Source organism: Desmodus rotundus, chromosome 2, assembly GCF_022682495.2.
Source record: "Desmodus rotundus isolate HL8 chromosome 2, HLdesRot8A.1, whole genome shotgun sequence".
Classification (NCBI taxonomy): domain Eukaryota; kingdom Metazoa; phylum Chordata; class Mammalia; order Chiroptera; family Phyllostomidae; genus Desmodus; species Desmodus rotundus.
The window spans coordinates 2,710,384-2,780,631 of NC_071388.1; the positions used below are offsets into that span (position 1 = coordinate 2,710,384).

Consider the following 70,248-nt stretch of genomic DNA (forward strand, 5'->3'; position numbering starts at 1 on the left):
GCGGGGAGCTGGGCCGACAGGCTTTTCAAACTGTCTGCTTTCCTTTCACAAAGGCACAGAAGCCTTCGAGCTCTGGGCATGGAGTCCGCTAATTTGAAGTAGAACCCTTCCTTTTGGTCTTTCCTCATCCGCTGGGGCTTCTCTCCCCTTTCCTGGTAGGACGGGCAGGCTTTTCCAGCCTCTGCCTTCAAAGTGAGTGTCCAGGGGCCGGGGTGGGGGTGTGGGTGGGAGAGTCTCGGCGCCCCTTCCCCAGGGGCTGGACACTGGAGAGAGGCGGTGTGTGGGCCCAGTTCCTCCCTGCCCTGCTGGGCCAAATGGACCACAGGTGTCTGGGGGCACCAGCTTCTGAGAGGCGGTGACATCCCAGCTGGGCTCTCCCCACAGGGTCCCATCTATGGCTTTTGAAGAGGGTAGTGTCAGGAGAGAGGCCAGAAGGCACCGTGTGGGGGGCTTCGAGTTCCAGAAAACTGCAGCTCTGCGACGGTGGAGCTGGCCCCACCGACCCACACTGGCTGCTCCCACAGCTTTGTCGTGCGGACGCTCCGAAACCTTTGCAAGCCATGCTTGCTCTTTGCAAATCGGTCTCAGTTCTACACACGCAGAGCAATAATCCTTTCTCTGTTTCTCGATTCTGTCTGGGGGTACGAAGTTCATTAAGTAAAAACAGTAGAACGTTGAACAGAACCTGCAGATTCATCTCAGGCAGAGGTGGGCCACTTTGAACAAAGTAGCGAATGAGAGCTTTGTTGCTACGTGTAATGCCTTACCAAGCTGCTGAAAGTTCCGAAAGCATTTTCTAGAGGCATTTAATGAATACTGTGTCAGCCTTCGTTTCCACGGATGAACATTTTGGTGTATATTTTACCAAGCAACACCCTTCAAATGTCACCTGCTAACTATTTGTGGTCAGAATACAGACACTCTGGCAAGATCTTTGGTGATATTTATTTTTACACCTGCATTTAAAACACACATCACCAATAGCCCAAGTGTCTCTGAACTGTGACACCAGCTGCGGATTTGTCCTCTGAAGCCCCAGCCAGCGGAAGCCTGTGCCTTCCCGGCACCCCCGTCCCTCCCCATCACAGCCGTGCGTGGACAGAGAAGCGGGCCCCCGCAGTTCACATCGTACTGCCTGAGCCACGTGGCCAGCCCTGGCGTACAGACATGTATGCAGATGAGGAATTTGCCGCAGAAGTGTCCTGTGTAGGATAATCAGCCCTCCGCTCCGGCTTCCTGCGTTTCGTGTCGTCTCCAGCCAAGGACAATGTGAAATCCCACCACGCAAAGTGAGGACGTCGTGCTCCTTAAATGGTGTTTCGTGAGCTCCGTGCTGCGTGCTCACGGGGCTGCCCGTGACTAGATGTATATACGGCGTGTAAGAGGCTCTGCCGGTACCTGTTGCAAAAGCTAACAGATTCTGTAGTCAAAATATTTAACTTGTTATTGTAACGCGTGGTTTTTCATTGAGAGTTTATTTTTCTGTATGTATATGAGAGTATTTTAGGTATCTAATTTAAGTGCATAAAACTATAGAAAGAATTTAAAACCTATTCCAGGAGTAGAGAATGCTTCATCAGTTACCCAGGTGACCTGACTTCTGGTCACTTCCCTGTGCTCTTTCTGGACAGGCCAGTGTGTCCCTTTGGTGTCTGATTGTCACCGAGAATGCCTGGGTGTCCCCACTGCTCTGCAGCCTAGTGGCTGGAGGGTGAAGCTGGGGCTCCTGGAACAGGCTGCCCTGGGGGTGCACCCGGGCCTCACGGAGCAGCCCCACCCTTCCTGCTCCCCTTCCCCAGAAAGGGTCAGAAGTCCAGGCTGCTGATGGGGCATGGACCTTCTAGGCTTGGCCATCAGAAGTGTCCCTGTAGGCCACTGAGGGGTGAGCAATGCTAAACCCTGAGAGGTGCATTCGGGTTCATCCCCGGAGGCAGCAGCCTGGGGGTCGAGCCCCTCCAGCAGGTGAAGCAGCCAGTTCCTGGTGAGAGGGGGCTGCTGTAGGCCACTGTTAGTGGGAAGCTTAGGGCCGATGGTTTCAGAGGACACGTGGGGAGTGTGAGTGCTGGGTTCCCATGTTTCTTTCCACGAGCTGCACGCTGCTTCGCGCTGCCAACCCACAGAGGAAGTCCTGAGCGGGCTGAAGCTGGCGAACGCTGGGCCCCAGTGACTTCCTGGACGTGGGAGGTGTGGGGAGCTGTGAGTTCCAGATGTTTTCTGGAACCTGTTGTCACATGAGTGATCTGCACAGCACCGCGAGGAACCGTGGGTGTAGCTGGCTTTGCTCCCAAAGACAGAGCCGTTTGGAAATATCCTTAATCAAGTGTAGCCTGGGAAGAGGGCCTCGGGCCAGCCTCTGGGACCAGAGGAGAGGTGCTCTGTGTAGTCCCACCCCCCAGCGGGTCCAGGCCCTTCTTCCTTAGCCCCATGCCTGCCCCCCCCGCCGCACCCCGCAATGAGTCAGGCAGTCAGCTGCCCCCTGGGCCCTGGCTGTCCCACCAAGTCTGGGGACAAGACAAGCCAGCAGTGTCTGCAAGCCCCTCCAGTTAGGGAAAGAATGTATCAATCCCGACGCCAGTCCCTGTGTTTGCAGGGACAGCTGGGTCACAGGCCTGGCTGCGTGGCACTACCCTCTCCCAAACCCCTGCCCAGGGGTAGGACTCACCCCCCACCATGTCCTGTTGGTTGTAATATACTTCCGTTGCCAAGTAACAGCACTGTTTCCTTTTCCGTAAGAGGGAGACTACATGCCTGATCTGTGTGGTCAGTGGGGTTCTGAACATCACTGGACGCTATTGTATGCTGTGGAATTAGGTATTTGTCTAAAATTGATGAGGCAGGGCCCAAACATTAGGCTTCTTTTTTTGTTTGTTTGTTTAAAAGAAGCTGGGGTTAGTTTTGCTGTCTGAGTGTTTCTCGGCACCTTATTCGGTACGAAATGTTCATTCTCCTGACTCGGACTGTGTCTGTTTCACCTCTTCCTTTCTTTACACCGGTAGAGGCATCAGTACAGGTCGCTGTTCCCGTGTATCGTCACCTAAAAAGAACAGTCTCTTCCAGACAGCTCTCCGGCCACCTAGACCTGTACGGTTGGAATCCGCATAGCTCACGAATAAAATGAGAAAAGCCGACCCTGTGACCGAGGATTATTTCAGGTTCTTTCTGCCTGACCTCCTTGCTGAGTCAACAGTGCAGACTGTGGCTGTGGAAGGAAAATCATGCAAAAGTCAACTTAAAAAACCAAACCAACTACCCTCTCCACTCTCCCTTGCCTCCTTCAGACAGACGTTAGCACAAAGCAGACCTCGATTCCCGGTTCCAAGCACTTCCGAGAATTTGGGAAGTTCTGTGTTGTGTGGTCCCACAAGCTGGGGCAGCAGGGGTGGGGGTGGAGGGAGGGGAGGCGGAGCCAGGGTGTTTCACAGACATTCCGGCCTCTTCTGCCAAGAAGCTGTCAACACGCACAACACTGCATGTTCAAACCCCGACTTTCCCCTCTGGGCCCCGCTAGCAAGCCCAGCCCTGAGCGTCACCTCAGTTTCCATGGATGAGTGGTGGTATCTTCTCCCTTCTGCTTTTACGGTGGTCCCTCCTTATCACCACTGATTTACTGAAAAAGGATCAAGTCCTCTAAATTCTCTGGTTGGCTTGGACCCTAGTTGGATTGTTATAGTGCATTTAAAGAAACTGACCCTAAAACAACAGGTCCTTGCCTTTTTTTGAACCAGTGGGCCCGATTTTTAAAAAATGATTTTATGTATTTATTTTTAGCGAGAGGGGAAGGGAGGGAGAGAATCATTGAGGTGGGGAAGAAACATCAATCGGTTGCCTCTCTCACACACACCCCGACTGGGAACGGAATCCGCGACCCAGGCGTGTCCTCACCGGGAATTGAACAGGTGACCTTTCGCTTTGCAGGATGATGCCCAACCAACTGAGCCACACTGGTCAGGGAAGTGGGCCCCATTTAAGGATTTTTTTCCTTTTATTGATTCTAGAGAGATGTGAAGGGAAGGAGAAAGGGAGAGAAACATCCATTGGTTGGTCCTCACATGCTCCCCGACCAGGACTGAACCCGCAACCCAGGCGTGTGCCCTGCACGGGAAGGGAACCGGCCACCTTTCAGTTTGCAGGACGTCGCCAAACCCACTGAGCCACACCAGTCAGGGCTCATTTTTGACAAATATACAAGTCTTTATGTTTTTCTGGGTTGTTACTTGAAGTTTAAAAAACAAACATCATTACAAACAAAGCAAACAGTAAGTTACTCCCCAGGCTACGCCCCGGTCTCCGTGAGATCGATGGGGCCCCGGCACCGCTCGGTGGGCAGAAACCTGCGAGTGACGCCTGTTTAAGCAACACGAGTAGCCGACATAGTCAAGGCACTATTTTACTCCAGAATATTTATTTTCTCCCTCTAATTACAGAAGCCATGTTTGTTAATGCAGAAAATTCAGCAAGCACAGAAAAATACAAAGAGAGTAAAGTCACTCCCTGGAGATACTCCCCCACGTGGAGATCGGCACCGACGCTCGGGTGCCGCGGCCCCGGCGGTTTTCGGGTGCGCACGCTCCAGGTGCCCCCGTGTTATTTAATAGCCGACACGCACCGAGCACGTCTCCGCGAGGACCCTGCTCGGTGACATGATTCACACAAATCAACTTACGTATAGTTTGATTGCTCTTCTAAGTCAGATCTCTCTCTCTCTCTCTCTAGCTTATATATACTTATATAAAAAATCAAGTTGTGGAAGACCAGATACACATATCTTGAGTATAGATATTTTGTCTATATTTTCACCTATATTCTATCATCTATCTATCTATCTATCTATCTATCTATCTATCCATCTATCTTTAAAGACCACACAGTACCCCGTTGTCAGAATGTATCCTAGGAAACCGTCATTTATCCAAACAATGCTTAGTGGTTACAGGATTCTGGTACTTTGAAACCTCCCCTGGGGGAAGGACGCTCTGGAGACCCCTGCTGTCCTGGGCTCACCTCCGATGACCACTTGAGGCGCTGGTGGGAACGTTTCCTCCCCTCCTCCCATTTCCACGTGCTTCGGTAGCAGGATGCTGGTGCAGTTTGATTTGAAGGAATTGGGCATAAGAGTCGCTTCTCCCCGGAAGGCCATCACGTGTCTCAGGAGCTGGTGGCTGACGGGGCTGGGCTGTGCGACCCTGCAGCGTGGCCTCGTGGCAGCCAGGAGCCCCGCTGGCAGGAAGGCAGGTGAGTCCGGGGAACCCGGGCCGTTGGGAGGTGCAGGCTCAGCTGCCGAGACCCGGGGGCCCAACACCCCATGGCTCGGCAGAGAGGGAGGCCTGCTCCTCCGTCCTGTGAGCAGCCCAGCAGTCTGTGGGCTGGGCTGGGGGTGGCTTGGCGATCACCTTGGCGCGTGGCTGCTGCAGGCCCTGGCCGGAGGAGGGTGAGGGCCCCACCAAGACCACACACAGCTCCTTGGGAGGTCAGGCTGGGCAGGCCACACATCCCCGCTCCATCTGGCTGCTGAGCTTAGCTCCGCCATCAGGCGCCGCAGGGAGGCGCAGCCTCTCACTGTGCGGCCTGTGCTCAGTGGAAGTCGGGTGACTGGCCCCGAGCCCCACCTGGCTCCTGGGGAAGTGCCCAGAGGCCCAAAGTGGTGTCTGTCTGTGCTGTCACCCCAGGTGGTTATGCAGTTGGTCTGCTAGGAGGAAGCCGGTGTTTCCGCCATCAGGGCAGCAAGGAGGGTGGTGTCATGCCAGAGGTGGGGCACGCGGGTGCCAGCACCAGGGCAGGGCGCTGGCCCGGCCACTTGGGGACCCAGCCAGGGTGGCTCTGGGGGGAATCTGCCTGCTGCCCGCACACCGGGAGGGTGTCCGGGGAACAGCCACCTGGGCCAGCTGCTGTCAGGCCCACAGGGAGGGGACCGCAGGGAACAGCTGGCCTGGGTTAATGGGTGAGCTGGGAGCATCTCAGGGACAAGCGGGAAGAGGCACAGGGCCTCCCCTCAGAGCAGCTGTGCCTGCTGCAGTGGCGGGGGCTGGTCAGCGGGTGTGGTTGGGGACACAGTGGCACAAGCACAAACCGGGGAGGGGGAGACCTGCCACCCCACCACGGCCTATGCCCGGGACCCTCTGGGGTGTCACTGTCTCTCCCTCACCTGTCAATGGCTGACTCGCGTCCCTGGTGTCACAACACAGAAAGAAAGCTTCCATGAGGTGGCGGGAGCTGCAGGGCGGCCTGCAGGAGGGCAGGCCCGAGTGGGTGTTCCCCAGGCGGGGGCCCCCAGTGGGCTGGGGAGCGAACCTGCCAGCCGTCGGGGGTGGGGGGAGCCTGAACAGGCCCCGATGCCGACTGCGGCGGGACACCAGCGGGCCCGCTGAGTGACTGCTGCACGCCAGCTGCTGCACTCACTCAGCCAGTCCTTGGGCTCAGGGGCCGGAGGGGAAGAGGCCGTCGAGCCAGTAACGGACAGTGTGGGCGACCCCTGAACAGAGCTGTGGGTCGGGCTTCCCTCCTGGGGGGGGGGGGCCTCCGCAGGCTGGCAGCAGCAGGGCTCCCACTCGTGCCCCCGCAGTCACAGTCCCAGCCACCACGCCTGGCATCCCTGTCCGACAGCAGGGCAGCCAAGCCCACATCAGGGGATGCACTTACAAGGTCTGTCCAGTCTATTTACAGAACGTTCTGGAGACAGTGACCTTGGCAGAGCCTGGCTCCTATAGTTCCTCTCCATTGCCACGTGAACTCCGTGGACAGGCCCTCCCTCACACCAGGGCCCTACAGTGGGTGGGTGGGGGGGGGTCACAGCTGCACTGCGGGGCAGGCTCTGCTTTGGGAGCTCAGGTGCAGTGGCCGCACCTGTGCCAGGTGGGCTCTGCAGCACCTTCTCAGCCAGTTTTCCACGGGTTCACTCAGGACACACAACTACTAAAATCATGCAGCATGACACAAAACAGATTGTTTGCTGATCTGACAGAAAAACAGGTATAATTTGATGAATTCACTGGACGGCTACTGTGTGGGCTGTTCTCATTTTTGAGTTGACAACCTAAGGGAAGAGAGGTCAGCGGCCTTGACTAGATGGTCAGGTGCTGCATGTTAATGTCTTATGGCGCACCTGCTGGAAATCGCTGTTCTCAGGCAATTTCGGGGTAACTGTAATTATCGCAGAGGCAAAGAGGTTTCTTCCTGTTCGGCTCCCAGGCTGCAGATTGGCTGGAGTGGCTGCTGCCCAGGGGAGGAGGTCCTGGTCTGCGGTCTGGGCTGACAGTCCTGGCCCCTCCTCGGTGCAGGCGGGTGAGAAACCCCTGCTCTTCCGCCTCCTCGTGCCGAGTGAGTGCCCTGCCTCCGAGAGCTTGTTAGCACAGTAACTGCCTGCGGGTTTCCTAGGTTCTTGGGTGGGGGACACCTTCATGGCCGGAGTCTCTCCGGAAGCCCTGAGAGGAAACATCACTGCCATTAGCCTTGGTAGGATGCCACTGAGGGCAGGTGGGGAGACAGGCTCAGACCAGGTGAAGACGCATGCCAGGAGCACTGGCTGGGGTAATTGGTAGTGGCCAACCGGTTGCTGGCAGCCCTTTCAGAGGCCCTGTGGGCTGACCCGGCCTGCAGGGCATCTCCGGGTGGCGAGAGGCTTGAGTGGAGGAGTGTGGGGCAGCTGCCGGCGTGCTCTGGGCTCAGGGAGCCACTGTGAGGCCTCCGACTCGAGGCAGGCCCGACAGCTGGCACTGCAGGACGACAGTGGCTGGCCAGGTCTGCGGGCCCCTCACCCCGCCCGGGGCTCTGGGCCTAGAGGCCAAGGACACAGGCGACACAGGCAGCACTGAGCAGGGCCTGGCACAGGAGGCGGCCGCACTGGACGCTGATGGGTTTTCCCATTGGACACAAGCTTCCTTAAACTCCTCAAATAATCGGCACAAACTAGATTCTCTAGCCAAAGGGCCGTAACCTTTGAAATGAAAGAAAGATATAAAAACAAGGACCCACGTATTTGCACTGTACAAACAGTAAACACAGCGTGTTCTACTCGGGAAGCATTTTATTGTTGCTCCAAGTTGAAGAACTTTTCACTGACCGAAAAGCCCACTCTCAGACTGCCTCCCGCATCGCCTTGCTCAGCTTCTGAATCTTGGTTTTCGCAGACATGTCGACGTATTTCTCTCCAATGCGGACGATCATCCCACCCATGATGGACGGGTCAGTCTAGGAGAGAACGGTGGGAATGGGGGACACTTGGACACCTCCCTCCCTCACCAAGTGGAAAGAAAGGAAGTGCTTGGGAAAGAGTCTGGGCTACGTAAATTCAGGACATAATCACATCTAGGAAAAAAGGGGTGTGAATGGAAGCAGTGATCATTTCAACAAAGATACAAAATTCCCACTACAGGCAAATCAGTACATAATCAGATCTAATTTTCATTACTTTAAGGGTCAAATTAACCTGAGGAAATATACCATGTAATTAAAAACATACCTTAACTTCCAATTTCAGTATCTGGTTTTTACTGAGGAAGCTGCTCAGGACTGTTTTCAGTTCAGAAAGAGTGGCTTCATCTAAAGGCTGAAGCGGGAAAACCATGTTGTAAATTTAGATAAAGCAAACGGAAGCGTCCCGTCGTGATGAAAGAACCGCCCAGGCGCGCATCACGCAGACAGGCCCTGGGAGTCCCCGTGTCACTACTGAGGGCCCCCAGAGAAGCAAAGCAAGACCCTCGTGGGTGCTGGTGTTGAGGATGCGCAGAGGTCCCACCACACAGGGACCCCTGTGGCTCGCACTGGGTCAGCAATGCCCGCGGTGCTGGCCTCGCGGCTCGAGCAGACAGGGGAGCAGTCCTGCAGTGCATGGCCTGAGCCCGCAGCCCCTCCGGTGTGGCCCCACGGGCAAGGCCGGAACCCACTGCTCCCTCGGCCGAGAGGGGCGGTTTGCCTCAGCTCCATCCTCTTTGAGACCCACGGCTACCACACGCTCTGGCACACACCTCGCCGAGACGCCCTCCCCGGGGAAGCCCGGGCAGTGGGCTGGCTCCGGCTGTCAGCACAGAGCTGTCAGCTGGACCTCCGGCCGTCAGCACAGAGCTGTCAGCTGGACCTCCGGCCCCCCTGCCCCGGCTGGCTCCTGGTGAGGTGAGCACACCCAGGGTGGCTGCAGGCAAAGCCACGCACCGCCACACACCCTACCTGCTCATCCAAGAGTCCAAGGCCGCAAAACCCCTATCTTTGTGACGTTCTGTCAGTATCTTTGGGGGGCGTGGGGTGGAGACACCTATCAGTGTCCAATCGAAACGTTACTTGTGGACACCAAGGTCAGAGGACCCTACACACCCACCCCCCTTTTGGACGTATCCTGGGGCCAGGTGCCCACCCTGCCCCTTCGACTGGACAACCCGGGGGCCAGCAGCTCCCACCTGCCCTTTCTTTACCTGTGCAAGAACTGAGGCTCAAAGTGGCTATGGAACCCACCCAGGGACCCGCCAGAGAAAGAGAACGAGCACGGGACCTGACATCTGTCTGTGCCTGAAGTCTGTGCCCTCAGTCACCAGTTAGGGTGTCACTTCTTTTTAAAGACTGGAAACTCATTACCGAGGAGTTTCAATGCCAAAAGCATTAATATTGTTTGGCTGTAAGAAACTTTGATAGAGACAAGCACCCTTTAAAAACCATGTGGGTGTAATCACTGAAGAGCGACCTGCACCGGCGCGTGGCCGTGGGGACAGATGGTGTGGCCGTCCACGCCGTGACGTGACAATGTCCCCAAACGGTGCTCTGCGGGAGGTGCAGAGTGTCACTCGGACACCAGGAACCTTGGTCCAGATGAGGCCGGACTCCGGGCGGCTCCCCCACGCTCCCCTGGTAAGTCCCACAGATGGTCTTCCTCACCTGACCGATCGACAGCTGCAGGAGGCCCAGTCAAGCAACAAGGGAAGCTGAGCCCCAGGAGGGAGTGGAGCTCAGGGCACACAGAGGGTGAGTCGTGTGCGACACCTGGCCTCACCCCGTGACCCAGGATGGGCGCCTGCACTCCCTGGGCTCACGCCCTCGCCTGCCACCCGCACATGGCCACGGCTCTTGCTGTAGCCCCTCTGCCGGGTCGGCAGGGTCACAGGGCCCGTCTGCCCAGCCTCCCACTCACCACCACCCAAGACTGTGACCTCCAGTTTCAGTCAACTCACACAACCACTCACATCGCCCCGGGACAAGGACCCCTACTTCCCAGCGCCTTTAACCCAGCCCACGTGCCGTGGGAACACACGCCGCCTGGTGAGGCACTGAGGAGGCACCGAGGAGGCACACAGCCCCTCTGGAGCTGGGGCCACAGGAGCTGGCAGAGGGGAGACACATCTCCGAGCGGCGAGTCACCACCCTCCCCTCCGACTTCGTGATCTGAGCGTGCCTTTTCTTCCTGTCCTGTCAAGCGCAATGCCGAGATGCCCAGGCATGGCGGCAGCCGCGGCCCCCACACTTACAGACGCGGTGGTCACGGCGCACGGCACCTCTCCGCGGTGGACGCTCATCATGGTGGAAAAGGCGGAGACCACGGCGGGCGTGCTGGTCAGGCGGCCGTTCTCAGCAAGCAGGTCTGGGGAAGCGGAGGCATTTCAGTGACGAGATGCACTTGGGACGAGATGCACTTGGAACGGGCCCCTCACGGGGTACTACGTTCGCCTCCGAAGCAAACTTAGATCGGTGGCCTTAAAATAGGTGGCTTTAAAATACAATACTCGATGTTCTTTAGAATGCGAATGGAGAAGATGCGATCACTGCCCCATGTTTTTTAGAAAAGACTGCATCAACCAGCACTTAAGTTAGTAAGGGGGTGTGCGTCTTACACAGATCTGAGACAGATATATACGTGTTTTTTTGCTTAATCCACTCACCTTTATCAGCTACCCACCTATCCCCTTCCACTCTGACAGCTGCCAGTATGTTCTGTCTCTGTGAGTCTGTTTCTACTTTTTGTTTATTTTGTTCATTAGATTCCATGTACAAGTAAAATCGCATGGTACCTGTCTTTCTCTGACCGGCATGTATCATTTAGCATAATGCTCTCCAGGTCCATCCACACTGTTGCAAAAGGTAAGAGTTCCTTTTTTTATGGCCACGCGGTGTCCCACTGTGTGATGATGCATCACAGGTGTTTCGCCCACTCACCTACTTACTGACAGGCACTCGGGCCGCTGCCGTATCCCGGTGACTACAGACAACGCTGCGATGGACACAGGGCTGCTTATGTTCTTTCGAATTAGTGTTCTGGGATTCCTAGAATATATTCCCAGAAGTGGAATCCCTGGGTCACAGGCAGTTCCATTTTTAATTTTTTGAGGAAACTACTCTTTCCACAGTGGCTGCACCACTCTGTAGCCCCACCAATAGGGCGAAGGGTCCCCTTTCTCCACATCCTCGCCAGCAGTAGTTTGGTGATTTGACGATGGCCATCCTGACGGGTGTGAGGTGGTATCTCACTGTGGTTTTAATTTGCGTCTCTCTGATTAGTGCCGTTGAGCATTTTCTCATGTCTACTAGCCATCTGTATGTCCCCTTTGGAGAAATGTCTATTAGGGTCCCTTGCCCAGTTTTTAATTGGACTTTTTTTGGTGTTGAGTTTTTAAGTTCTTTATAAATTTCGGCTACTAACCGCTTATTGGATGTATCGTCGGCGAACACATTCTTGCATTCAGTAGGTTCCTTTCATTTTGTTGGTGGTTTCCTTTGCTGCACAAAACCTTTCTAGTTTGACGTAGTCCCATTGATTTTTTTTTTGTTTACCGTACCCTAGAAAATGTATCAAAAAAAAATATTGCTATGAGAAATGTCCAAGATTTTACTGCCTGTTTTCTTCTTGAATTCGTTATGGCTTTCAAGTTTAAGTCTTTAACCCATTTTGAGTTTATTCCTGTGGGTGGTGTGAGGCGTCTTGTTTCGTTTTTTGCACATCTGTCCAATTCTCCCAGCGCCGTTTACTGAGTAGACTGTCTCTGCCCCACTGCGTGTTCCTGCCTCCTCTGTCTACCCTAACGGACCACACGGGCGTGGGCTTACCTCTGGGCTCCGTTCTGCTCAGCGATCCACGGGTCTGTTCTTCTGCCACTGCCGCGCCGCTTCGGTGACGGCGGCCTTGCAGCGTGGTTACGATCAAGCAGCATGACGTGCCCAGCTTTGCTCTTCTTTCTCAAGACTGCAAGGCCCTCCGGGGCCTTTTCTGGTTCCACATCGATTTCTGGGTTATTTGTTCTGGTTGTGTGAGATGCGCCGTTTCTCATCTCTTGATGAGAACTGCACCGCATCCCCTGACTGCTTTGGTGCGGACGCCGTGCTCACTATTCCGGGCCAAGAGGCAGGGTCTGTGCTGCCACTTCCTCGTATCTTCTTCAGTCGCTCCCTTCAGTGTCTGAGGACAAGTCTTCTGTGCCCTTGGTGAGTTTACTACTAGGTATTTTATTCTGTGATGTGATTGTAAATGGGGTTGTTTTCTTAGTTCCCCTCTCTGACAGCTCATTATTGATGGGTAAAAACGCTACTGATTTTGGGATATTTACTTTGTATCCTGCTGCCTTAATTAATTTATCAGTTCTAGTATTTTTTGGTGGAATAATTAGGCTTTTCTATGTACAGCATCATGTCATCTACAAATAACGACAGTTTTACTCCTTCCTTTCTAAATTGGATGCCCTTTACTTCTTCTCGTCTGACTGCTGGGGCTAGAACTTCGGCACTGTGAGAGTGAGACAGGTGAAAGCAGACGCCCCTGTCGGGCTCTTGACCTTCAGGGAAACACCTGTAACTTTTGCCCATGGCGTGTGATACCGGCTGTGGGTTCGTCATGTGTGGCCTTTATTACACTGAGGTATGTTCCCTCTAGTCCCACTTTGTTGAGTTGTTACCATACCTGGGTGCTGGATTTTATCAAATGCTTTTTCTGCATCTGTTGATATGATTGTATTTTTATCCTTCATTTTGTTTATGTGATGTATCATATTTATTGATTTGTGGATATTGTTCCAGCCTTGTACCCCTGGAATAAATCCCACTTGATAATGGTGTATGATCTTTTTAGTGTATTTCTGGATTCGGTTTGCTAATATTGTGTTGAGGATTTTAGCATCTACATTTATCAGATATTTTGGCCTATACTTTTCTTTGTCTGTAGTGACTTTATCTGGTTTTGGAATTAGGCTAATGCTGGTCTTGTAAAATGAACTTGGGAGTCTTCCCTCTTCTTGAAATTTCTGGAACAGCTTCAGAAGGAGAGGTGTTAGTTCTTCTTCGAACGTTTGGTATTTGATCACAGCCTGCAGTCTGATTTTCACATTATGTCACAGATTCCAAAGTTTGGCTACAAACCCTCAAACTAACACTGTCTATATTAAAAAATGATAACAAGGATGCAAATATCTTCAAGGACAGAGGCACAGCCACTGGCCACATGGATTGAAATACTATGAGATGAGACACTATGACATCTTAGTATCTTCAGACAGTGCTCCCCAACATTCTCTTTTTTCATCCTCACCCAAGGATATGTTTGTTGAATTTAGAGAGGAGGGAGGGAGGGAGAGAGAGAGACATCGATAGCTGCCTCCTGCATGCACCCTGACGGAACGAACCCGCCCCTTTGCTGTACAGGATGAAGCTCCAACCCACCGAGCCACCCGGCCAGGGCAGGACAGTGCTCCTCAGCCTTTAACGCACACACTCGCCCGGGGAGCTAGCGGAGATGCAGGCTGGGGGAGGCCTGTGATGCCCGCACGCCTCCCCGTGGGCCATACTCACTGATCAGGTTGGACGTGAGGGGAGAGAACTTCTCCTTTGCGGTCATGTCGTTCAGGCTCTTCACTTTAACAGACCGCTTTACGTAGGGATTCATAATCGGGGCCGCTATTTTGGGATCCTTCAAGATTTGCTAAAAGTGCCAAAAAAAAACCTCTGTAGAGCATAATCGATCCCAGCTACCATACACACACTTTCTTTCTTAGGAACCATACACTTCCTGCACTACATCAGCACCCTCGAAGCACAATAAAGAACGGCTGACAGCCAGTTAATTTTCTCTGCCTCCAAGAACACACCACCCCATGATTTTACATGGAAGAGTGCTCCTTGAAAAAATTTAGACACTACGCAATTTCTTAAAATTCATTTTTGCTTTTTGAGAAAGATTATATTAAAAAAGTAAGCAGCCCAAAGACCCCATTCACTGTATGTGGTAATGTATTTCACACGGGCAGCACCCTAGCTTTTCATGCACTGAGAGGATACCAGTGGGGCCGACACTCAAGTGCAGACCTGGAACAGCGGCTCCCCCTGGAGGGGTGCCCCTTGTGAAGCCCCGGAGAACCCACCCACCTCTGGTGTTTCAGTCTGGGAGGGAGAACAGCCAAGAAATGGGAGACGAGGTACCACGAGAGAGACCACGCTGTCTCCACTTCATTACATCACCAATGCCTGCGTCCGCCTCTCGGTTACTGAGTTAGCTAGCGCCTTCTCCCAGGCCCGGCCTGAATCCTGGCTCTGATCCACTGCTGTCCGATGAGAAAATGGCTACCTGAGTGGCCCCGGAGAAACAGCACTTCCCCAGGAAAGTGGCTGGCTCACACAAACCAAAAGCGTTCTGGAGTCTGGGTTGTCCACAGGACAGCCGGCGACTCTGTAGCATCACTTTCCTGGCCAAAAAACCGCTCATTTTCATTTACAAAGAGTCTTGAGGTACCTGCCTCCCTCCTCCGGCTCCATGTCTCCGCGGACTCCCAGTCTCAGCCTCATGCCCTCCTGACGCCCACAGCCCAGCTCATCCTCTCGCCATGGACACCACTGTTCAGCTTTAAAATGGGACTAAATGCCAAGCAGTGGGCAACGACCCTCACCTCCCGAAATGCCTGTGTGCCATCATGCCTGCTCCTGCTGCCCTCCCTGCCTGTCCCCAGCAGTCAGGCTGTTGGCTCCGTGAGGACAGTAAGGGACCAACACAGACCCTAAGCATTATTATCCACACAAGCCTGTGAGGTCTCCCCTCCCCCAGCCCACCCTGTAAATGGTAACATTAGACATCTGTGGATTACAAAGCATAAGAAAACCTAAAACAAAGTAAGAGCACGACTTTCTCCGGAGAGCGTCCCAGACTGTATGCCTCTCCTGCTCTAACGCAGACCTTCCTGCCAGAGAGGCGGGCAACCGGAGCCAAAGAGGGGGAGGCAGGAAACGTGTTCGGACGGTTACCCCCGAAAGTCAGTGGGAATCACAGCAGAGACTCCCCTGGTGGAGTTACAGCGCAGGCTTTGGTTACTCAGTTCATTCACTCTTCTCCTTATGTTAAAAGGGGGAGCCCTCCCCCTGCGGCCTCCTGGTCTGTCTGTTCCTTTTGCTGGTCGGTATTGGCGTCAGTGTGGGTCTCACACACTCTGCTAATTTTGTTGCCCAGGATGCTCACCTCAGCCCTGCCCCTCACATCTTGGGAATAAAACAATAATTAAAACCAAGAAAAGGCTTCGTAAGGAAAATAAATTCCCAGTAAAAAAAAATCATAGTATTTTCTAAAGACTATTTTGCAAATGCCTGGAATACAAGCATAGGTTTTCAAAGGTGTCTTAATTCTGTTTTGAGATGACAAATTTTCTTTTCTTTCTTTTTTTTTGAGATTTTATTTATTTGTTTTTAGAGACTGGGGAAGGGAGGGAGAGAAACATCAATGTGTGGTTGCCTCTTGCGTGCCCTCTATTGGGAACCTGGCCCGAAAGCCAGGCATGTGCCCTGACTGGGAATCGAACCAGCGACCCTCTGGTTCTCAGGCCGGTGCTCAATCCACTGAGCCACATCAGCCAGGGCTGACAAATGTTCTTATGTTACCAACTCACATTTCTATTTCTCTTAGGCTAAGTCTTGGCTCATGAATAGCCTTATATGTATCTGTTTGTACCTATTATGCAACAGATTCAGAACAGTAATACCCAGCACTATTACTATCAGCGTGGTTCCAGAAAAACAGGGGCGTTCTTTTTTGCAGTTCTTCTCTGAGGATGACCTCCTTGGGGATTGCATAATTAAACGACTAAAGGAAAAATATACAATGGAAACTTAAAAAGAAACTAACAGAAGAGCTACTCACCGCTACTCTCAGCAATTCCTTTTCTACTTGTTCCAGTTTATTCTGCTTAGATGCCGCAGAGTACAGAGCAGTGGCGTAGCGACCTTCGATGCCATACACTTGAACGGGGGGCTTTAAAAAAGGGCGGGGCAGGGGAAGAGAGGAAAAGGAACATCAGTCAAGACAATATTATACTGTCAACAGCAAAATTAAATAGTTGTAATTTAAAAAACACATCTTTACCACAAATCAGTCTAACCATGTCCCCAGACAGCTATCCTGAATGGCGGCTCTCAGACAAACGAGAAGCATCTCCTCGGCCAGGCCAGTCTTTGAGCTTCCAAGGCCTCACCTTACAGCGAGGGCCTTAGCGAACGTGGTGTCTAACGTCCCTTTCAGCCTAACTATTTAGAATTAACTGTGTTAAATTTGAGATGAGCTGTTACTTCTTTTGTACGGGATGCTAGTCAGTTCGCATTGCAAGTGTAGGTTTCCAACACTGATAGAGGCAGTTCTGAGCACGTCAGAGCCGTGGAAACGGGTGTTTGTGAAACACGCACAAGCACCTTCCGTACATTTCACAGCACTACCACAACCGTCTCTCACAGGTCGAGGGGCCCTTCTGCAGTTCACCTCGAGCCCAACGCTCGGCCTCCTTCTCACGACGAGCGCAGGCTTTCCCGCGCACTGCTATCGGTGGGGGACTGCACGCCCCGAGGGGCGCTGGGCGGTGGTGGTGGACGGGCTAAGGCTCTGAGTGACAATTAGCTCCAAGACCTTGGACAAGTCTTCCAGAGTCTCAGTTTCCTCTTCCGTAAAATGGGAAGACCAGTTACTTGCCATCGCTGTTCTGGGGTTTTAGGAATTCTCCTGGTTAAAGACCGTGTAGGGGCCTGTCACACCGCAGGCAGTCGGCATTGTCTGTCCCCAGCCCCACGCACACAACGCGTTGTGGGAACCACATCGTGTGGCACAGTTTAGGCAGGAACTAAACAGAGTCCACGCCCTAGCGGTGTTGCTGCTTGTCTGCTGTAAAATGACAAAGAATAAGCTGACCTACCCGCACGAGCTTGGCGAATGGCCTGGCCACAGATGTGCTGAAGCATCGCACCTTGAAAACAAAGAAAAGCAGGTCAAGTTGAGATTACTTGAAGAATTTCTGTATTTAAGAAAAAAATTTAAACATGAATTTTACATGGTGAGTTTCTCATGTTTCTTTGTACCATCACATAGGTTCCAGGAGGGTGGGCTGCTCTGCGCTGGGAGAAAATCTCCCTGCTGAGAACCTCCCAGGATGCCTGGGAGTCTGCCTGCGTGGCGCCACCCTCATTTGCCAGGCAGGCTGAGGCTGGCACGCCAGCGTAAAAACACTAATTTCGATGAAATATGTGTTTCAAAACATTTAAAGGGTTTTTAGCATTTATATTACCACCCTTGACCAGGATTTTAATAAAAAGCAGGAGGATTCCAGTCACGATTTGCAAGAGGTGTACGTTCTCAGAACCCAAGTGCTGTCTGAAAATGAAGCCTAGCCCCACGCGCGAAGCAGGGTGTGGTGTGAGAACAGGCTCTCGCGCAGGGAGATCGCACCTGCCTGTGGAGGGGCAGTTTGGAGTCTGCTCTTTAAGACACTCACAGGGCACAGGTCACCTTCAACCAACTCCAGCCCCGCAGTGTTCTACCACAGAACTGCCTGTAAGGTTACAAAACTGCAACTTAAGGAAAAGTTACATAAGCTGCCAGAGGCCCCTCCAAGTAAAGCATCGTGTGGCTACGTAGTATCAAGAGCACGCATTTCCTATCTTCCGTGTGACTCCGTGGAATCGGATCTCAGCTCTACCCCTTTCTGGCCGAGCAGCCAAGGCCTGAACATTTTAACGTTTCTGTCTCATTTTCCGTATAAAAACGTGAGTTGTGCTTTACAAATACTCCTTAGCATTCCTGTGACCCCTGACCGGTCCGTGCACAACGGCAATGGGAGATGACCTGGAGGCGCGTCGTGCCCTTCGCTCGCCATCCGGGGAAGCCGGGCCCCCAGCTCCTGGGCCCTCAAGCCTGCCGCTCCCCGAGCGGTGCTCGGAGGACGCCCGGGTGAGACGCGCGCAGCCCCGCGCCCCCTGCCCGCGCCCCCCGGGGTGAGGATGCGGGGCTACCCGAGCCTCCTTGCGTCGCTCCTACTCGGCGGGCCCCACGACCCTGAACGGCGGCCACGCTCCCCCAGCTGTGGCCTCGCACCGTGGCTCTAGGGGTCTCGAGCGGTCTCCCCCGGAAGGATCCTCCTATTGGCTTTGAGGACCTCCACTCTCACCTGCCGGGAGAGCCCGGACACTGCTGGGGAGGCCATCTTCTCCCGGGCGGCTGTAGGTCAAACCCTAGTCGGGGGAGAGGCGGGAGGGCGCACGCGTGCGTCAGCGTAGCCGCTCGGCCCGCTGGGAAACGTAGGCGTACGTCGTCAGGCCGCATGCGCAAGGGCCTCCGCTGGGCTGGGAGTTGTAGTTCTTAGAAGTGGTTGTGACCTACCGGGCTGGGGGTGGGGTGGGGTTGGTGGGATCAGAGAGTACTGGAAAAAGAAATACTTGCGTAGGTAAGTGCCCGTTACTGTAGAATGGATTAATTGTCCCTAGCGTTAAAATTTCCATTTAGACAAATACGGTGGCCTTTGTCCCGTGTCACATTCCACACTAGCATCTTTAGCGTCCTACTACCCCTTCGTCCAACCACGCAAAAGTGTCTATCAAGTGCAGTTCCCTGCGCTGTATTAAAAATAAATAAATAAATAAATAAATAAATAAGAACCTAACTTTACAGTCCCCAAAATAGACACTACGTGCCTCGTACCTGGGACAGGACTACCTCTTCGTCACTCCCCGCCTCCTACCCTGTCCCATCTCACCTGAGTACAGCAACTGTTTGGGTAGAGTGATTATCCGAGAATCGGACGTATAGTAGAACTGGGGTTTGAGCAAGTGTGACGTTGGAACTGAGGCCCCGACACTAGCCTTCATAAAAACAACCTGTGTTCAACCTGTTTCCTCCTAAGGAGAGCTTACTCTAATTTTTTCTTCCGTAAGAAATAGAATGGGCCCGCAGAGCTACCTGGCTGCAATAATGGGGTCCTGTGGCCAATTAACACGTTTTTGTCCGCTCACATCTATTATAGGAACACAGACTAATTCATGAATTTTTCCTTTTAGAGTGCAGTTTTTCTCATCATTACAAAAAACTCGTAAAAATGCAAAATACGTGGAAGGAACGTGATTGCTCCCTTTCCCACCACTAGAGACCGCTGTTGTCGGTACTTGGTCGTGTCGTCTCCCAGTAGTTTCTCAGGCGTAGCCTGAGCTGCCCAGGCTTGAATTCCAATCCTTTGGTGACCGTGGCCCAATTACATGAACTCCTCTGTGCTTCAGTTTCCTTATTATAAAATGGGCATTACATATAATGGCACCTGCCTTATAGGTAGGTTGTTAGGAAGAACAGGGAAATTAATATATATGTCGTAAAGTATTTAGAATAATTGCTTCACACAGTGGCACTAGATAACGTTAGTTCTTTATTTTGTGTTTATTTTTATTACATATACGGATTCACAATTTGCATATAATTTAGTATCTTGCCTTTTCCCTTCATACGTGAGAAAAAAAGGATACCCAATTATATATGGTTTGTGAATATCTGCTTACAATATAAGCGTATTTCCAAGTTGTATAATTTTCATAGATCTTGAGGAGAGAGTGATGACAGGGAACATAGGAAACCGAGTCACTTTAACCAAGCTGCTAAAATTGCTAACACGGTGAGGGTTAAGGCCTGAGGACAGACCTCGGTCTTGTTCCAACTAGAATGGGAACTTAAATAGTTTCGAACTTTCCAGTCTTGTATCAATGCCTGGGTGTGCATCTGGACGTACAGTACACCTCCAGATGACACTCTAGGTAACCTCTATGGACCCACCAGACACCGATTATCCAGGCCTCCTGGCACCCACCTTCTGGACCACCTGGCACCATCATCCTCACTGCCTGACACCTGACTGGTGACTGTCCTGGACCAAGGTCACAGTGAGAAATGTAAGACTGAGCAGCCTCAAGAGCATGCTTTTTGTTATACGAACTTTTAACTTTTCTTTCTTCTTTGAACACTCCTGGGCTTTTGCCTAGTTGCGTTTCCAGTCTGCAGACTCTAAGACCCTTGAATAAGTCTCTGTCATTTCATTTGTAGCAAACTCCCAGCCTCTTTTTGAGTTTGTTTGACATTATTTTAATGGCTGCAGAATAACGTATCCAGTGGATAGTCTGTAACTTTATTCAATGAATTTTGAACATAATTCAGATGGTTTCTGTTTTGGTGGGGGGGGGGTTGTTGCTATTTTAAACAAATTTGCATCTCCTGGGCATCTTTAGACACAATTTCCTCCCCTTTATACTTCGGATACCTTCCAAATAAATTTCCAACAGGCCCAACTTGGTGACAGAGTGTGAGCATTTGAAGTCTGTGATCCGTTCTGCAGAAAAAATTTACTTTCTGCAAATTTTAACAAGTTTACACTTTCACTAGCAGTGCATAAAGAGCATTGTTTCATCCCACTCTGGAAACTATGTTTCAGAGGCTGGTTTCACAGGAGCCTAACAGAAAGTATATTCATCATGCAACACATTTTACTGCGTACCTGTTATGAGCAGGCAGCTGTTCTGTGCCCTGAGGTTACAGCAGAGGGCAAGACAAGGTGCTTGTCTTCCTAGACCTTCCAATCTATGTGAAACCAAATCACAAAAACTGTGTTTCCAAATCTGTAGGTGTTGATAGATGCAATGCAAATCCACTTGGAAAATATACTTGGAAAACCCTCGACTCTATTGTATTGCTAATTAACTATAGGTGAACTGTTGGACTGTAATGGTGCAGAAACTTCACTTCTTTAATCTGACCTTTCTCCTTCTTTCCTCTTGATTCAAACTGGCCTTTTCCAACCTAGGAGCACCCCGAGGCCCCCACCTCCCTGTCTCTTGCAGGACCACTCCCTTAATCATGAAACCCTCAGGGCAATGAGGTTCTCATCAACATCCAATAGTCTCAGGGACAAAGCCTGGGGTCTGTTGACCACAGAGACAGAGTTTTCCTCAAAATGAAGATAACATCCAGGCCTCAGCTGTGTTTCAGCTCCAGCCCCACCACACCCTCAGGAAGCCAGACAGAGTGAGGCCAGGACCAGGTGCACTGATTAAAGATGGGGGTTGACCAGTCAGTGGCTAACGATTTTCCCTCTATAGAACCAGTCCCTAAGAAGCCATCCGAGGGTCGGGTCTTTGAGGACTAGCTCACGTGTGACTGCAGGCTTGGCGCCGTTTCCTCGACTAATAAACCTCTACCTTCTTTGCTGCAAACTTCTGCTCATGTTTGACTGGGCGTTGATTCGCACAGGGCGACAGCCCCTTCAGTTCAGTGACACGGTGGCACGGCAGCAGCAGGCGATGCTCCCTATCTCCTCTGCAGTCACCCCATCCCAACCCAGCCCCACGTGTGAGTGAAATCATATGGTTCTTTCCTTTTCCATCGGAATCTATTTCACTTAGCATAATGCTCTTAAGATCCACCCATGTTGTTGGAAATGACATTCCATCCGTTGTATACACGTGCCAATGTTCTTCATCCACTCATCGGTCCCTCGAAGCACATTTAGGTTGTTTCTATGTTCTGGCTGTTGGGGACAATGCTGCAGTGAACACAGATATGTATATTTGCAAATAAGTGTTTTTAAAATGTTCAGGTAGGTGCCCAAAAGAGGGATTCCTAGGTCACATGGTACCTCTATTCTTAATTTTTTTGAATTGACTCCCTACTGCTTTCCTCAGTGGCTGCACCAATCTACATTCCTACCAGCAGTGCACAAGGTTCCCTTTTCCCAGAGGATGTTTTTTCTTTAGCTTTGCAGAGTGTAGACTGCAGATGGTAGAGGGTAGTGATAAGGCTTTCCCTTTACATTTTATTACCCTGGAGGGGCCTGGGGACTGTTTCTGTTATTCATGCACTCACTTATCTCAGAGTGAATTCCACATCAATTTTCTGTTCCTTCCTCCCTCAATCCTCTATAAAAGACCAGAGCCACTTCCTGTCTTAGGCCACAGGCTGGCGGCCCTGATTTAAAAGTTCATATGTAGATTATTTTTCCATTCACCCTTGAGAGCAGGGAAATGCCTTGGTCAGCTTTCTGCACAGGTGTCTGTGACACCTTCCTGTTAAAGGGGGCTTTGGGACTGGCCCGCCCGTCAGCACAGGCTTCTGAGCTGGGACTGACTGGCCACGCTTTGGACAAGAAAAGGCCTTCAAGAGGATAGGGGACTCTGAACTGTGTACCTTAAGGTTTGGTGCACCTGTCACAGAGGAAAAGCATGAGGGCACAGGCAACAAATGGCCCAGTGTGTGGAGGGCGGGGCCAATAAAACGGCGCTGGTTCAGACACGACAGGATAGAGCACACGGAACGAAGTGGTGTCACTCCTGACGACCAAGACGGCTGCCAGGCAGCGGTGACACTTTGGTTCCAGAGGGAGACTCCCTAAGTCAGAGCAGACACGTCTGCAAGGAGACATATCTGCCCATGTGTCAGAGCAGCCGCGTCTGCAGAGCGGGCCCACCCACAGATGGGCTCCCGAGCAAAGTCCCCACTTGCCAGCAGGGGAGCCAAGACATTTATCAGGAGACCCAGAAGGGTGGAGTACCCCGCTTCCCAGGTGTAACTGAGGCAGGCTCCAGACCACTGATGAGACAGCCGAGCTCCACACACCAGCGGGCTGCCCCATGCCATGCTGGTCTCCCTTGGCATCAGCCGCCGGGGGCTCTGCCTGCTGGATGGAGGACTTCGCCTGCCCTGCTGTCTGCCTGGCTCCGGAGATCCTTTCTTATAGGACGCTGGCGACTCCCTTGCCCCCCCGTGCTGTCTCCCGGACCTGCAGACCGAGACTCTGGGACTCGGGTTCACTATCCCCCATGGATTGCTGTGTGTGCGTGTGTGTGTATTGTGTTCTCTCAGGTTGTCAGAGTGTGAGTAGGATCGTAAGTGTTGACGCTCTACTCTGAGTGAGCCTGCATGCAGTGACAGCTGAGTGAATAGCATAGCTACTGTGTGTGACTCTTGTCTGTTCCTTGGTGCTGGGCTGCTCCTCAGGCAGCTCGCCAGGCAGGTGCCCGGCTGACTTACAGGAAAGACTGTGTCACAAACATGTGCTTGCGACAATGATTCTTTTTTTTTCTGAGTCTTTGGAGAAAGCTGCATTAGGAGGATCTATGGCATTGAGGACAAGGACCTGGAAGGAGACAGAGGGAGGACCTGGCCCTGTGGTCATTGGTCCCCCACCTGGCGGTAGTTGGCCTCTCCTCTCCCCTTCCCCTCCAGGCGGCAGGGCAACCTTGAAGCACTCACCTTCTCAGCACTCAAGGTCATGTCCCGGCTCAGTCCCGCTGGGGCTGCTGAGGGTCATCCTGACACTAGGGGGAGCTGTCTGCTTGCGTTGTAAACAGCCTGTGGCCTTGGAATGCATTTCTTTCTAGATCTTTCTCCGTTCAAATCTCTGTTTCCTGCTCACACAAGCGAGAATCAGAGTATTGTGTGATTGACAAACAAAACAGCTTCTGAGAGACGCTCCTACCCAGGTCCTCGTGTTTCAGAGCCCAGACAGGCAGAGTTTCTTGTTCCTGTCACACAATCTCCCTGCCCCCCCCACCCCCTGTAACATTATTTCAACTCAGAGGAGCCTGCTCAGCCCTCCCGCTGCCCGCAGCGACCACGTCGGGGCATTTGCCTCCACAGGCCCCGCAGCAACAGGCTCCTGGGCGGGGGCAGACCTCGGTTTCCTTACCCAGTCTTTCCTTCTGGGTTTGGATGGTTCAGGGCAGTTGTGCCATTCGGTGGGTGCCCTGTCCTGAGAGATGGTAATGGCCGAAGACACAGGGCCGTGATAGTACAGAATGTTCCTCCGCTTGTCCATTAGACAAAAGTGTTGACTGTAAATCGAGGACAGGGAACAAGGGAGATGGTGTGTTGGGGCCACGTGCCCCTGCTTGGCGGCCCTGCCCAGGCCGAGGGGCCAGGGGCTCGTCAGCCTTTCCCACAGAGATGAGCCAGGCTCTGCAGCACCCCCTGCCCGGCTCAGGTCAGAATGCCAGCCCTGCCCCCTGCCAGCTGTGTGGTGCAGGTGAGCCCTCTAACCTCTGTGCCTTAGTTTCCTCTCTAAGAGCAGAGCTCGGGACAGTGCAGACATGTGAGTCCCTGCTATGGGGCATGTAGCTGGGTGCTGGCCCCAGTCGGTAGGGCAGACTCCAGCTGTCCCCTCCCGCTCTGGGGGGTGGTTCCTTCCATGTATAGAGGCAAGATGAGAACCTCCTGGGTCCTGCTTCATTGTGGGGTTTTAATTCTGGCTTTCCTCTCTTTCTTCTGAAGGCTGGGAAAGGGCACGGCTCCCCCAGCCTGCTCTGCAGGCGCTTGCCACAGGGGGAGAGGCAGAGGTGGGCCCTCAAACTGGGACTTGATGGGGAAGAGGGCTGGTGGTGTCAGAACAGTCAGTTCTCAGGGGAGACCCATAAACACAAGCGCTGAGCACTGTTTGCTTTTAAAAAGGGTGGGAGGGGGTGTATTTTGTGCAAATAAAAATGCAGCACAGTAGATGTTTTATAGGAGTTTGGTGTGAAAAAGGAAATTATGTGGTAAAAACGAAAAAGGAAGTGACACATTTTCCTCCTTTGCACAATTATTTTGCTGCAGTAAAAGCAAAGGCAACAGTCAGGGCAGGGAGCCTCCTGGAAGGTGGGGCAGCTGTGGAATGTGGCCTGGGGCAACGGACCCCACAGGGGGACGCACTGCCGAGAAGTGGTTGAGGAAAAGTGGGGGCAGAGCCATCGTTCTTGTTTTGATCCCTGAAGAAGCAGAGAGGAACGCGTGCTGGGAGGTCCCACTAGCTCAGGCTGGGCTTTGTTTGGGGCAAGGCAGCTTCATACGGGGAAGGTGAAGGAGCACAACAGCAAGCCCAGGGGGCGCAGCCCACCCAGCAGAGCAGAGGGGCTGGAACTTGAGAAAAAAGGAGGCTTTTTCCACCCATTGCTGAAAGGCGGCCACGGCTTCTGTAGCAGGAGGAACAGCACGACCTTTCGGATGGCCCTGGGCACCGAACGTGGTGAGGAATACCTAGGCCTGCCTTTTGGTTGGCTGAGCACCGCCCGGGGCGACTGGGCTGTGACCCATTCCCCGCACGGGATTCCAGCCTGGCTAAAAGCACGCTCTACTTCGAGTGTTTAGGCAATGAGGAAGTTATTCGTGGGGTGCTCTTTGGAGGCGAAGGCCAAACCTGCAGGGCAGCAGGATGCTCAGACCCTCTGCGTTGTATGGCTTGGAATGGGATAGACGGTCACCCCCAATTCATTCGTTCGTATGTTCGTTCACTGGGGTGTTGCTTTGTTAGCAAACACCCGCCATGTGTTGGACCCCATGGTAGAGGCTGCAGGGAGTGACCTCAATCAAGGCTTGCACTGCCTTCAGGGAGCTGTTGCCAGATTGTCTTTGAGTCAGTGTTTAACTTTAAAAAATCACCCTTCCTCTGTTCTGTTCAGGGAGAATATTGGTACAGGTGTTCATCTAAAAAGTCAAGCTAACTAAATTGCATGTAGTTCTGTAAGCTCTGGGCTTTCTTTCATTATAAATCTTTAAATCAGTAGGAATTCCTTCTGCATCTGAGCCCCAAAGAGACCAGTACGCTCGTCCTGTCCTATCTTGGCAACTAATTGCAACAACGAAAGGGAAAGAGATGATAAAAATAAACCATTCCGGTAGGCAGGGCGTCACTGTTCGCAAAGCGGCTGCTCCACAGAAATGAAGCTGGGACCCGCTCAGGGTCACCGGTTCAAACCGGTCTACTTGCAATGATGGCAAGAAGCAGGTGTCCTCTCCTCTTGTGACTTGTGACAGCGCCGTGCACTCTAGACTCAGTGGACTTCCTGTAGTCCCGGTTTGCTGACATTCTTGAGGTGTGGGCATTTTCCTTATTTGTGTTCCAGCTCCAAAGGCTTCCTGAGAACATTCTGGAAGTCGTCTTTCGTGGGTAGCAGCCATCAGTTCTGACTACTGATTGCAGTAGTTGTGGAACTCAAAAACTACAGATATCCACTGTACACACACGGACTTGGGTCTGCGTGAGCTTGAATGTTCAGTGATTGGACGGGCTTCAATAGATCATGGCGCATCTGTGATGGAATACCAGGTTGCTGTTTTAATTATGAGGAGGAGGAATTTGCTGAGCTGAGAAAAGAGTCATAAAGCATTTCTAAGTTGAAAAAAGAGCGAGCTCAAAATAGTATTCAATCTATAACATGATAATATTTCTGTTAAGTAATCTCATATTTACATGCATCACACAAAAGGCCAGAAGGAACCATGCAAGCATGTCAACTGTTCTAACTTCTGAGAGGTGGTTTCTGTCTGTCTTCTCCTTGGTGCTCTTCTGTGTTTTCTAAAGTGTTAAGCATCAATCATAGAGCTTTTATAGTGAGGAAAAACTCCCTCATAAATGCTGCCATGAAATCTCTGCCAGGACAACATGATGACGAGGATCAAAGAGGCCATCTATCCAATAACCATCCATCCATCCAATAACCATCCATCCATCCAATAACCATCCATCCATCCAATAACCATCCATTCATCCAATAACCATCCATCCACCATCCATCATCCATCCATCCATCCACCATCTACCCACCATCCATCCACCATCCATCCATAATCCATCCATCCATCCATCCACCATCCATCCACCATCCATCCATAATCCATCCATCCAACCATCCATCCATCCATCCATCCATCCATCCACCATCCATCCATCCATCCATCCATCCACCTTCCATCCACCATCCATCATCCATCATCCATTATCCATCCACCATCCATTCATCCATCCACCCACCATCAATCCATCCAATACCCATCCATCTATCCACCATCCACCATCCATCCACCATCCATCCATGGTTTTTGTTTAACATTTATGTTTTTCCCACCAATTTTATTTATTAAAAATTAATTAATTTATTTATTTACTTTTTCTATTTACTTAAAAAAAAAGTCGGAAGCCCCTGCTGCATGTCTGGCTCAGCCAGCTTTAGGCTCTCAGGCTGCAGAGGCTCCTAAGTCCAGCAGTAGGTTCTCAGCTCCCACGAGAGAAGCTGGGATGAGGGGTGAAATGCAGTTCCCTCCACGGAGATTCTGGGAGGTAGTTCTGGATGGGGCCTGGGAGGTTCCTGTTTTAAACAAGCACTGCACCCTGGTTCTGACACAGACTACGTGGTACCACCCTTTGAGAGCCTGTCTAAATAGCGTGAAGTCTACAGATGATGAAAAATGGTGGAATGTGGAAACCTGGCTTGTTGGTTCTATCATAGGATCTCTGCATTCCACCCCGGGGTCCAGGATCCTTAGCTACACTATCTTACTTCAGAATGTGACATGTCTACTTGGGATGACCATCAAAATATACCCAGCCAGGCTGCTGGCACGCTTGAAGGTCCTTACATGTGGCAAGCGCCCTCCTTCCTTCTGGGGAGTCAGCAATGGCACAAGAAGTGACAGTGATTCCAACGGCAGCGACCCCTTCATCAGTGGGTCGTGCATGCCAGGCACTCTGCTAAGCACTTTGTGTTCATTTATGTGCTCAGTCCTCTCAAGACCCCATAGGTTACCTACAGACAAAACCATCCCTGTTTTACAGGTGAGGAAACTGAGGTTGAGAGAGGTTAATTAACATGCCCACAATGACCGGGCCAGCCCGTTGGCGTCTCCCCAAAGACTCTGGGCTCATCTAGCCCCAAACTCTACCGGTGGCCCTGGTGCAACCCTGGGGCTCAAGGGTGTTGACCAGCAGCCGTGCCAGGCAGCTTGCTGCTCACAGCCCCGGTGAGCTGTGTTCTTCCGTTTCCTTTTCTTGTTTTAGAAGGTGGGAGAGTATGAGTTTTATTCACAAGCATTTACATCTACACAGTTTTTTCACAGAATGTTTTCCGATGTCAAATTATTATTTAACTTCAACCTTCTAGAAGTGTGTCCTTCACGGTCCCAGTTCATACAAAGTTAACGACACTTGATAAAATGCACAAAACACAGCCAGCAGCTATTTCCACATCACGTCGTGATCCAGGCCACATTCTCCCGAAACACCCCCCCACCCCCCAGGGGCACGGCAGGTAGGGAAAACTTCCACCCAAGCCTGTGGACTCAGTTGTCTGCTGCGCCAGGGGAGGCTGGGGTTGCAGGGGTCGGGCCATGCTGCGGGGACAGAGGGGAGGGCTTCAGCAAGTGTGGCTGGTGACAGCCACACAGGGACATTTGCTATGGGTTTTGCTCAGCAGAAAAATTCATGTTTGAAAGAAAACCTATTCTACCCTAGCTCCAGGCATGTTTTTTTCACTTTTTATTTATTTATTTATTTATTTATTTATTGTTGCTGGGATGATCTGTTATTCTTATTATTTCCATTTTTAAAATTTTATTGAGATACAATTCATATGCCGTGCAATTCATGTCCCCTTTAAAATATTCATTTCAGCGGCTTTTAGAAATGCACATTTTCACAGGACAAAGTCTGCTGTCACCATGATCTAGTCCAACAAGACTGTCATCAGGCCAAAAAGAAGCTCCATGCCCATTCGCAGCCCCCTCCCCCACCCCATCCTCTCCGCCCACAGCTCCTGGTGGGCGGCAAGGATGTGGCTTCGTCCCTTCATTTAGATTTAGATTCCAAGAGCCCAAGGACCCCATCCCTCTGCCTCTCACAGAGTAGGTGCTTAGTAACCGACTCGTCTTGGCGATAGAGCTCTCCACCTGGAGCTTCTCCACCCCTTTGCTGGTAGTCTGGTCACTCAGAAAGTGCATGAAGTGACTGGAAGAAGAACACAGATGGCTGGGCTTCCCTCTTGCACTCCCATTGGAATGACCCACACTCTGAGATGTCACGTCACCAGATCGAAGCTGTGTTGACCTTCCATCGAATTCTGTTTGATTTAGGGGAGACAAGGTCACCTGCGGTCTTATATTGTAAGGAGAACGTGGGCAGTTCAGTGACGTTTCGTGGTTCCCAGCTCATGCAGACGGGGCGAGGACATTGCCGGCGCAGACGGTGGGGACAGGGAGACGCGCTCTGCCGTGCGTGGGCCTGAACTGGCTGCTTGCGGGCGGGGAGGCAGGCCCTATATGGGCTGCAACCTGGCTACCCTTGTGCCTGGGAATCCACACGCTCAACCCCCTCTCATTGGCAGAACATGAAAGCTCAAGATAATCCCTTAATCCTGTGGCATTTAAAAAAATTCTTGTTTATTCTATTGCAGTTGTCCTAGTTTTTCCTCCTTCATGCCCCCATCCCGCCCCCCGCCCCGCTCCCACAGTCCATCCCTGCACCGCCGTCCAGGCCCACGGGTCAGTCACATACATTCTCTGCTAATCCCTTCCCCTTCTTTCCCCCATTCTCCCCCCTGCCCCACCCCCTTCCCTCTGGCAGCCGTCCGTCCGTCTGTCCCGTGGCATTTTTTAATCCATGGAATGAGCTTTGCAGCTCAGCATTTCTCGCTTGAAGCTGCACGCTCTGTGGAGGTGGGAGTGTCCTGTCTCTCCTGCCGAGTCTACGGTGACGGTCTGCAGTGGCAGCTGCGGGTGGCTGTGCTTGAGGGACCGCACTCCCTCTGCCCCCAGTTTCCGCTCCTTTTAAAATTCAAGTAGTGGACATTCATGTGACAGCTCGTCCCCCGAGAAGCAAGAATCTAAGATTCCCTGCAATGCTGAAAAGTGGGAAACACCCCAATGCCTGTCCATGGATGGACAGACAGACACAATGGGCCCGTCCACACCGAGGAGTGTTACTCAGCCGTAAAAAGGAAGGAAGTAGGGATAGTGCTACCAGGTGGGTGGACCTCAAAAACAGCGTACTGGGCGAGAGGAGACAGTCACGGAAGACCTCGGACTGTGTGTTCCATTCACAGGAAATGTCCACGAGGCAGCCCCAGGGGTCCGGGGTTCTGCGCCGAGGGCCCACGGGGGCCACAGGCCTGCTGCGCCCCCTGGAGCAGCCGAGGGGCCTGGCTCCAAGTAGGAAACCGTCAGGCCAGAGGCTCTGAGCCGAGCCTGCAGTGTCGCATGCGGTGGGCACGCTGCCCTCCCACTGACCAGAGGGGCTGACCTAGTCCTCCGGTCATAGCTGGCTCCCAGCACAAGCTTCAAGTGGCAGAAAAGCTCGGAGCCGCTGCTGAGTTCAGTTGTAAAGGAGAGGGTTTTTTGAAGCAACAAATGACTCCACCAGAGGAGCTGCAGGCAGCCTTGCCCTGGGCTGCATGGCGGGGTCCCACTTGGAGAAAAGTGTCAACTGCCCAGCTCTTGACGGTCACCGGGCGCTCTCTGGTCTGATGGGAGGAGCTGACGTCAGTGGGCCTGGTTTCAAGGCTGCTTTTTCAACGAGGTAGTCTGATCACCGGTCTGCTGAGATCTGGGGGCAGACGGCACAAGCTGGTGAGACTCTCACAGAACAGAGCCTGCGCCACCCCACCCCCCCGCCCCCGCCCCCGGAGGGCCCCTACACCTACAGCCAGCTCTCCACTGCCCAGAGGCACATAAGTGCACGGAGACTAAAGAGAACACAGGCAAATCGTCCTGGAGCTGCCCCAGCGAGGGCGGAGGGGGCAGCCCAGGAAAAGGCACCACAGGCCTTCCCAGGGCAAACTTGTTGAAGACTCACTGTGTGCAGGCATCAGACTGGCTGCCACGCCAGGCCCCCCTGGAGCCCCCCAGGCCTTCCCTGGCCTCATCAGCGATCCCTGAAAAGCTGCTCTAGGGAAATAAAGAGACCAGACTTAAAAACAAAACAAAAACAAACAAAATGCCCTCCAGAAATGCCCACGAAGACGCAGACCCACAGAGGTGAAAGCAGCTTAGCGGGGCCAAGGCCCGGAAGGGGGCAATGGGGAGTGACTGCGTGGGGCGCGGGGCTTCTTTTTCGGGGTGATGAACGTATTTTGGAGCTCGATAGTGGTGATGGTTGCACAACCCTGAGAATATACTAAACCCGCTAAACCGTGCACTTTAAATGAGCGAGTTTTACGGCACATAAGTATTATCTTGGTTAAAAAAAATAAAAAAGAAAAGATTTGCTGCTAAGCCTCCCAAGGGGCTAAAAATAAGAGTAACAGGGGAAATCTGATTTATTTGTCGGTGCTGAAGAGGAAGATGACTTTGTAGTCCCACCTGGTCTGGAGGTGTCCGCTGGAGTACAAGCCTCCGGTCCTGGCCACGGCCACATGCTGTCACCGACCTTCACTGTTCTCACCTGGGTCCCCGGGAACGAAGAGCCCGACAGCTGGAAAACGCTTAGAGATTCTAGTACAACCGTCTCATTGCCCCGGTGACGAACGCGTCCCAGTAGAAGGGCTGTGTTCCAAGTGGCCCGGGAGTGGCTGGGCCTGAAACCCCGGGTCTGCACTTGACGTTTCTGGCTATCGGTTCCCTGCCTCTCCCCCGTCTCTCCCTGATCAAATGTGACAATGGGACATTCCACAGGTCGGAGTGTTCCTGAAACACAGATCTGCTGCTATTTCCTCCAAAAGTCCTTCAGGGGCCCCCTGTTGTCCTCGGTCTCCTATCTGCCGCTTGGCTCCCACGGCCCCTCCCTGCACTGACCTTGCCGGCCCAAGACACAGAGCACTGACAGTATCGCGCGTTGTCCCCAGTGTGTTACTGAACTTCGTGTGCGTTTCTGTCTTCTCGCCGCAGTGGGCTCCCACGTTCCTGAAGACTGGGGCCCAGGTTTGACCTTGGGGCACGGGGCACAGTGAAGTTCCTGGGACTTGGCAGGGCCCAGGCAATGTTGCCGACTGGCTGATTCCACTCAGGACAAGGGCTGGTCTTTGCCCGGACGCATCCGAGGAATGTCCTGGATCTGGCAACAGAAGGCTGTCTACGCCTCGCCCTCCCGTTGGAAGACAAAGATGGAATTTAATGTTGGGGTGTAAGCTGGACAAAAAGATGGTAGAAACCTCTCGTGAGATTAGATCTAATCTCAAAACTCCTGGAGGGAGGCGGTCAGAGGGTACGAACTTCCTCTGCAAGATAAAATGAGCTGGGCCTGTGATGCGTGCGGCCTGGTGACTGTTCTCGCCGCCGCCGTGGGGCCCGAGGAAAGACGGAGAAACGTGTTCTTCCTTTTCCTTTCCTTGCGTCTCCATGAGAAGATGGGCGTTCGCCAAGCCTATTGCGGCGATGGCCTCCCAATGTATGAGCGTCACACCGTCACGCTCTGCGACGTCTGAAACTCACAGTGGCGTCTGCCAATTACAGCTCAGGAAAACTGGAAAAAAAGCGAAACGACAAGGCAGACCCACAGACACCTTGAAACAAAGAACCGAACGTTATTTTTGAAATAGACTTTTTTCTCCACTGCGGAAGTAGTTTGGGTTCGTTGGAGAAGATTCAGAAAATGCTGAGGATGTTCCAGGAGCAGAAAGAAGAACATGGAAAGCAGCCACGACCTTGCAGCCTGCACCTCAGGGGTCACGGGCCCTCTGGGTCTGTACAGCGGTCTCTCTGTGCGCACACACCCACAGACGCCGTGCGGGCACACGCGAGGTCCTGCTCTGCGTGCTGGTCTGCAACCTGCTTTTCCAGTGAGTGGAAGGCGAATGTTTAATAGCGCTGCATTAAGTGGGAAGCATTTTGTTGCCATCGGCTGACTCCAGTGAGTCATTCTGACGGCACAGAACGAGCCACTCAGTATTTGTTTTGCTTCTTTGCTTTTCTTGGTGCAGGAAAGGGTAAAACAGCCAGAGTAGGAAGAGCTCTGGGAACTAAGGAAAACACACCTTTCCAGCAGCTAACCACTCACTGGGGGCGGGCGCGGGGGCAGCTACCCCACCATTGTGTGGGGTCTGTCTTCTCACCTGTTCTGCGCGGGAGTCTGAGAAGGAGACCATTCAGGTCCTTTTCCAGTTCCGGAGTTCTGTGAGCTTTATTGGACGTTTCCCCCTGTCCCTTCTTTGTCCTCGGACATGGCAGAGCCCTCCACGTGCTCCGGAAGGCAGAGGGTGTGACTGCTTCCCTGCCCTCCCCTGTGCCAGCACCGTACCTGGCAAAGAACTGATACCCAGGTAATATTTGTGAAAGCCTGAATGGACGAGATGCTCACGAGCGATGTCCTTTGTCACGACATCACTAGATCACACGGTCTTTTATAGACGCATCAGAGAGGAATTCTGTATTTACGTTCTTGGAATTGGCATCAAACTACGAGCAGCATCATGCGTTCATTGATTACCGAGAAATGTTCCACCACCTGCCATCCTCAGCCCCCCTCTGGCTCTCTCTGTGGCCCTCTTGGGAGGTGCTGCAAGTTCCATTCCACTTGGGCCTCCTGACCCCAGGTCCGGGGCCCTCTGCCGCGCCACCCCACTGTTTCTTCGGGGCAGACACCCCCTTTTCTCTTCAGTTGGGCAGGTTGCTCCACAACCATCAGGCGGGCTGACAGTGGTCCTCAAACGTTAGTGTTAGGAAGAACTGCCCGAGGCTGAGCGGCCCCCTTTTAAGAGAATCGCTGGGGGCGGTTCTGACGCAGGTGGTCTGGAAAGCACACTTGGAGGAACGCTCGCTTAAAACACCTGAGAGGCAGCATTCTGTCCAGCAGAGGAGGTGGCTGTGGGGAGGCCCTTAGGGTCTTCAGGCATCAGCTTCGGTTTCCAAGGAGACTGGGGAGTAACAATGCAATAGCTCCTGTTCATTGTGGGTTTACTGTGGCAAGAGCTTTTCCGAGGGCTTCCTGTGCATTTTATTCTTTAATTCTCTCTCGAGTCCTGTGGGGTGGGTCCTATTGCCACCCGCATCATGCAAGGAGACGGAAGCTCAGACAAGCACGTCTGGCTTCTCCACAACCAGGCAAGGTGGACAGTGGGGTTGAGTAATCAAGTCTTGCCACTCAGGGCGAGGAGACCTAGCTGTTGTCTTCAGAACAGCTGGCGGGTGTCATTGGTCGCTAGGAAGAGTCATTCATATTTTGGCGTCTACATTCAGGTCTGTTCCCATGTATGATTTGTTCTGGACCCGTGTGAAACTGGAAAACAAAAAGAGCGGGGAAATTCCCACAATGCCCCGCTTCCCCTGGTAGGACGGCTCTAGAAGCAGCGCCCGCCTCGGTCCGAACCTAGTGCTGTTTCCCCTCGACCCTGAGCTGTTCTATCAGGGAAGTTCGATCACTGACTCCTGACCAGGTATTCAAGGTATGAAGGAATTATATTATTACTACTATTACCTTTTACTGTACGTATGGTACCGATATTATGGTAATGTTTTTAAAAAAGTGTTTGTATTTTACAGCTAAGTGCTAAAATAGGCACAGATGAAATGGTGGGGGTCTGGGACTGCCATAAATAATCCATTTGCGGGGGAGCTGGGCGCAGCTAGACTGGTACGGGACGGCAATTGTTGAAGCTGGCTGGCGAGCACGCGCGGTTCTTATCTGGCGCCTTAGTTCGTTATGTCTGAGCGTTTTCATAATAAAGTGAAAAGTAATTACCTGTCTTCCCCTGTCCCTTACACTCTGTACGTGGATGTAATAAGCCTAACTAGAGCACTCGAGGTTAATGACAGACTAATATGGGATGGTTGTAAGAGAGCATTTACATTTTTTAACAAGGTCTTCAGTGTCTTAGTCTGCAGAATCCCATAGTCTGGAAACTTCAGGCCTTCCGCCAGCCTGACGGGGGATATTTTGTGTCGGCGCAGATTTTCTCCTGCAGAATTGCTCCGGATCCCAGACTCTGGGAACACTTTGGATAACCACTACTTTTTTTTTTTTTTTAATAGTGCTTTATAATGCTAACCTAAAAATAAAAGGCCTTCCGAAGTGAGAGGCAACAAGCATTTGTGGAGATCAATAAGAATAGCTGTTTGGGTGGGCCTTGAGTCGGGTGGGGCGCTGACAAAGACCAGGGGTGTTTCTGAGATGGGTAGGGGGACAACCAGCAAGAGAAAGAAGGCATCTCTCTGAGTGCAGACAACGCAGTGTGGTGACGTGCGCAATTCTAAACAATGTTTTAATTTTCATGCCCTAGTCATCAGTGGGGGTAACAACTGCTTTCTTATCTTTGCAAAAAAAGTGCTCTGGGAAGCCGTGTTGCTTAGGCCCAGTCCAACGCTTAGCTTGCCCTGTTTTTAACATCCCAAGGTTCAAGGTGTGGGGCCAGCAAGGCGGGTGCTGTGGGCTGCAGCTCCGGTTCCCTTTTAAAAAGCTCACTGTGAGGACATGGGGTTGGAGAACATTCCAAACGCCCTCAGCCGCACCCCCAGCCCCTCGCCCCTTCTCTGGGAGCAGACTGTGCCTGCTGCTGAGCGTGGGAACGAACAGGGGGTCCAGGAGGTTAATTTGATTTCGTTATCAGACTGGTTAATTAACTCTTTCATTTATCCATCTCTCCTACCAATAGGCAGCATGCACTGTTAGCCTGCTGTATACCTGAGATGGTGCTGGGTTGACATGAGACCACGGTGTACAAAGTAGTGCCTGACTTTGGGGGGGGAGTGTGCTAAGTGAATGAAGGGAACCAGTGTTTTTCACCCTGAAGCTGCCTTTTTTTTTTTTTTAAAAAAAAAAAAAAGGGCATTGGTTTTAAGCTGTATTTTAAGAAACAAGGGACTCAGAACTTTTGGCCCTCTCCCCTTTCCTGCCCAAGAGATTCGAACAGAGAGAACTCTGCTTCAGGAGGGAGAGTTTCTCAGATGTTGCTGTAGCCTAATCAGCCTAATTCAAATTAAGGATGCTAACCTCTGAGCGGGAGCCCATTGGCTGGGCGCCCTCCGAGTCCCAGACTTCCTGTTTCACGTATTAAGAACTGTCCTTGCTGGGTGTCCTCTGCTCTTTCTCAGAGACCTGTGCGTCCCCCACTCTGACTTCTGAAGCCTGATACCGTCCCCCCCTTCTTTTGTCCAGAAACTCTTACATACCCAATGTTGCCTCATGGCCTTTGGAATTTTTGTGCTAATGTGAGTTTCCCATGAACATGTCTTAAAAACATTGATTTTTCTCCTGTCAATTTGTCTCTGTTAATTTGATTAGCCCAGCCAGAAGAACTTAGGAGGTGGGAGGAAAAGCATTCAGATTTCTTTCAGCCCCCACAGAATAAATCTGAAAGTTTGAGGGCTTTGTGTGGAGGGCAAGACTTGCGTGCGGCCCTGCAGAAGAAGCAGGGGCTCCCCACACACCTAGTTAAGGCCCAAATCGGGGCTGGGACCCGGGGGCCCGGCCAACCCAGCTGCTCTGGCACAGCGTCTGGTTGCCTCTGCCCTTCTCCCTTCCCACCTGAGACCTCAGGGTCCCCGTTTCTCCCAGCGCCTGCGGGGTTTTTCTTAAAGCCTTGCTGCCCACTGTGCCATGCGGGGTGCAGCAGACTTCTTTCCTGGGGGCGCAGGCTGCTGGGAAAGCTGGGGCGGGCGGCAGAGCAAGGGCCAGGGCTCCAGCCTTTGCGGGTGTCACCCGGTAAGACAGCCCGGAAGGCCCGTTTCCACCTGACACACACGTGGTGGCTGGGCTCCCGTGGGGACTGACGGTGGAGGACCTGGCTCCCTCCTGTTCACCTGTTTGCACGGCCGTGACTCACCTCTTCCCACACACCTCTGCACTTGCCCACAAAGCCACACGGTGACTTAAAAAAAGTTCTTTTTAAACACCTTCCCCCAACCCTATCTGAAAATGTCAAGTGTTTCGGTTTTGAGGGAAAAGAAAGCATGACTCATGGCCGGCTGACAAACAGCTATCTGGAGGTATGCTGTGAGTCACGCCTCCCTGCTCTGTGCGGAGGCCCAGCCCGGAAGGGGCATCGTGCGACCAGCCAGTAAAATTCCACTACTTTCGAGGCTGACTGGGAGGCACTTTCAGCGCCCTGGGCTTTTTCCAGCCCCACTCCGGCGCAGGGCTCTGGGGACCCTCCGGGCCTGTTGATGTCTGCAGGAAAGCAGGAAGAGTGATTGTTAATAACTGGAATAAAACCATTATTATCTCTCCATTCCCAGCACCGTGCTCAACCAGCCCTGCTTGCTTTTGTGAGCCAGCCAGACTGCAGGATTTTCTTGAAGGGTATTGGGTTGCTAGGCAACAGGGCGGGCAGCATCCATCACGCCCAGCCGTGTCAGCCAGAGTGTGGCCTGGGAGCACGTTTGCCCCCCTCCCCCTGCCTCCCCATGCACCCCTCCCCCATGAGCCAGGTAATTTGCATCTCAGGGACAGGAGCCCCGCCAGGTGAGGCTGTGTATAAAACACCACTGTGGAGCCCACGAAGCACAAATATTGTCTCTGCTTGCAAAACAGGGCCGTGACGTTGCCGCGGAGGCAGACGCATTTGCGCACGGCCCTCCCAGGAAGAGTGTAGACACCATTTGAAAGCCGGCGTGCCGCTGCCCTGGTGTGTCCCGCCTTTGAATCGTTTTTCCTCTCTGCCCATAGGGCGTCTCGGTCCTGCTCCGTTCTCTCCGTGTCTATCCCCTCCCTCTCTTCTGTGATCTCTCGGGCGGTGGGGTTCTTGTTTGTGTGCGGACAAAATGGGAGCCGATTTCGAGGTGGGCCTGGGCCCTGTGGTTGATGGCTGGAGGCTGCCGTGTAGCGGGCCGTCACTGTGGCCGTTTTGCCCACTTTCTGGGCAGGGTCTCCACCCTGGTGCGGCCGTCTGTGCCTTTTTCTCCCTTTTGAGCACTCTGGGTAAGCGGGTCGGGTGCCAGGGGCCGAGTGATGGGCAGGAAAGAATGTCAGCTTTGGGGTGACTGATCTGGATCCAAGGCCTTCCTCTTCCCCCCCTGCTCTGGCACCTCGGCACATGCTCTCCCCATTTCTGAGAAGAATGTTCGTGAAAGCCAGCTCACGGGTTATTGGGAGAGCTGAGTGTGACGATGTCTACCAAATGGCAGATACTGTGAAGATTGAGTGAGTCACAGGTTGGAAGGGTGCTTAAGATTGTACCGGCTTCAGCCCAACAAGGAAATCTAATCCCACTGCTTCTCCCAGTCAAGACACAGAGCCAAAGGCCATGCCACTCTGACCCTGGGTGACAGGGTGGGTTGTAAGCCCTCAGGCTCCTGGCCCAGTAGCCTTCCTTCCAGGCCCACTGTGATCTCTGCTGTCTTCTGTAGGTTCTCCCTCAGCTTTAGGGCCTTGCAGGAGTTGATGTCCCTCCCTCATTCTGTGACTGAGCAAGGCTGGCTGGCTGGCAGGGACCTCGGCAGCATTTCAGTGTGATGAAGACCCAGCAGAGCTGGGGTCTGCTGGAAGGCCTGGCGAAGCTGAAGGCTGTGCTCGGGAGCCTGGGAGGACGCTCGGCTGGGCAGTCCCCTGCCAGCCCTAGCCTGCTTTATGTGACCTCTGCCCCGAAGTCATTAAGCAAGAGCAGCATCTAAGGCCCAACCGAGACCAAGATGTTAGACAGGGAGTATTCGGGACACCCTACCTGAGGGTGACGTTCTAATTCTAGGTTTGAAACACAGCCACTGCAGGTGGTTGGTGCCGCAAGGCCTCCCTTATCACCAAAAGGCCTATTTCATACATTTAAAGAACCCTCCCTCTCCCCAAGAATCCATTCCGTTCTCTCTTAGAGAAACCTCTGCCCCCGAAGGGGAGCTGGGGCCTTCCTGCTCTGGGGTTCCAGGGAAAGGAAGGCCTTTTCAGGAGCCTGGGAAAATGAAGGAGGGACTGTCTAGGTTTGTTCCAGGTCAGAGCTGAGGGAGAAGACTGAGGGGCAAAGGGCATTGGAAGGAGAGAGGCAGGCCAAAGCATCTGGGAGCCACTGCCTCTGAGGGCTGGGGCCGGGGGCCCTGGTGGCTGGAAGAGGGAGAGGCATGAGAAGGGGGTCTTGGGAGATCCCACCAGGCAGGATCTCTGTGAATCCCTCTCCTGCTCCCGCCCCCATTGCAGGGGCCATTGAGACATTACCCATGAAGTGGCGGGGGAGAGGGGCAGGGCAGGAATGATTCCCCCCCAGGCAGGACATGGCATGCCTGAGAGGTGATTTAGAGTCCAGGATCAGTGAGTGACAAATACTCACATCTAGAACACCAGTCAAGGACATGAGTCAGGCTCACGGGCTTCCAGCCTTGGCGTTATCACTTAGCTGTGTCACTGCGAGCGAGTCACAGAGCCTCTTGCAGCCTCAGTGTCCTCACCCGAAGAGTGGGGACTGGAATACTTTGAGAGGAGGAGATGACCTATGTAAACACTGGGTTAGTGCCCGGCACACAGAGAACTCCAGAACCGTGAGCTCTCCTCGTTGTCGCTGCCTGAGCCGTGCACCCGCGCTTCAGCCACAGGTTAGGGAGGACAGTGGGTCAGAGCAGCCCTCACTTGCCCCCCAAACGTGGAAGCTGTTTCACCTCACCACAAAGAGGCTGGTCTGCAGACGGCGCCAGGCCTGCCAGCCCCCGGGAGCACAGCTGCTTTCCTGGCCTGCCAGCAGTCTCCTACCTGCAGGGAGCCTGGGCACCACGCTGGGCTGTTTGAGAATTCGGGCACAGGGAGTATAGCTGCAGCCAGTGATTAAACTCGTTCTTCTACCAGAGAGGTGTGACTGTGAAGGGGAGCCCCCAGGAGACCCAAGGGCCAGGCAAAAGTGGGCACGACTCCCCCAGACCTGACCGCACCCCACTCCTGTCCTCAGTGGTTGGCAGCCCGATCCCATTTCGACTAGCACCACCCTGGGACTGGATAGGGCCACACAACCACTCAACTCGGGGATGGAGGCCTGAGGAGTGGCTGCCACCCTCACGGGACGAGAGACGGGTCCTTAGAGCAGCCAGGCTGGGGGCCTGCACCCGGGAGGGCGGTGAGGGTGTGGAGTGAAGACCCGCACTGCCCCTCGGCAGGGGAGGTGCAGGGAGTGACTCTCCCTCCACCACGCTCCCCTGCCCCTTCGGTGTTAAGTGGAAGAGTGTTCTCTTTCCCTCTCTTCTCTCTCCTCTTCCTTGCAACCAAACATCATCTTCAAGCTGTAAACACAGTGCCAGGAAGACTTGTCACACCTCGGTAGGGACATGGAAAGATGACAGGGTATATTATGAACCACGTAACCTGGAGACACTTGTGTATAAACCTCCTGGCGTTCGGGATAAACTATCATGTACAGCCTTTCATTTTTTAAAATCCTTACCTAAGGATGCATTTACTGATATTAAAGAGGGGGGGGAGAGAGAGAGAGAGAGAGAGAGAGAGAGAAACATTGATTTGTTGCCCCGGGGACTGAGCCTGTACCTAAGTGTGTGCCCTGACCGGGAATCGAAACCGCGACCTTTCAGTGCAAGGCTTGATGCTCCAACCCACCAAGCCACACAGCCAGGGCATGTGCAGCCTTTTAAGAATAGATCTGAGCTCATAAGGAAGTAGAGGGAATCTCCAGGGGTCACAAGAAGAAGGTTCTTCCTGCGAGCCAGAGCATCACTGTGACTAGAGTGTGGCGTGCTGGGGCAGGGTGGCAGGGACAGGCTGATTCTGGTAACGTAGGCACTTGGGTATGAATGTTCATCCAGGACATGTGGGTGGCTTCCGGTTTGGGTATATTACGAACGGTGCTGCTTTGGACATTCTGAGTCCATCGATTTTGGTCGAACATAAGACATTTCTCTTGGACAAATATCTAAGGGAAATGGTTGGATCTTACTCATGCATAGACTTGGGCATGGAGGGTCCTGCCAAGCGGTTTTTCAGAGTGGCTAGCCACTTACAGCCCCCAGCGTGCGGGCGCTCCAGCTGCCGCACACCCTCCCCAGCCACTGGCAGGGCCGACCCTCTGCCTGATTGCAGCCACTCTGGCCGGATTTGTGTCTCGTGCTGATGAATGACAGTGAACACTTCTTCATAAGTATTTTGGGATCTGCATGCAAATATCTTTTCCTGTTCTGCAGCTTGCCTTTTCAGTCTCTTAGTGGTGTCTTTTGATGAATAGATGCCCTTCACGTTAATAAAATCCAGCCAGCAGACTTACCCTTCTGCGGCCTATTTAAGAAACGTCTGTTTACTCTAAGGTAATACAGATATTTCCCGAGACTTCTTTCAGAAGGTTTATTGTTTTTTCCCTTCACATTTAGGTCTACAATACATCTGGAATTCACTTTCTTGGTAAATATAGATTTTAAAAATATATGTAGAGGTTGATACTAATTTTCCCCAACTAGGTATCCAATGGATCCAATGCCATTACATTAAAAGAATATTTAATGATATTCTTTCTAAACAAATACGAAGCATTTATAGAAGTGGTTTCCCTCACTGCACTGCATTGCCACCTTTACCATAAAACAAGCAACTGTACACATAGCAGCCAGTTTCTGGGTTTTTGATATTCTGTCCCCTAGCCTATGCGTTTGCCCTGGTGACAATGTCGCACTGCGACCATCACCTAGCCTCATGATGTGTCTCGACACCAGGCAGAGGATGTCCTCCAGCTTCTCCAAGCCTGCCTTGGTCCTTCCTACCTCCTGAGATTTTTAGGTGGATCGCACTGACGTTCTAGGTGTGTCAAATTGTGCAGAGTGTATATACTACAGTTTAGAATCTTCCAGTGTGTGAACATCACAGAGTTCTTGCACAACTTCCATTACACAATACCTAGGTAGTTTGTGATTTTTGATGCTACTGTAAATTCCTTGTGTAGGTTAGACGTTCAAATATACATTCCTCACAGGGTCTGGGAATTCCCAGGCTGCGAAGTTAATATGAAAGCACGTCTAAGCAGATCCCCGCAATGCCTGTCAGAAGCAAAGCAACCAACCTCCCTGGAGGGACATGCCCTCGAGCCAGGCAGCTCAAGATTGCTGCAAACAGAGGTGTACGAACCATGAATTCACGAGCCCAAATTATAAAACGTATGATGAAAGGAGCCGTTTATTGAGATACGCCCTTCCGGATTGCACGTAGTAGGACCACCTGAAACATCTACAGAGCAAAAATGGCCATGTTACAGGAAAAGCCCGACGAACCCACAGCCATGGTGGGAGGTTTTCACGTACCTCTCTCAGTAATTGACAAACCAAGAAGACAGAAATTAGTAGGGTTATAGGAGATCAGTGAGTGAGCTTGAGTGATAATCACATGTGCGATTCCATAGTCAACAGTGGAGCATGGGGTGTTCTTTCCAAACAAATGCGAAGCATTTATAGAAGTGGCTTATATACTGGATATTTGTTATGAGGCCATTGCCATGTACAGTTTTAAAACCACAAAACGATGCTGCATAACATTTGTGGATACAGTGCATACATATGAAGAGCATACAGCACACGGGAGCCATGAACCCCAAATTCAGGCTGTGGGATTCGCTGGACGTGGAAGGAGGGAATGGGGACGAGAGAGGTACATGTTAGACAAAATGTGGGACAAAAGCTCTCAAGTGCTCTCAAAAGCTCTGAAGTGCTTTTTAAAATAACATAAAGAAAAGAAAAGAAGGGAGCCGCTTCCTGCCCTGGTCCAGACGGAGCGGACACACATACCCTTTAAGCCTGTCTCTCCAACGGACCACACCTGAAAGTGTGAACTAGAGATGCCCGAGTCTCCTGACTGGAGAGGGGAGTCCAAACTGGAAGAGTGATGCACTCGGGGGTGAGTTCTAACTGCTCCTTCTCTCTTATGTCCCAGCTCGGATTGAAGAGCAGGCTGGTTGTGGACCTCAGAGTCTGAGGGAAACCCTGTGTTCTGGCCAGGAAACTGGGAAAAGGGGGGCCAGGGAGCCACCGAGTAGGAGAAATTTAGGAGAGAAGAGAAGTGGAGAAAGGAGATCCCAATTCTGTGTATGGACCAGAGCAGACCCTGGGCTTGGCCCAGTGTTGCTCACGGCCAGGAGAGACGTGTGGTTCGGGCTTCGACACCTGCCTGGCACGGGAGCCCCATAAGCAGAAGGGAAGGCGGAGCTTAGGGTCCAAACCCAGCTGGGTTGAGTGCCTGCTAAAACAAAACAAAACCTAAATTCTCATAGCATAATATTTAAAACGTACAAGATATGCTGCAAACTTACTTGACATGTGAGAACCAGGAAAGTGGGACCATTTCTCAGGGGGAAAGGGAGTTGATGATGTTAATCCTGAAACGGTCCAGATACTGGAATTATCCAACAAAAACTTCACGGAAGTGACTAGAATCACCCCACAGGGCAAAGGAAACACCCTCAAATGGAAAGATTGAAATGATCAGCAGAGAAACCATAAAAAACACAACGGGAATTTTAGGGAAAAAAATGATAATATACGAAATAAAAAATTCATCGGATGGGTTTGATAGTAGAATGGAAATGGCTGAGAAGTCAGTGAGTTTCAAGACATTAAAAATGATCCACTTTGAAGGACAGAGAGAAAAATGATCCCCCCCCAAAAAATAGGACAGTCTTGGGAGCCCGCAGAACGAGATCAGAAGGTGAGGCCTCCCTGGGGCCGGGCACCGTGGTGGAGAGGGGAGACTGGAGCAGAACGAATGTGTGAGGATGACCAGTGAAAATGTCCCCGATTTGGTGAAAACCAGGTATCTGCAGGTTCAGGAAGCTCAGCCATTCTCAGACAGGGTGAGCTCGAAGGGTATCATGCCCGACACATCATGATCAGGTGTTGAAAACAGGAAATAATGGAAAGATCTTGAAAACACCAGAGGTAAACAACACATTACGTGCACGGGGACAATGGCTCAGCTGACTGAGGATTACAAACCACGGAGGCCAGGACGCAGTAGAACAACATCTCTAGTGCTTGAAGAAAAGAACTGGCCCTGGCTGGTACGGCTCAGTGGACTAAGTGTGTCGGCCTGCAAACCAAAACGTCACCGGTTTGATTCCCAGTCAGGGCACACGCCTGGGTTGTGGGCCAGGTCTCCAGTAGGGGGCGTGTGAGAGGCAATTGATGGATGTATCTCTGACATTGATGTTTCTCTCCCTCTCTTTCTCCCTTCCTTCCCCTCACTCTAAAAATAAATAAAATCTTTTTTAAAAAAAGAACTGTTAATCCAGAATTCTATATCCAGAGAAACTACCCCTCAGAAATAATGGTAAAATGAAGACATTCCCAAATTAAGGAAAAGGAAGAGAACTCTTTGCTGTTAGAGCTGCTGTAAAATCAATGCTCACGGGAGCCCTCCGAGCTGCAGATAAATGATGCGAGAGGGGCCTTGGAACTTCAGGAGTGAAGGAAGGCAACAGAAACCACAAATAGCTCAGTCAATAGAATAGGACTTTTTCTCTTAAGTTTTTAAAATAACTTATAAAGCAAAAATTGTAACATTGATAGTTGCAAATACATTTTCGCAAGTAGGAAGTGTTGCAATGTGGAATCCGTGAATAATGAGGAGGATGCGTGGGTGTGCTGAGCACCCCCGGAGGGGGAGCTGCGCGTGGGGCAGTGCAGGCAAGCACAGCCCTGGCCCCCGCAGAGCCGGGAGAGCAGCTGGGGCACAAAACAGGAGTCAGCCACTGGCAAGTACCTCTGGCATTTCAGGTGTGGGAAGCACCCACGCCAGGTGTGGCGGAGCACAGTGGGAGAGCGGGGGTTGGAGGGGACTGGTGAGGAGCAGACAGGTGCGAGACGAGAACAGTGTGGAGAGTGTGCTGGGCTGCGGGAACAGGAACAGTGTGTGGAAGAGCCCAGGGGTGGGATAAAGCTCAGAGTCTCATGTTTCACGTCTCCATTCTGTCCGCAAGTCCTTTGGGCCCCACCTTCCTCGTACACCCAGAAGCATCACTTCTCAACACCTCCCTGGACCGTGGGAGGGAAAGAGAAAGGGAGCCCCAGACTTGGGCAGGGGCCGGGCCAGGCAGGAATCTTAAGTCCTGGGAAAGAGTTCGGTTGCAATTGAAATGCTGCCAGAAGCCACACCTGCGTAGGTTTTAAACAAGGGAGTGAGGGTGTGTGATTCCCAGTCTCAGGCCCGGTGCTCCTGAGGAGAGGCGGAGTCAGCAGGGCGTCAGCAGCGGTGATGCTCTGGTCCTTCGGCACGGAAGCCGGGGTGCTAGTGATGGAGAGCGAGAGAAATAGGGTATTCTGGGAGGAGTTCAGGAGGGAGATCCCCAGGACCTGCTGGTGGCTGAGGGCCACACATGAGTGTTCAGGGAGAGGTCTGGGCCCTGTGAGCTCTGCCCCTGGGGCTTATCCCTTCCTGTCACTTGTCCCGGACCTGTCTCCTCTTCCTCATCCCTCCAGGCCTGGTCCTTGCCACGCCCTGCACTCCGAGCCCACCTCCTGACACCCCGGTTTGAATTCCTTTTGCATCTGTTGCCCTCGCCTCCTCCCTGCTCTCACCACCCTGGCACTGTTAGAGGCTTCTCCGCGTGTCTGACCCCCCCAGGTGGACTGAAGCTCCCGGAGAGTCCTTCCAGCTGTGTCCAACGTCCCCTCCGATGATGTCCATGTTTGTCCCTCTAACTTGGACCCCACCTGACCCCCACATTCATATCTCTGGCTGTCCACTCGGAGCTGCTCTCGGAACCCCTAACCGGGCACCTTGTCTGAGACGAGCTCCAACCATGCTTCCCCCTGCCCCACCCACCTCTGCTTCCACACTCTTCTCTTCTCAGCTGATGGCAATGTTCTTCTGGTTATTCAGGCCACACAGCTTGGCGTCACCCTGGCTTCCTGTCCCAGGCCCGTAACCAGCCTGGGAGCGCGTCCTCTGGGCTCCACCTTCCGAGTGTACCTGGAATCTCACAGATTCTCACCGTCTCCCGGTCCTGCCCTGCTTCAGCTGCCACTTGGACAGTCACAACGGCCTCAGGTAAAGTTCTTCAGATCCTTGACCCCTCTGAAGTCCCCTGGGCCGCTCTGCCTGGCTGACCCCACTCTGCCACGCTGAGCCCTCTCCTCTTCCTTGGGCACACTGGGCGTGCTCCCTCTCCGAGCCTTGGTGCTGCTTGCTGTCCCCTCTGCCAGGAAGCCCTTCCCCTGCTCGCCTGCTCCGCTCTCCCCTTGTCTCCCTGAGTCGTCACCCCGATTCCCCTCTTGGCAACGTCTTCTCTGTGCGTCCACATGCAAACTGCAAGAAAGCCCCGCCCTTGGCCCCTTCCCCACCTTCCCGGCCCATTTTCTCCCCACAGCTCTGCGGATCCTGTTATTCTAGATATTTTTCTCATTCCTTTTGTACATCGTCTCCCTCTTCTTGCCAGGGTGTCAAGCCCGTGAGGGTAGGGGTGTCTGTTTATTTCGTCACCGCTGTGTCCCCAGCTCCTGGGCAGCTGCATGAGCCACCTGGGCAGGTTGCCTCGTGCTCAGAGGGCCCCCCACTGAGTTTCACGCTCTGCCATCTTCAATCTTGACATTCTTAATGACTTTTTTAAAAAATTATTTTTCAATTACAGGTGACATTCAGTATTACTTTGCACTGGTTTCAGGTGTACAGCGTGGTGGTTGGACAATCATAGAATTTACAAAGTGTCCCCCCAGTGTTTCCAGTACCCACCCGGCACCACACGTGGTTATTACAACACTGTTGACTGTGTTCCCTGTGCCGCACTTTACGTCCCTGTGGCTGTTCTGTAGCTACCGGGGGGGGGGCACTTCTCACTCCCTGCACCTCTTCCACCCAGCCCCCAGCCCCTCCCCTCTGGCAGCCACCAGTCTGTTCTCTGTGTCTGTGAGTCTGCTTCTGTTCTGCTTGTTCGTTTATTTTGTTCTTTACATCCCACATATGAGTGAGATCACACGGTGTTTCTCTTTCTCTGTCTGACGTATTTCACCCAGCACATTACCCTCTAGGTCCATCCACGCTCTTGCAAATGGTAAGGTGCCACTCTTTTCTGTGGCCCAGTAATAAACAGTCCATTATACATACGTACCACCGTTTTTGATTTACTTGTCTATTGATGGGCACTTGGGCTGCTTCCAGATCTTGGCGATTGTAAGTAATGCTGCAATGAACAGAGGGGTGCATAAACAAGGGGGGACCAAAGCACCGGAATTTATGTATTTATTCTTCCATGTTTAACCTTTGGCCACCTTCAAAGTCCCCTCCATGTGACGCAGGGCGCCCACTGAGACTTTCCCACGGCTCAGAACAGTGTTTGACTCCTTGACGCTGACTCCTTTTTTCATTTCACCTCTTCCCCATCGGCAAAACCTTTCCCTTGGAGGACTTTTTTCATCCAGGGAAACAAAAAAAAAATTCGTGAAGGGTGAGATCGGATGAGCAGGGAGGGTGGGGCATGGGGATCCTGTTGTTTTGGGTCGAAAACTGCTGAACACTCAGCGCAGTGTGGGCAGGTGTGCTCGTAACTCACCCATCGTGCGATGAGCAAATGTGCTGAGTCTTCAAAAAAATTCACTGCAGCCTCTCACACCCCAGCTGTTAAGCCGATACAGATGGGTTCCCAGAACTCCCACCTAGCGGGGGAAGCCTGTCCTACATGGGGTCCGCCCTCCAGAGATAATTCTGGTTTTTTTGGACCCCCCTTTGCATTAGTGTTTTGGGTTTCTTCAGATACATACCCGGAGTGGAATCATTGGGTTACAAGGCAGTTCCTTCTCAGTTGTTTTGAGTACCCTCCACATGGCTTAATGCCCTTTGAACCAGCCCCTCCCACATCAGCACCTTGTGCAGGGCCCCTGACTGTGTAGCTGGTCCCAGCTGCTGGGCACACGGCAGGCGCTCGGCGAATGTGGAGCATGGGGGCGTCCAAGGCAGATCGAAGCGGCTGCTGACTGATCTGAGTGACCGGAGGGAGAACTGATCCTCGCTCCCTCCCCTGTGTCCTCCCACAGACACTTTCCTTGAGAGACTGGGGTAAGACTTCTGTGCGCCGACAGACAGTGAGCCTCGCTCGAGTGTCGGGCTCACATTGCAGAGACCGAGGCAACATGCGGAGATGTCAGCCTGGGAGCCTTGTGTCAGGTGGGACGAAGGGGGCAGCACTTGCCTGAGGCCCTGGGGCTGTGTCCTCAGCCTCCGCCTCCAGGGCCTCTCTGGGTCACAGGCTGCCCCTGCCCCCCCCAGACTCGGCCTCTGCCTCCTCTCCTCACCCCACCCTGCCGGCTTTCGGAGCGGGAAAGAATCTCCTCTCCGTCATTTACTTCTTCTGGTGGACTCCATAGTTCATGCTCTAATTCAAAGACAAGGGGCGGGGAAAGCCTGCAGTCTGAGGATCAATTTGTGTCTTATTTTGGGAGCAGTTGGCAAACCTGGGCTCTGGAGTCGAATTCCGCTGCTGCTGAGGAGCGCCGGGACTGGGCTGCACGACCGGGTCCTGTGGGCCTCGCCATCCTCGCCTGTACAGGTGGGGACACAGGTGGGCCCCTCTTGTCGTAGGGTAGGAATTGGGTGAAACAGCGTGTACCACAGACAGCTCGGTGTCTCAGCAGATGTTTCTCATTCCTTCCCGCAAGTCCTTCCCAACAGGACGTTCCTTACTCTGAGAAGCCTCGGGACAGCATCCGGCCTTTCCTCCCATCACCGGTGGCTTCCCTCCTTCAGGAGCGGTCTTCTCGCCTAGGCCGCAGGCTCCCCGAGCCCCGGGGCCGTGTGCTATCCATTCAATGTCCTGGTGCCTGGACCCCAGCAGCAAGTGGAGTGGCCTGGAGCCGCTGAGCTACTGGACCTCCAGGTGCGCTTGGAGGGCGAGTGGTCCGTGGAGCCTGTAGAATCCACGGTGCCGGTCACACACCCTCAGTGCGAATGCTGGTCTGTTTTCTGGACTTGTTTAACCCCGAGTATAAGTGTACCAGGCTGGAGAGGAAACGTGTGTGTGTGTGTGTGTGCGTGTGTGTATGTGTGTGAACATGTCATTCTCTGCTTAGAGGTGGCCTAGGGGAGAGGGGGACCCTCACCGCCCGGGTGTGAATCCTTTCCCCGCTGCCCACTTGCCTACAGCACCTTGCACACCTGCCTTGATATATTTGTGCCTCAGCTTCTTCATCTGTAAAATGGGCCAACAGTAATACCAACCGCATAGGGCTGTTGGGAGAATTAAATGAGATAATATATAAGAAACACTCGTTACCTGGTAGAGGCCTCACATATATGCTCAGAAAAACAGCTCCCGGCTGACGTGTCAGAATATGGTTTGGGCTATGGGAAGGGGCCTGGCGGGGCCACAGGGATGGCTTGGGACCCCTGTATTTGTAGAAGTACAGGCTTAGCTGCTGTAACAAAGAGATTCCCAGGTACGGTGACTTAGCAAGGCAGACACTGGTCTCTTTCCTATCACGTACAGGCCAGAGGCCACCCGTTCCAGCCAGTCAGCTCCGCTCTGCTCCCTCACCGTGTGTTTTCCATCTCGGTGCCCAGGGAGAATGTCCAGGGCCTGTCCCCTCCTTCCCAGCGGAAAGGGGGAAGGGGATCGGGCGTGGGGAAGGGATTATGCCCACGTTCTTTGAGGGCAGGATCCAGATGTGACCCCCATCACTTAATCACAGGCAAGGTCACACCCACTGCAAGGCTGGCTGGGAAACGTAGTTTTTAGCCAGATGGCCATGTTGCCTGCTGAAATGTGGCTCTAGAGAGCAGGAACTGGGGGACAACCAGCAGCCTCCAGTAGCCGCTGAGGACTCGTCAGAGAGGGGGCATGAGCGTTACTCCTCAAAGGGGGTCTCTGCCAGATTCCCACCGCAGCGGAGTGTTTACGAAGCCAACCTCCCCACAAACCGGAGGGAACCGAGGAAATGATTCAGGCTCTGTGGCTGACTCAGACTTCGAGCGTCCTGGAGAGAAAAGCAGCCTGACACCCATGTGGGGCTTGGGGCTTAGTTTATAATAATAATAATAATGACTTTGGCACAGAAAACTTCCTGAGGGCTCATGAATAACTGGCTTGGACTAATCGCCCCAGTCGCTGCCTGAGGTCTATCTACCCCTTCCAGCTCCATACTAATCTACAGGAAATGCTTTGTACACCCAGCTAGTACGGTCTGACTCTCACAAAGTAAGAATGAATAGATGCTTCATTGGAACTTGGAAAAAAGCTTGGTGGCCATTGTGTGTGGCCACCAAGCCGTCATTATTATTTTCCAGGCACATTTCCTGCGTTTGGCATCAGTTCGCGGTGCGGCAGTAACAGCAGCCGCAGCTGGCCCTCTAGACAAGCTTTACTCCCCTTGCTATTTACAGCTGCGCCTTGAAGCTCTTCACACTCGAGTTCCCCGTTTAAATCTGTCCTCCCAGCTGGCCTGGGAGCTCCGAGGTCCGAGACCACCGGCACGTTCCGGCAGAGCCTGGCCGCAGCGCCACTCGGTCCCTCTGTGCTGCCTTTAACCAGATAGAACGGCTGCTGAGTTGTAACAGCTTACCTCAGCCCCGTGGATGCCGCCAAGCCAACCCGGCACCTCTGCGTGCAGCTGGATTTAAGACAGTGCACTTTTCGCTCATCAAAATTCGATCTGTTTCCCCAGAGAATGACATGAAACAGAATGTCATTCTGTTGACGAAGCAAGGATGTCGGTGTCGTTGTAGGAGAAGATGGCTAACGCCGCCCAACTGCTGACGGTGAGGAGACACCAGGGACACGCTAGGGTACCCGGGGGGCTTCCTGCGCCTCCGGGGACTCCCACCGCTCCCCTGGCCTCGGCGTTCTCCCCCAGTAGATGTCATTGACGAAATAAGGATGTTTCCTTCAGCGAAGTCCCCTGGTTCAGGGCACTGGAGTCGCTGATGCCTCTAGATGGTCCCTGCCTTGCTATTTTAACTCCTACCTTCCTGTCTGGCATGCGGTTGGCACCTGTGAAGACTGGCCAAGGGAAAGGTGTGAGCCCTGAGCAATGAGCTCGCCAGCGCATCTTGTTGCCGTGGCTCGGGGAGCCGAGTGATGTGACGGTGTCGGCAGCACCCTCTCTGGTGGAGGATGGCTCCCTGGGCCACCACAGGTCTTGGACCCTGATCCCACACTGGGACCCCAAGGTGGGCTTCAGACAAGTACCCCCGTCCCCTAATGAAAACAAGTGGGGTGGGGCTCCAGCTAGAGAGAGTTTCTGGCCACAGTGGAGGGCTTGGTGGCTTTTAGACTGGGGTGGAGAGAGAAGCAGGAAGCCTGGCACAGGGAGGAGGCTAGGCAGGAGCAGGACCGAGGCCTTAGAAATTGCCGGCTTCCTCCTGTTGTCCTCCTGAGAGCTGATAAGGCGACTTTGGAGTTTTGTGGGGAAACTTGAAAAAGAATGAGGGAGTTTAATCAACTAGAGGGACCTTTCCAAGTGCTGTTTCCCAGACTTCGTTACGTGGTGCGTTTCCCTGAGAAGGTAAAGGCGCCAAAGGTAGGAGCGAGAGTCCCGGCATACCGTCATCGTCTGGCCATGGGGCTTCCGCTTTTCTTTTTCTCTCTCCGACCCAGGGCGTGAAACGGAGCTGGGGTCGCTCAGCTCGCACGGTGGCATCATGTCCCAGCAGCGTGCATCTAACCAGACCCGGGTTATACGTCAACGTTCGGAATGTTGACACAGGTGAGGCCAGAATTCCCACATCGGAGGCAGCAGGGTAGAGCGAAGTTTTCGTGTGTGAGCTCAGGGACATAAAGACTTTCATGGTAAATTGCTGTCTCAGAAGATGACAAAGGAGCAGGTGCTTGTCGTTCTTCCATCGAGAGCTTGGAGAAAGGGGGAGAAGCTTCCCTCCTCCCGAGTGGTGGCCCATCAGGTTTTGTAAGGAGCAGCACCTGAGCCTTTCCTGGCCTCAGTGTCCTCCTTAAGTCAGAGGAGGACCTGCCCAGGCCACCCCTCCAGGGGGCTAAACGCGAGGGAGGACGTTCAGCCACTGCCAGGTGAACCGGGTCTCGAGGATGTGCTCTGGTGCGAAGGTGACATGTCTGCTAACAAAGGCTGTGCCAGCCTTCAAGTCTCCTTCAGGAATGGCACCCACCGGGCTCCTGGAGTCTGGGCCCTGGGAGCCTGAGCCCTGGGCTGTGTCCTCGCTGCTCGCACTCAGCGCTCCAGCAGACTCCCAGGGCACGGCGCCTTTCTGTGTGCCCGCCGTTTGGGGTGAGCCCCTGGGCGCAACACAGCTTTCCTCCTGCGGCCCGCAGATGGGAGAACGCGAGCCCCAGGCTGGGTTTGCGGATGTCGTTTAAAACTTGCCGCCTCGTCACTTGTCACGTTTTGTCCGGGGCTCCTCCATGTCTCCTGTTTGAGGAGCGAATGGAATTCAGCGATGTGGTCTCTTTCTCACACCTCCCCGCGCCCCTCGCAACATGCACACACGTGCGTGCACACCCACGCACATGCACGCACGTGCACCTACTTGGCCTCCCTGTGGCCACGCCCTGAGCTGGGCCGCCCCGGGAGCCGCGAGGTGGAACCAGAGGAGGGCGAGGCCTCCGGCCCAAAGGGCAGCGTGGATTCCGGCCCCGCGTCCCCGCTGGGTGGCTTGAGGCGAGTCACTTGGTCCTCTCTCTGTTCTCTTTCTGTTCGTTTCCCAGGGCCGCCCTCACACATCACCGCAAACTTGTTGGGCCTCGAGTGACGTCGTTTTGTTGAGTACGGTTTTGTTACAATGTCGATGAGGAAGGAAGTGGATTCAGGTCAGGGCTGCTGTCTGCGTGGAGTTGGCACGTTTTCCCCCACGTCCGTGTGGGTTTTCTCGGGGACTCTGGTCTCCTCCCGCATCCCACAGCTGTGTGTGTGAGGGGGACTGGCCTATCTCCGTTGTCCCCTCTGAGTGAGCGAGGGTGTGTGTGTGTGTGGTGGCGCTGAGATGGAAGGCTGTCCTGTCCTGGGTCCTGGGTGGGCTCCCGGCACCCTGAGTTGCTGGGACAGGCTCTTGCCTCCCAAGACCCTGAACTGGTTGGAAAATCATTCTCTTCCTTATTTTAATTAATCTTAAGTATATGTATAGCTCCCATTTATTTCAATGTTTAACATTAGAAGTGTTTCTGGCCTTTATTGAGATGTTTGGTGGTGTGTTCTTGACCAGGAGGATGCTGTGAAAACTTTGCTCTCCTTTGTAACAGTTAAGCTCTGGTCAAACTGGCTTTGCTACATATCGTTTCACTGGAAGTCGAGGTTTCCAAGGGCCTATCAAGAGTCTTCTGCACGAGGAACCACACCCACATTCCTGTGCCTTGAGCGGAACAGGACACCCACCAGGCAGGCCTGACGTCACACAGGAAGCAAGGACACAGGTGTCCCTTGGTTTCAAGAAGGCAGTGTGATCATGTGTCCAGAGGTCTGTAATCTGGACCAGAGGTCTGTAATCGCCCAGAAAGTTTTCCTATCCTGGGAAGTGAGAAGACTCCCCAGCATCCTGGGGGCCGGCGGTTGGGCCAGGCTGTGCAGCAGCTCCCTGTCCCCATGGCTGTCCCTGTGGCCCCTGGGGAGAGAGGCCAGTGCCCAGAGGTGCAGGTGTGGTAGGAATGGCGTTCCCGCCATTGAGCAGCAGGAGGAATGAGCTCACGGCCCCTGGTCTCTGAAGGTAGCTCTGCGCTGGAGGAGCAGCCAGGGGGCAGGCAAGGCCCCGAGAGGGGCTCTCCCAGGCGTCCCAGCTGAGGTGAGGCCTGGCTGCTGGACTGTGCCTCGAGCACCTGTGAGTTCACGTCTCAGGAACGCGGTGCGGTCGTCATTGGCTTGATTACCTGAGTACAGCTGATACTCTGTCAGTCACTGCGGGCGAGGAATTTGAGGCACGATCCCACCTGGCCTCTGAGCGGCTCTCTTGCCTTTCCAGGTGCCTCCCGAGACATCCCTCCTCTGAGTGTCCTAGTGTGTGTGTTGGGGGGGACGCAAGCACAGGAACCGGGCCCTTCTCAGAGTCACCCAGCACATGTGCAGGCCTGAGCCCAGGGCTCTGTTGATGACACTGAGAATCGGGGACCTGCCTGCCGACCCCCTCTAACGGATTCGTGTGTCCTGAAGACAGCTTTTCAGGTTCCCAGAACCATCCTGCTGAGGGACAGGGTGGCCAGGGTTTCTGGGACCATGGGACTTTCAGTTCCACAACTGGTACATGCAGCAAACACGGACCAGTGGGTCACCATAGGTGGGGCCTCCCATAGCACCCATCCACCGGGGCTGGGGGGTGCGGGGAGGGGCTGTATCCGGCCTGTGTTCTCCAGTAGCTATTAGCCCTTTGTCCCGTCCAAGTCCAGTAGGGAAACACAAGGCCCTCCAGGTATTTAAAACTGAGGAAGCAATGCAGGGAAGTGGTGGGAAAACTTAGAAGCCAAATAAGGAACAAACAACCCAGAGATTAACAGCGACAGAAGCCAGGGCTACGCCTTGGCTGCAGGGATGAAGGAGTAGGTAGAGCTATGGGACCCAGGCCCCGCGGGTCACCCACGGGACTGCAGACAGGAAAGACCCAGCCCCTAGCAGGGGCTCTGCTGCCAGCTTCTCCCTCTGGCTCGCCCTCAGTACCCCACCAGGGCTTCCCCCTCCTTTGGAAGGTCTGGGGTGAGGACTGGAGGCCAGCGCTGGCTCACTGACCAGGGGGGAGAACTCCCCAATGCCTGGGGTTCCCCTTCCGGGGCTCCAGGACTTCCAGCCATGCTGGCTTCTGCACTGACACACGTCTGGAATCTGTCCCTGGTGACAATCAGCCCCTCCATCAAAGCGGCTCAGAATCATCAAACATTTAAGCTGGATAGCATCTCTTGGATCACGTGCTCAGAGGGGAACAGAAGCCCGGGCTGCTGACGGAGGCACGGAGGGTGGGTGGGTCTGATGCACAGGCTGAGTCAGGCCCTCCCCTGCTGCCGTCCCCCCAACCCACTCAGGAGTCTGCGGGCCCACTGCGTGGGTGCTGCTGAGGGAGCCACCCCCAGCCCTTGCCCAGCGCCAGGACGCCGTCAGCGGAGGCTAAAGCTGTACTTGCAAACGCTTATTGCAAGAGGAAGAAACTTCCTTGCAAAGCAAACGTGACCCCGTGCTCTGATCACACCTTTGCCCGGAACAATGACAGGAGGGACCCCACAAATTCAAGGCTTTCATTTCATGGAATAGTAGGATGTCAATAAATTAAAGACTTTTCTATTTTGTTCCCCTGTCACAGCATGTTGCTTTAGTAAACTGTATATCACATGTGATATACAACAAACACTTCCCGTGCTCCTGCCTTTCAGTTCCACAGGCTATGCTGGGTTCTTCGCAGTGGGTGGGGCCCTGCGCTGCAGAAGGGCGGGGGGCGGAGCGAGGCGGGCTTGGCTGGCACTCTCCCCACGCCCACCGCCCACCGCCTGTGTTTGGCTCTGGGTGGGCCTTCCTGAGCCCCACCACCCAGGGGGTGTGCGCCGTGCTGGGAATAGCAGTGGGTGGTATTTCTTCCATATTTGCCTGAACCTGCTCTTGCAGGATCTCCGACCTGTCTCCAAAGCCCACCGCCAATTGTTCGTTTGTTTATATATCACAAGCAGCATAATTTCTGGGTTCTTCTCTAGCTTCTTGCAACTCTTATTCTGAGCGCGTTTTTCCAGGTCATTTTAGGGTCCCCATGCTTTTCCCTGGGGGCGTGTGTACATTTCAGGGGGAGTTAAATTGCCGAGGTATGGGTGGGGTCCATTGCCTCTTGCCGATGTCCTTGGTGCACAGGTGGCCCAGGATCTCTCCCCTCTGGGAGCTCTGTGTGTCCTGTCCACGCTGGCACACAAGACTCTGTCCCTGCCTCTGCCCCTCAGTGGGGGCCAGGCCCGTTCCCCTGGTCATTTCCCTGGGGCCTGGGCCCCCTTGTTGGGTGCTGCTTGGGCAAAGAGGCCAAGGGTGCCCGTGCCACCAGGTTCTGCGAGGGGGCTTGTGCAGCAGGTGGCCTGAGGTGGGGGTGCAGGGCCCTGTTCCTTGGACCACCAGCACCTGAGGCCCACGGCTTCCCTTTGGTGCCGTCTCTCCTCTCGCTCCAGGGGAGCCAGACTGAGTCTGGGACACCTGTGCGCCATGTTTGGTCCTTCCCGCACCCCTTGGAATCTCAAAAGCTAGCGGGTGTGTTGTTGTCACTTTCCTTTGCTGAGGCGGTGGCACCAGACGCTCAGCTGACATCTGTGAGGGTTGGGGCGGGGGAGGGGGGCCACGAGCACAGGGGACTGTGGCCGAGGCCATCGTTGCTCGTTTGGGTGACGTTACCCTGCCGTCAGGTATAGACGCGTGTGAATAATTAAAACCGTCGAAGCCCTAAACACCCATGTACAAACGATGATCTCTGTCGGTAGATTGTGGAGGATTTCTTATTTTTTTCTTAATAATTATATTTTAAAAGGATACACGTTTTTTGTTAGATAATCTCACCCATATCAGCGTCTTCAATACCATGTAGAACACGCTAACATGGCTGACCCTTGAACAACACCGGTTTGAACCGCAAAGTCCACTTATAGGTAGATTTTCCCCCAATAAATAGAGTAAATGGACATCCTCTTCCTTGTGATTTTTGTAATAACACGTTCTGTAGCTTACTTTGTTGTGAGAACACAGTGTATAATACATGTAACATACGAAATATGTGTTAATCGACTATGTTATTGCTAAGGCTTCTGGTCAACAGCAGGCTCTTAGTCTTTAACTTTTCGGGGGGTCAAAAGTCATACGAGGCATTTTGACCCAGCGGGGTGAGCACCCCAAACCCATGTGTGTGTTGTTCAGGGGTCCGCTGTAATTCCAGTATTGACACCTGAGGCCTAAACTCCGCCCCTGGGCTCCCATCACAGACATGGCGTCTCCCTTCCTAGGTCTCACCAGTGTCTCCCGTCGAAGGGTCCAAACTGGAAATCTTGAGTCTGTGTTCTTCGCACTCCTGTCCAAATTTTTTTAAAGTGCTCTTTTCTGTGTCCTTCTCGTCTCAGTGGAAGGCCCCCCAGGTTGCTCACTTTTTGGGCACTCCTTGATCTCCGGGCCGCAGACTCCTGTCCAGTGTGTTTGTGGCTGAGTTGCTTCCCCTCCAAAGTCCGTGGACCTGTGGGCCCTGCCAGCAGCTCTCCCCCTCATCCGCCCTTCAGGACCTGCTTCCCACTCCGGGTGGTTTTCTTCCTGGGCCACTGGGGAGACGCGGTGACGACTCACCCGTGTTGAATAAGCAGGTCCCTGAGGTCTTCACCCCAGGGCTCGCTGGGTCGCATCGTGAGAGAATCCACTTTGTTGCAGACCACTGGCTACAAGGGCACCTGTCCTCGTCACACTTCATTAGTGGCTCATACTTGGAAGCCCCGTGTGCTTTCTGTGCACGTGGCTTGCCTCTCGTGACCCGTCGCCACGTGGGCCTCATGGTGGAGCTTCGGCCGCCCTGGTGGACAGCTGCCTGTCTCGCCTCCTGCAGGTCCGCCCTCCGCTCCTCACGGCCAATGTCTCGTGGGCTGCAGAGCCTCCGCTTAGGTGGTCCCAGACACACGGCTGATTTGGTGACGATCAGTCACTTTTCGAGTGAAGATGCTCGTCACTCTTTCGTGTTCATTCTGCTGGCCCTTTGCACCTTTCGTCCGGGCTCTGTTGCTCCCCTTGTAGATTCTCACCTCCTCATCAACACTCTTGAAGTTCTATGTTTTTTGTCCTTGTCCCAAAGTGCCTGGACTTCTCATTTTTCCTTGTTCTTGGAGGATACTTTTTATTCATAGAGGATCTGGGTTTTTCCTTTGGCAAATTGGAGTCACCACCACACAACCTCTGGCCTCCACTGTGGCTTTTGAGCAGAGACTGTACCTGACTTTTCTAAAGGCAACTTCTTTTTCCCTCAAGCTGCTTTAAGATTTTTCCCTGCCACCCTTCCTCCCTAGTCCGTCCGTCTGTCCTTCCTTCCTTCCCTTTCTGAAAATAAGGATTTCTTTTTCCTTGTCCTGTTGGGAGTCGTTGGCTGTCTTGGTTCTGTGGCTGACTGCCCCTCCTCTATCATTCAAATATTTTTTCTGTGGCTTTCTGTCCTTTTACCCTCTGATACTTCAGTGAAATGCTAGGTTTAGCCCGTGCGCTCCGCGACCCTCTCTCTGTCGTCCATGCTGTTTTGCCGCCTCAGACCGCAGCACTGCGGGCAGCTTCTGCCTGAGCTCAGACGCACCTTCCCCCTTCGGCCACGTCACTAGCGTGGTTACAGCCGTCTGCTGGGCCTTCATTTCAGTTGGTGTTTTGTCACATCTGGAAGTGGGGTTTTTTTTAGTTCTTTTTTTAAATATCAACTTTGGCCCTTTTTATAGTTTCTAGTTCCTTGCTAAAATTTAAAACCTCAATCACCTCTGTGACTCTGGCAGCCAGAGCCGTTTCAGGCGTCTCTAGGAACCCGGCCGTAGGAGGTGTTTGTGTCTTTCCTGTCCCTCGGCTGTGGCGGTATCACGGCCTTTTGTACGTCTGGCTGCTTTTGGACACGGCCAGCCCCCGTCATTTCTGGGGGCGCCCACAGGGCGCATCCCTGGGGCTCAGGCACCTAGCCTGCCCGCTGCCACCCAGGGACCCGCCACGGCCTTCCCCGCCCCCACCCGCCTTGGTAACCCAGCCACATCCAAGGAGAGGCCTCCGCTGTCTGAAATCGCCGTGTGTTCGCCTTCAATGAAAGTGGCCTCCTGCAGGTCATTGCCACGTCCTCAGGCCAGCAATGCCACTTGGCTTGTTGTGGTCAAGGGCTCAGGAGCTCTCCAGGGCCAGAGCCATCCTGCCTCCTCTGTGGTCCACAGAACCGAGGCCACACGGCTGCCTGTTCAGGGGCGGCAGGTGGGGGGGGGCGGAGCCTGTAGGGGGCACCTAAGCTGCTGGGGCCTGTTTTCAATGTTATGGGTGAAAGCAACTCTTTCCGGTTTCCCTTGGAGGTTCTCCGGCTGTCTTCCTTGGGGACCAGTTCTAGTCTCCGGGATCAGAGGCGACTGTAAACCCAGCAGCCCCCACCCTGGGAAGAGAGCAGTTGGTTTCTCTTGGGGGTGGCCCAGCTCGGTGGCCTCACTGTCACCTCCTCGCAGGTACTCACCTGAGCTGCTTGGTGCAGGCAGATCAGTGTCTGGGGGTCGCCTTGCACTTGCTGCACATGCTCAGACGCAGGGGACGGCCAGGGGGGCGGGAGGGTTTGAACTGGGGGGGGTCACAGTGTTGTCGTTGTGAGTGACCAGAACCTGCTTTGCTCTTTCTCGAGTGCGTGCGCGCTCACACACATCTATTTTTGGTCTAAGTGCCTTCGGGCTCTTTGCCGGGAAAGCACATGAGTGCTTTGGAGTCCCCAGGTTCCACTTGGTAAATTTCCTACAGCCACGCTCTAAAAGTCCCTGCCGCCTTCCTCCCGGCCCTGAGTCTGTGATGCCCGTGGTGCCCGCGGTGCCCGCGGTGCCGGGGGGCCTGCGCACCCTGCTTCCTGTTTCACTTCAGTGGCTGGTGAGTCAGCTGTGCACTTGTGGGAAAGGGCCTGGGGCCTCCCCAACACCTACCCCTCCTGATCCCAGGTTCTCCATGTCCCCGTCCCAGGAATGCTCGCAGCTGACTTGCCCCCCTGTAGTGCTCCCTTGAGACCCGCCCTTGGCCTCCCTGAGGATGGAATTTACACCATTCGGTTGATGGGGTGGGACTCCATTATTCTAGTGTCATCGGAATGCTGAGGGACTGCCTCTGCCGCTCACAGGAGATACAGCCACTCCTCACCGTGGTGATGTTACCACGAAGAGTGCTGTTTGAATTGAAACTGGTTCCCGGAATTGGTACATTTCCCTGTTCTTCTGTATCATGCTCCTCCCCCGTTAAGCTCAGGGTTGACCGTCACGAGTCATTGTGGTCTTACTCCTGGGCAGAATTGATTTTTCACTGCCACGGCATCACCCACTGATGGAAGAATTAGAGAGGAATCTGATTGATTAGCGGTTTGGCTTGAACTTAAGATCTCAAAAATCTCGAAGGGAGATAAACTACACCTTTCCAAAGTGTCTAGAATGGCTAGAATGTTCATGTAGGAGGGACCACAGAATACCAACCTGGTCCTTTTCCGGGGCCAGAAAGAACACCGAGGTCCCGTGAGGGAAAGGGGCTTGCCCCAGGTCACATGGCAGGTGAGCCGTGGCGTTGGGGTTGGAGTCCAGGTGTCTGAGCCCAGGGTGGCCGCCTCGCTTGCGGCTGGAGAAAATGGCAGAACAGCTGGCGTGTGCATTTTTGTTCCACAGACGTCAAGGTCGCCGCATGCCCATCGGCACACGTTTTGTCATTCCTTTCCCTAAGTGCTCACGGCATCTTCCATACAGGGTCCATCTCAGTCTTGGGGGCCTCTGAAGGGACCCCATCGTCCAGGGAGGAAACTGCATTCACTGCACTATAAGGGGGTGATTCAAGGCCCTCGGGAGCCCACCCTTGTCATCTGACGCCAGGCTGCGTTGTGGGGCTCACACTTGCTCTCTTGATGAGTCGGTCCCCAGACACTGTATTTACAAGCACCTACTGTGTGCTAGGTGCTGGAGAGGGAGTGGTGAGCAAAGCAGAGCAAGCTCATCTGCACAGAGGAGAGACACAACAAACAAGCAAACCAAGGCCCTTGTCACTTGACGACAAGTGTGGGAAGTGCCCAAAGAGAAGTGGAAGGTGCACGGCTGCCACTCCAAAGGGCAAAGAGCGGTCAGGGGCCTGTGGCGGTGGGAGGTCAGGTCCCGGGCACGTCTGGAGGGAGAGCAGGACAGGGTGGAGGGTCGGGTGGGGGGAGGAACAGTGCCGACCGGAAGGCCAGAATGGCTGGAGCTGAGGGAGGAGGGGACCACGGGAGACAGGTTCTCAGAGATGGTCATGTGGGGATGCAGAGGATGTACAAAGGGTTGGATTTTTTGAAAAGTTGTGGTAAAGTATAAATAACATACATTTTCCCATCTTAACCATTTTTAGGAGTCCTGCTCAGCATGCACGCTGTTGTGCAACCACCCTCTGCCACTCTCTGTCTCACAAATGAAACTGTCCCCATCCAGCGTCCTCCTGCCCCTGGTAACTCCATCGCACTTCTGTCTCAAGGAATTCGGCTCCTCTGGGATTGTACCTGGAATCATCGGTGTCCCTGCCCCCCACCCCCCCAATCTGGGTTCTCTCTCTGAGCACAGCGCCCCCAAGGCTCATCCTGCAGTGGTGCTGGGCCCTCCCTCCTTCCCAAGGCTCAGTAACGTCCCACTGTGCGTGGGGGCCCCCTTTGTTTAGTCATTCACCTGCTGGTGGACATTTGGGCTGTTTCCCCCCTCTGGCTGCTGTGAGTAATGCTGATGTGAATGTGAGTGTACAAATACCTCCTGGAGACCCTGCCTTCCAATCTTTTGGGCATACACCCGGAAGTAGAATTGCTGGGTCACATGGTAATTCCTTTGTAATTTTTTTGAGGAACCACTCTGCTGTTTTCCACAGAAGCTGCATCATCTTGCATCCCCACCAGCAGTGCACAAATCTTCCATTCCTTCACGTGCTCTCAACACTTGTCATTTTCTGAGTTTTTGACAGCAGCTATGCTAATGGGCATGAGGTGGTTTCTCATGGTGATGTTGATTTGCAGGTGTTCGAATTTTTTCCAAGGGCTGTAGGGAGCACTCAGAGGTCTGGGGGTTGGATGGGGGTTGGGGGCTTGGACTCTAAAGGATCCCATTGGCCATCTTCTGATGAATAGGAAACCAGGAGATGGATTGGGAGGTGCTGGTAGCTTGGACCAGAGTAAGAGCAGAGGAGGTAAGGAGAAGTCTCAGATCTGGGTACATATTGAAGGTAGAGTTGGCAGGTTTTAAGGATGGATTGGATGTGGAGTTTGAGAAAAGGAGAGGAGTCAAGGGTGATGGCGATCCTGCTAACTGAGAAGGAGACCAGAGGGATGGGAGAGGTTTCAAGTGGGGAGGGAAAGAAAAATCTCTATTTACTTCTGGAAAGCCACACAATGGATATTCAAGTGGACATAGACAAGGTATTTCAAGCTCAGAGAGAGAGAGAAAGTGGGCTGCAGATAGGAATGTGTGGGCCTCGTATACACCCAGCATTCGCAACCCTGGGGACCCACGAGATTGCCTAAAGAAGCGGGGGTCTGCGAACTATAGTCCCCAGACCAAAGCTAGCCTGCTGTCTATTTTTGTACCACCTGGTCAGCGAAATAATGTTTTACATTTTTGAATATTCGAACAAAAATTTTTTAAGCATAGTATTTTGTGACATGAACATTATATGGAATTCAAATTTCAGTCCACCAATAAAGTTTAGTAGGAACTTAGCTACGCTCATTCATGTGGCTGCTTTCTCGGCCCAGGGAGTGAGAGGGGCAAGGTGTGGGAGGCTCAGGACCTGCCCCTCTGAGCCCAGGGCGCTGAGAGGGCCCTTGCCCTGAGAGAAACCGAGTCTGGGGACTCCACCAGTGGGACCGCTCGCTCCTGCCCCTGGCCAGCTTAGCTTCCTGTGGACGGCTACAGCCAGTGACCTGTAACAGGAACGCCCAGTGGATGGAACCATGGACCCCGCTGACGTTCAGCCAAGTTTTCCTTATTATGTTAATCTCCTAGGGCTGCCAAAAAAGATGATCGCAAAGTGGGTGACTTAAAACAGGGGCTATGTACTCTCTCATAGTTCTAGAAGGTGTAAGTCTGAATCCAGGTGTCTGCAGGCCAGGCTCCAGACAAAGGCTCTGGGAAAGGACCCTGCCTAGTCTCTCCCCAGCTTCTGAAGGCTGCCGCAATCCTTGGTGTTCCTTAGCTCATAGCCGCGTCCCTCCGATCTTTGCCTCGGTTGTCACATACCTTCTTCCCCGTGTCTCTGTGTCCAAATTTCCTTCTTCTAAGGACTTCAGTCACTGGGTTGAGGCCCACCCAATCCACTGTGACCCCATTGAACTCGATGACATCTGCAAAGACCCTGTTTCCAAGGAAGGTCGCAGTCACAGGTACTGGGAATAGGACTTTAGCGTGTCTTCATGGGGACAAAATTCTGCCCCTTACACTTGCACAGCCAAGTGTAAGTGTAAGAGCACTTGGTTTAGTCTAAGAGCATTTGGGTTCTTGAGACTTTTTGGAAAGAACTTGGCTAAGAGACTTATCTTGGAGGGAAAAAACAGCAAATAAAATGTTATCTATATTGGTTTTAAGACCCTGAGCTGTCCTTCATGCCCTCACCACTTGCCCTCTGCCTTGGGGTTCTCTGCCAGTGACCCCGAGGCTTGGGGCCTGAGAGGCCTCGAGAAGAGGCAGCACGGTGTGTTGTGGGAGGGCACTCAGCCCGGAGTCTCGAGGCTGCCGCCCCAGAGGCTGGGCTGCTGCGAGGAGCTGGACTGAAGCCACGGTGAGAGCTCGGGCAGGAGGGCCATGACGCAGGGGAGGGCGCAGCCCCTCAGCTGCACAGTACCGCACCGCAGACAGCGCGAGCTCCCGTGCCCGGTCGCACCATCTTCGCAAGGGCGGCGTGTGCCTGTCTGAGCCGATGTGAGCGATGCGTGCCTGTCGGGACTGAGGAGAGCAACATGGGTTTACTGAAATTGAGAAGAGCATGCTTGTGAGAGACGCTGCAGACAACAGGAGTCTGCAGCCCAAGGAAGCGTAGGAGCCGCGGATGTCCGACCACGGAGGGCACATGCCGAGGATGAGTCACCTGGAGCCGTCCCGCCTGTTCTGTTGTGACCCTGTCCCTGTGACTCTGCCTCGCGGGACGCCGACCGCCCCCGTTGTTGCCCCTGGACCCCGACCTAATCTGGGCTCTTGGGACTCGGGTTCATTCCCCCCACCCCCCGGTTGTCTTGTGTGGTGTTACTGCTGGTTGTTTCTGAGTGGTGGTGACTGTTGTTCGGTCAGTATGGACTTGGAGAAGATCTGCATTAGCAGAAGCCGACTGAACAGCAGAGTCACCTGTGTGGGCTCCTTGTTATTTCTCGGTGCTGACGTCACCTGTAGGGCTGGTGGCAGTATAGGTGGCCCAGTGCTTTCAGTTCTTAAGGCCTGGGTCAGAGGACTCGAGTGGGGATGGAGGGCTGAGTTACAGGAGAGACTATAGCACAAAACATTAGCTCGTGGCATGACTAGCCCACACGCCCATGAGTCTCACTTTGGTTTTCTGTAAGAAGGTGAGAATCACAGCCCTGTCTCTCTCATGGAGTTGATGTGAGTTCGGGGGGCCGTCTGAGGGTGGGTGATACGGTACGCTCAGGGAGTCCCTGACGGGGCAGTATGCAAGGATCGTCCTCTCGCTCGGGCCCCAGGGTCTCCAGCACAGAGCCTGGGAACTTGACGTTTCCAGATGAGGCAAATCTGACACCGCAGGGCGGCTCGAAGCTCGGAGCCATATGTCTACGCTGTTGTGGGTCAAGTTTCTTTCCAAGTAATCACATTTGTGAATTCAGAAAATTGCGGGATAACTTTTTCAGTCTCCCTCTTTCCCTCGTTCAGGTAAAACACACACACAGGTGAATGTTACAATTTTAACCATTTCAAAGTGCACAGCTCAGTGGCATTAAGTACATCCTAGTTCCGGAATTTTCATTGCTCCCAGCACAAGCCCTGCACCCATCAGACCCCTCCCGGCCCCCAGCCTGCTTTCCGTTGCTATGGATTTACCTCTTGAGGACATTTCAAATAACTGGAATCACACAACATGTGGCCTTTTGTGTCTGGCTTCTTTCATTGGGCAGAAGTTTTCAAGGCACATCCATGTCGTTGCCCATATCAGTAACTCGCTCTTCTTTTTGGCCAAATGATGTCGCATGGTAGGGCCACGCCACGGTTTGTTTATCTGTTTGCTTGCTGATGGGCCTTTGGGGTATGACACCTTTGGCGGATGTGAATAGTGCTACTATGAACGATGCTGTGTACATTTTTGTCTGCACACCTACTTTCAGTTCATGTGGGTGTATACGAGGCGTATACGCAGTGGCTGCACTATTTTGTGTTCCCAGGAGCAGTATGTGAGCATTTCCATTTCTGCTGGGTAATGTTTGAATGCTCGGTTTATGAAATGCAGGGGCCCCTCTTGGGTCAGACCAGGGTGGCCTGGGCAGCCAGCGGCTTGCTCTCTGCCTTTCTGGCTGTGGCTGGAAGCCCTGAGAGCGGCCAGAGTCACCCACTGTGACCCCCTTGGTGACTTCTGGTGCGAGAGCCTTCCAGAACCAGAGTGCTGACCCTGGCAGTGAGGACCCTGGGATGCAGTCGACCAGAACCTCTGGGCAGAGGATGGCTCTGGCCAGCTAGGGGACAGTCCCTGTGGCTCCTGGGCTTGACTGGACCCAGTTCCTCCTCCTCGCTGTCTCTTGCCTGGCCCCACTGGCCGACGGGTAGAACTGGGAACTCTGTTCTCTCCTGGGTCTGTTTCCTCACATCTTTCGGCAACTCCTTACTTGGCTACAGTGGGACAGCGGTAGGTCCCTTTGGGTTTGCCCTTGACAAAGAGCAGTCCATTGTCTCTCAGGAGAAGAAGGGGCGTCCCAGTTTATATTCAGACACACGACCATGAACTCATAATAACTCACGCAAAGCCCACAATAACTCATTTGTATGCAACCAAATGGACCGAGTTATCCAAGTCCGTGTACCGTTTACTCTCCATGTTCTGGGAGGCAGGGCGGACGTGGGGGTCAAAGGTGTGACCTTGGATCCTCAATTGAGTCTCCTCTCCTCTTGCAGGGGGTCACGGTGAGAGGCCAGTGGGAACACACACCTGGGCGCCACCTATCACCTGACAGCATGCCACCCCACGGTTGCCTCGGGTAACCCCGCCACCCACTGCCCTTCCTGCTGGGGTGTCCTCTGAAGAGCGCCGTCCATTCTGGAAGGGGCGGCCTGGCCCCGAGCACCGCTGGGGCTGGGTGCCCACCTCCGGAAGAGGTTGAGGCGATGGCCGTGTCTGACAGTCATCCTGGACAGAGGAATGTGGCGGGAGAGGGTTTCTGGCGCCTGGAAGCCTTCCATTTTTGGTGTTTAGTTCTTCACAAGCTACTCCAGGAAATGATGTTTTCAAAAACAAACTTGTCCCTGGCCCAGCAGCACCAGGTCATTCCATGCACACAGTCCCCACCGGCTGAGGGACGGCCCGAGATATGCAGGCGCATGAGTGGCCCGGCTCGGTCCATGCGGCTGCATAACTTCCTGGCCAGTGGAGGGGCACTGCAGGGAGCCCGTCTGCGAGGGGGTCAGCCCCCCGGCCTTGGCCTCACCTGGAGGGGGGGCGGCTGTGCGGGGCTCACATTCCAAAGCCAGAGGCCACACGGCCAGTGCCCCACAGACCCCCCCACACGTGCACCCCAGTGTCATGGGGACCCTGCACCCAAGCCCGGCACACTGCTGCAGGCCCGAGGGGCCCCTGGGAGTTTTACATGTGGAGGTGTGCATCTGGGGCGGGAGGGGCCCCGTCTTCGGTTTACGTTTGCGTCGTGTGGTCTTGTCTCGCCGGCTTTAGTTTTTAGCCAACGAAAAAGGCAGCTGTTTGTTTTTTCCTGCGTGGCCCAGAACCCAGCTGCTTGCTAACAAATGTCTGCTCATCCCAATTCTCAAGGTTCCATTTGGCCCCGGGTTTAGCAGCAGGAGGAGAGGAAGAGGAAGCGAGAGGGACTTAGGAAGGACATATTTCTTCCTTCTCCTCTCTCCTCAGTTCTCTGCTCTGGGCCGATGGGAGGAAATGCAACTAGTTTGGTTTGATGGTGCCCTGGGTGGAGGGCAGGTCAGGCAGACGTGGCTGGAGGAAAGGCCTTTTGTCTGTGGGCGTGGCCTGGCTGCAGGGCCCTGCCGGCTCCTGAGCCCACTCACCCCCAGAAAGACATACCACACACACCACACAGATGACAGCATACATGTCACACACACCCCCGCAGCACAGAGAGAACACACACCACACAGACCACAGACCACACACCACACACATACTACACTACACGCACCACACACACAGACCACACACCACACCACACACACCAGACACAGAGCACCCACCACACCACAAACACAGACCACAGCACACACATACACCGTATAACCCTGTGGGGTTGTGTAGGGAGTCTTTGGGGAGCTGGCACTCCTCAGGGAGCAGCCTGGAGGAGTATTTCCCAGGGCTCGTCCCCCCACCCAGCCACCAGCTACTTGTCTGGCACACACGGCGAATCTGCGCAGGACCCACCAGCGTGTCAGTCTGCTCGGGCTGGGTAACAAAGCACTACAAACCGAGTGGCTGAAATGACAGACACTGACTGTCCCCCAGCTCCAGAGGCTGGACGCTGAGATCCCGGGGTTGGCAGGCTGTTCCCTGGGAGGCTGTGGGGCGGAATCGGCCCCACGCTCTGTCCCAGCCCCTGGAGATTGCCAGCAGTCTTTGGCGTTCTTTGGCCTGTGGGCGCATCACTACACTCTCTGTCTCCATTGTCACGTGGCGTTCTCCCGGATCCTGTCTGGGTCCAATTTTTCCCCATTTACAAGGACAGCTGTCCTATGGGATTAGGGCTCCGCCCTCCTCCACTCTGACCTCATCTTAACTAGTTACATCGGCAATGGCCCTATTTCCAAACAAGGTAGCACTCTGAAGTCCCAGGATCTAGGACTTCACCACACGAATCTGGGTGACACCGTTCGGCCCACAATGCCAGGCGTGCTAGTGCCCACCTGCGGGGCTCGCTGTCCTCTGGGGCTCGGGGCCTGAGAGCCAAGCCTTAGGGTTTGTGACTACATGCCTTGGGGACGGACAAGACGCCCAGGGTGCTGATCAGGCTCAGTGCTCAGCATCATGGGAAAGACAACGGTGAGCAGAGACTTGTGCGTCCCGAGCCCTCAAGAGACATGTCTGGACGTAGCAAAACTTGATAATCGCCCGAGGGGCCATGAAGGCATTTCCAGGCTATTTTCCTTCGGAGCCTCAAACCCAACAACCTGGGGAGGCTGGTCTTGCAAGAACTCTCAGCCCACATCCAAAGAAAAGAAGAAGTAACTTGTGCAAAATCATGCCATTCGTTGGAGACAGAACTTGGGTCCTCAGACCCCATGCTGGGCCTCTCAGGAGGTGGGGCCAGGCGTATGGGGGCGGGGTGTTCATGGAGGTTCACCCCTGGGGGGTCCCGAAAGGGTCCATGAAGGAGGTGTCACTGAGGAACCTGTCACCCTTGACTAAAGTCCGAGAGAGCAGGGAGCTTTCTGACTGCAGGTGACAGTTACGTGCTGAGGATTTTCTGCCAGAAGCCTGAGCCCAGGGTGAGCCAAGGCTGCGCAGTCCTGGCACAGAATGGGGTGACCTGCTTTCGTGCCCCAAATCTGTGTCACCTGTTGCTACGGTCTGATGTTTGTGTGCTCCCCAACATTCCCATGTTGGGGTTGTGATGCCTAGTGTGAGCGTATCAGGAGGTGGGGCCTCTGGGAGGTCATTAGGTCGTGAGGGTGGAGCCCTCATGAATGGGGTTAGTGCCCTGACCAGGGAGACCCCAGGGCGCTCCCTCGTCCCATCCACCACGTGAGGGCTCAGAGTGAAGCCTGTGACCCAGGAGACAGCCCACACCCAACACGCTGGCCCGCCGATTTAGGCTCCAGCGTGATTCAGGAACTGTGAGAAACACATTCTGCTGTTTCCAAGCTGCCCAGCGTGTGGTGCTCTGCTCCAGCAGCCTGAATGGGCTGGGGCACCCATTGCCCCCCCGCATCACCCCGTCTGCGCAAAAGTAGGCACTTTTGCATCTTTTTCTCCACCTGGGCTCAAATCCAGTCCTTGAGACCAACAGAACCGATCTTTTCTAAACTTCCCAATCAGTAAAATTCTCCCCACAGCCTTGGCATGTAGCAATGAACCAAGGGGGTGATGCTGAGCTGGACTCCTAATTCCATCCCGGGCTCTGCTCCCCCCATGGCTCAAAGCCCTCTGGATGACGGCACATTTGGGCAGGGCTCCCTCCTGCACCCCTCTAACCCTGGGGGGGAGGGGGCCTTCCCATAGCAGACCTGAGCCCAGGCCCCAGCCCCCGCCTGTGCTCCTTCACCCAGTCGGTACGTCAGGGGAGCAGGGAGGTTGCACACGTTTGAGGAGCTCGTTGCTGTTCCTGGTTGCTTTTTCTTTTCCACGTGTTCTGTTGTCTGCTTCTCATATGAGCTTCCTTACAGGACCAGGCAAATCCCATCGTAGCCGCTTGAGAGCAAGAGCCCCCAGTGACTTGGCCAAGGTGCTGCCACCACTGGCCAGAGGGAGACTGACAGGGGCTGCTCGAGAGGGGGCACCTCTGAACGTCCTTGCAGAAGAGCCCTCCAGGAGGCTGCCGGGTTTGCAGAGGGATGGGGGAAGGGCGGGGGTAGGCACTGCTAAGAGCGCAGCTTCCAGGAGGGTGGGTCTGCCCTTCTCCCCTGGGTGCTGCTTCTGAGAGAAATGGTGGCGACAGTCCAGGCTTGGAGGGAGGATTTGTGTGTAGCATTTAAAACTGAGAAGAAAGAAGCTCGCGGAAATGGTCCATTGATTCAGCTAAGGACTAGTCACCAGAAACATTTGCCAGCTCTTTCCTCTGTTTGAACCCATACGTTGTTTCACCTAAGTTTAAAGCAACGCCCTTTTGGTAGTCATTTCTTCCCGCTTAAACACACGCTCTGGTGGCAGGCAAGCACCCAGGGGGGCAGGGCGAGGGGCCAGGCCTGCTGACGGGTGAGTGTGTCTGCTGCGGGGCCTCTCCAGGGGAGGGGAGGCTGGATCTGGTTCCAGGCAGCTGCTGATGCTGGGGAGACCTCAGGCTGTCAGCCTGGAGTCCAAGCCCACAGACCTCGAGTGGCCCGTGAGGGGCTGGGGAAACGTGGGACGGCCAGCCTGGCAGGCTCAATCAAGTTCAAGTTTCAAACGCATGCGAGTGTTGTGATGAATAAAATGCCAACTTTGATATTTTCTTACTGTAGCCTTATTTAATGTTAATGTTACTTAATGTTAACTTAACAGGTGCTAACATTCAGCATATAGTAACGAAGGCACAATGAGGACAGATGAAGGGATTTGACACTGGTACGGGCTGCATTGTGTTTCCATCCTGGCCACGTACACCCACCCCTTCTGAGCCTCAGTCTGGTCAGCTGTGAGATGGAGAGGATGACCCCTACCTCATTAGCCCTGCGCCATTATCACTACCATTGCTGACGTAATGATCAGGCATCGCGCGGCAGCCGCGTGGTGAGGCCCCGTAGCGGACTCTGGGCCTGACTGCAAGTTCTGACCACACTGACCCTGAAGTTGTTCACCCGTCTCTCGGAGGCGGAAGTCAGACCAGCACCGTCCCCTGCGTCCTCATACAGCACTCCCAAAGCAGGTGCCTCTGACCTGAGCTCCGAGCGGGAGCTTCCCGTGGCCGCGTTGCCCGATGGGGTCAGGCCCCTCCAGTGATTCATTCCTAAGAGCCGAGACTTGCTGGGTGTGCTGGCGTCCTTCAC

At 53.6% G+C, this 70,248-nt stretch overlaps 1 protein-coding gene and 1 long non-coding RNA gene across 2 annotated transcripts; both read right to left on the reverse strand.

Moving 5' to 3' along the window:
• Positions 1–8,002: 8,002 nt before the first annotated feature.
• On the reverse strand, positions 8,003–18,501 carry ATP5PO (ATP synthase peripheral stalk subunit OSCP). Its single transcript, XM_053916847.1, has 7 exons — positions 18,366–18,501; positions 17,118–17,168; positions 16,079–16,189; positions 13,750–13,879; positions 10,446–10,558; positions 8,456–8,542; positions 8,003–8,184 (listed from the first exon to the last, which is right to left on the reverse strand). Exons 1-7 carry the CDS (start codon positions 18,399–18,401, stop codon positions 8,071–8,073), a joined length of 642 nt encoding a protein of 213 aa, XP_053772822.1. The 5' UTR covers positions 18,402–18,501; the 3' UTR covers positions 8,003–8,070.
• An 11,188-nt stretch (positions 18,502–29,689) lies between these two features.
• On the reverse strand, positions 29,690–32,060 carry LOC128780338 (uncharacterized). The gene is made up of 3 exons (XR_008426262.2): positions 31,325–32,060; positions 30,819–30,910; positions 29,690–30,569 (listed from the first exon to the last, which is right to left on the reverse strand). It is a non-coding gene; the product is annotated as an uncharacterized lncRNA (long non-coding RNA).
• Between the last annotated feature and the right edge of the window lie 38,188 nt (positions 32,061–70,248).

Bases quoted from the DNA above. Each gene is read 5' to 3' on its own strand.
- ATP5PO (XM_053916847.1), bottom strand. From the start codon at position 18,401: ATGGCCTCCCCAGCAGTGTCCGGGCTCTCCCGGCAG. The intron at 16,190-17,117 runs GTAGGTCAGCTT...CCTTTTTTAAAG, and splicing joins CATTCGCCAAGCTCGTGCGG to CCCCCCGTTCAAGTGTATGG. The intron at 8,543-10,445 runs GTAAGTGTGGGG...TTCCCGCTTCAG, and splicing joins GCGCCGTGACCACCGCGTCT to CCTTTAGATGAAGCCACTCT.